At 42.7% G+C, this 72,089-nt stretch overlaps 1 protein-coding gene and 2 long non-coding RNA genes across 3 annotated transcripts; all 3 read right to left on the bottom strand.

Moving 5' to 3' along the window:
- Positions 1–35,028: 35,028 nt before the first annotated feature.
- LOC144767859 (uncharacterized) lies at positions 35,029–38,050 on the bottom strand. Its single transcript, XR_013598364.1, has 2 exons — positions 37,140–38,050; positions 35,029–35,262 (listed from the first exon to the last, which is right to left on the bottom strand). It is a non-coding gene; the product is annotated as an uncharacterized LOC144767859 (long non-coding RNA).
- Positions 38,051–44,951: 6,901 nt separating this feature from the next.
- LOC144767858 (uncharacterized) lies at positions 44,952–47,973 on the bottom strand. The gene is made up of 2 exons (XR_013598363.1): positions 47,063–47,973; positions 44,952–45,185 (listed from the first exon to the last, which is right to left on the bottom strand). It is a non-coding gene; the product is annotated as an uncharacterized LOC144767858 (long non-coding RNA).
- Positions 47,974–54,868: 6,895 nt separating this feature from the next.
- Positions 54,869–67,502, bottom strand: LOC144770877 (trypsin-like). Its single transcript, XM_078655669.1, has 5 exons — positions 67,431–67,502; positions 62,585–62,744; positions 60,399–60,652; positions 56,972–57,108; positions 54,869–55,102 (listed from the first exon to the last, which is right to left on the bottom strand). The coding sequence occupies exons 1-5, from the start codon at positions 67,468–67,470 to the stop codon at positions 54,953–54,955; spliced, it is 741 nt and encodes a 246-aa protein (XP_078511795.1). The 5' UTR covers positions 67,471–67,502; the 3' UTR covers positions 54,869–54,952.
- Between the last annotated feature and the right edge of the window lie 4,587 nt (positions 67,503–72,089).

The following is a 72,089-nucleotide window of genomic DNA, read 5'->3' as shown; positions in this document are numbered from 1 at the left end:
ACTTCATACGGTGACAAACCTGAACGGGAGTGAGCGACCATTCTCATATAAAAAAGGGCGACCGGCAGAGCCACCATCCAATCTACTCCTTTCTCTGCACAGACCTTTGCAATACGGATTTTCAGAGTTTGATTGTGTCTCTCGACGAGGCCAGCTGCCTCGGGGTGTCGTACGCAGTGGAACTTCCACTGGTACCCTAACAGAAGAGATACTTGTTTCATGAGTTCAGATGAGAATGGCTGGCCGTTGTCTGAATACACGACCCTGGGCAAACCATAGCGTGGGAAAAACTCACGAACCAACTGCCTGGCAGTGGTCGCGGCAGTGTAATCTGGGACTGGATATGCTTCTGTCCATCTGGACAAAGCGCATACAACTACGAGGACATACTTGAAACCTCGACAGCGATCCATCTGGATATAATCCATCTGGAGGACTTCAAAAGGGTGGTCAGGAGGATGGAATCCACCTTGTTCCACGGGGACACCTTTACCTGGATTGAACTGACAACAGATCATGCAGGTATGTACTTTCTTCTTTGCTGCTGCTCGTAAATGCTTGTTAAACCAGAGGTTCTGGATACTGTCTAACATGGCTTTTTCTCCTAAATGTGCTGGACTATGTGCTGTGTTAATAATGACTTGAACCATAGAGTCGGGGAGAAACCATGTGGCTTTTCCCTTCGTCAACCATCCCTGATCTGTCTGGACCCCTCCTTGTTCAGACCATTTCTTGATTTCATCTGGGGTAGCATGTGTCTGGATGTCTAGTACATCTTGTGTAGGGTCCTTAACTGTCATACAAGTCGTCTGATCTGGAACATCTGTCTTTGTCGTGTTAACTGGAATGTCTGGAGTCTGAGCTGTAAGCTTGGCTGTTCGATCTGCTAGATCGTTACCTTGGGAAATGGCGTCAGTGGCTTTCGTATGTGCTTTGCACTTCATAATGGCAATGGCTGTCGGTAAATGTATTGCTTCTAACAGGGCTTGAATGAGGGGGCCATGCTGAATCTTGGCTCCATGAGAGGTCATGAAACCTCTTTCTTGCCATAGTACTCCAAAGTTGTGTACGACTCCGAATGCATAACGTGAATCTGTATATTATGTTTACTTTCAGGTTCTTAGCTCGGATGCAGGCTTGGGTCAGAGCGATGAGCTCTGCTGCTTGAGCAGACAGGGTGTCAATACGATGTGTTTCTATAACTTCAGTCTCAGTAGTCACTGCATACGCGGCTACTAACTCTCCTGTACTTGTTCTCATACATGAACCATCCACGTAAAGTGTCAGGTCTGGGTCAGGTAATGCAATGTCCGTCAAGTCTTGTCTTGGCTTTGTCATGGTGTTAATAACTTCCACACAGTCATGTGTGGCAGGATTTGAGGTAATCGAGGGTAACAGTGTAGCAGGATTTAAAATGTTGCAGCGTCTGATTTCTATGTGTGGCTGAAACAGAGTCAGTTCATATCCTGTTAAATGTGCAATTGTCAAGTGCTGAGTCTGTGTTCGGTTTAAAAGAACTTCCATGGAGTGTGGAACTTGTACTGTCAGGGAATGTCCTAACACTATGGAATCACTTTGTCTGATAGCTAGAGCTGTGGCTGCAACTGACTTGAGGCACGCAGGCAGAGCCTGGGCTACTGGATCTAATGTGCTAGAAAAATAAGCACAAGGCTTGTGTTGTCCTGCTTGATCTTGCGTGAGAACAGATAACGCTGTACCATCACGTTCAGTAACAAAAAGTGTAAAAGGCTTACTGTAGTTTGGTGTCGCTAGCACAGGTGCATTACATAAAGCTTTCTTTAACTCATTGAAAAAAGTGTATGTTCTTGGGTCCAAGGGAGGACAGTCGATGTGGCTGCCTCCTGTGTTGTCAATTGTATCAGTGGTTTGGCTAGATATGCGTACTGAGGAATCCATTGTCTGCAGTAAGAAGTGAGGCCGATAAAAGCTCGTACCTCCTTCTGTGTCTGGGGCTGTGGAAGATGTGCTATTAACTGGATACGGTCTGGTGTCAACTGTCTACCCCTCTTGGACAGCAAGTGTCCAAGGTATACCACTTGCTGGACACAGAATTGCAGTTTCGAAGGGGACACCCTGTGTCCCATCTCTGCCAGAAAATACAAGACTGTCAGTGACGCACGTTCGCAGTCACGTTCTGTACGAGCTGTTATCAATAGATCATCGACATACTGGAGCAGGGCAGTGTCAGTTGGCATGTGAATACTGTCTAGTTGTCTCTTAAGTGCTTGACTGTAAATACTAGGACTTTCTGTGAAACCTTGAGGTGCACGGGTGAATTTATAACTTCTTCCATTTAAACAGAATCCGAAAAGGAACTGGCTGTCTGGATGAATGGGGACACTAAAGAATGCGTTCTTGAGATCAATAACAGTAAAGAACGTAGCTTCAGAATCAATGGCAGTCAATAGGGATGAGATATCTGGAACCACTGGGTACTGGGGTATGATACATTTATTGAGTTCTCAGAGGTCAATCACTAATCGATAAACAGGAGGTGCATTTGGATCAGTACGTTTAAGAATCGGAATGATAGGAGAATTACATACATTGGAGTCAGTTTCTACAACTACTCCTTGAGCAATGAGCTCGTCAATAATTTTCGATAAGGCTGCTACAGCCTCAGGTGGCAACTTGTACTGTCGGATTCGTGGTAATACACACCTTGTTTCAGAGTGACACGATATGGTGTAATGTGCATACAACCTACATCAGTTGGACCTTGCGCCCATAAATGCAGTGGTACATTCAGTAATCTTGGATCAAAATCACGTAACACATAATGACCTTTAAAATCACGTAAAAACAATCTCACTCCTTCCGGAGAACAGCATATGACTGCTCCTAATTCTTTCAATGTTTTAATACCAAGTACATTTTCAGGACATGATTTCGTAAGTAACTAGTCTGTGGTTCGGGACAATGGACCTACTTCTAGGGAAACTGGTTTCGATATTTCATTAACAATCGGCTTTCCTGAAAATCCCAGGGAAACATTTCTTGAGCCTGAGAGTGGAGCCCCTGGAACCTCGTCATGACTGATGGTAGTCCTACTTGCCCCTGTATCAATCAGAAACTTTCTGTCTTTCCCTAATACTTGACTGTGTACATAGGGACCCTCTTGATCTACAGGAACCTCGATGAGAGGCAAGCCAACCTCCCTCTCTAGGCTGTTTCATGAATACTGCTGATATTCTGCATAATCTGTCTGTGCGTACTGGTACATCTGTTGTGTAACGTGTTGTGTGGCAGCTATAGGCTGCGGTACTGTAACTGTCTGTTGTGCGTTCTGCGGTTGCTGCGAATTTTGCGGAACATGTTCTTGTCTAGGAGGACGCGGTCTCTCTTTCGTCTTACCTGTAGCTATGTTGTGTTTCAGAACTGCACATTCGTTTATATAATGACCTGGCTGTTTACAGTAATTGCATGTCCCTTTAACGGGAGCTGTAGAATGACAAGTTTGATTCGTACCCCTCTTCTGACTATCTGATGGAACAGACTGTGCAACTAGAACTTTCATTTTCGTGTCTTTCATACGTCTCCTTTCGTGTTCTTGCTCTTCCCTGATTCTGTTCTGGTGATACTGTAACATCTGGAGCATTTGGGACGGGGTATTAGCTTGCCAGGTACTCTCGACTTTTAATACTCGATTTTTAACCTGTGGTAAAGAATTCTCAACTAGTTTGGTAACAAAAAGATGTGGATATGACTCACTACTTGTTTTCAAACCGCTATTAATAATGAAACATTTCTCAAATCTGGAATAAAAATCACTAGTGTCTTCGTCTTGTTTCTGTTTACAGGCTGAGATGACATCCCAATCTTCCTTTTTCGTGGCTAGTAATCTTGGCAAGACTTGTATTAACAACTCGGGCAATTCTTTGGCTTTATCCCCAAGACCAGTACCTGGGACTCGTGTGTTATCTTCGTTCTCTAACGCGGTCCAGTCAATCTTTTTCTCTCCCACCTCCCATTCTTTTTCTTTGAGTTTTTCATATATGCCCGCAGGCAACAGGACCTTTAACATTTTGATGATATCAGGATACGTGTATTCTCCCATACGGAGCATATCCTTTAACTCACGGTGGAATCCTGCTGGATCTTTATCGTGACAGGGCACTAACTTTTTCATTTCTAGTAGTTCTATTTTCGTTATAGGGGTGTAAACAAATACTCGTTCGAGGTCACCCCCCGTTCCCTTAACTGGATGCACTTCTCGCAACGGATTCTGTCTGTCTATGTAGAATGGGGGTGTAACAGGAACAAAATGCGGAGTCAGGAACGTTCTGTATTTGTGGCGTTGTTCTAAAATGACGCTAATTAAATCGGTACCTAGACCTTTCCATCTGTTTAGGAGTAACTCGTTCAGTACATTATATAACGGACCTGGATCAGAATACTGACTCTCGTACTGTGTAATGAGGTGCTGGATCATGTACATACCCACCAGTCGCTGCTCGGCTGGGGGCAGTTTCAGAAACATTTGAGCCACCACTTCGTCTGAATACGTGGTAGAATCACTAGTCCATCGGACTGCTGATCTGGCTAGTTCCTGTTCATGCATGGTACTAAGTTCACTGTAACCTATTTGTAATTTCAGAATTTTATCGGTAGCCTGGAATAATTGTTCAAGGGAACACTGTTCTGGTACGGTAGGAGGAAAAGCTTTCTTGTAGTCTAGGCGTGTGTGTCTATCAGAAGGTCTCGTCCTACCTACATACGCTATTCTGGTAGGATTCTCGTTGTCTACATCTTCGTCTGAAGAGTCATTCTCTTTCTCTGCTATTATCCTTGCTTTCTCCCTTTCGTGTATGCCTATGATTTCTTTACGAATCTTTCTGTACATAGTTTCTATACTATTCTGTGTCTTGTGTTTTCCGTCTGCTATATTGTCACTCCATCTTGTCAGGACTTTCATATCTTCCTTGTTTTTATCAGGGTAATCCTGTTCTCTTATTAAACAATTTATTAAAAATTGCAAAATCATGCCTTGAATCTCGACTTTTCTGTGTGCCATAGCTTCGTGAATACTTTCTGGTTTCTCCCCTGTACGGATGAAATGATATATTCTGTCTAAATGTTCTTTCATATCTGATATGGTAATCAAAAAGTCTACAACTCGTCGTAAACGTACGGAATGCAATATCATGTGATCTTCACCTGGCACTGGATCATATCTACAATCTGTAAGGTACTTTTTGAGTGCTTCGTACGTAGCCACTTTTGGCGTACGCTGTAATGCTGCATCTCTCAGTGTCAGTCGCTTTGTTTGAGGCGGGGTGATAGGAATACCTCCCCCTGCTCCTCCTGAACTGGAATCGTCAGTTAATACTGAATGTGCGGCTGCTGGTAATGTGACTGGCAAAGTAGGAGTACGTAATGTGGGTTGGTCCTGGGTTACTGGCGCATGGACAGGATTCCCGGGACCCACGGCTGGAGGCACAGTGATTACGTTATTAACAGGAGGTTGAACTTGAACAGGCGGAGTAGGATTCGTATTAGCATATTCTGGGACAGTGTCGTCTAAATAGGAAGAAATGAAAATTTCAGCTGCAGTCGGTTTATGACGCAGCTTAGTCGGGACCAATGGTGGCGGTAAATTACAGAGTGTTTCCGGGGTCGCCTTAGGCAAACCCTCGGCGAGAAGGGGATACATACCTTTAATAAGGGCATTCCTTTGTCTGTCTGACTGTTCTGCTCTAACTCGTTCACCTTCTTCTAGTAATTCCCTTTCTTGGGCTTTTCCTGAGGATTCTCTACTTAATTCTGCTTTTCTGAATTCTTTCTCTGTTCTTTTATGGGATTCTTTACGCCATAATTCTATGGCATCTTTCTGGGATTGTCTGGCTTTCTTTTTCCATAATGCTTCTTCTACTCTCATGATGCACTCGGCATCCCATGTTCCTGAAACAGGCCATCTATATTTCTCTTCGAGATGCTTGGTGTAGTCCACCCATAAATCTAGATACAGTATGGCATCTAAGCCATGCTTATGGTACATGAAATGTCCAGGACTGTCCCTAGGAGGGACAGGAACTGATTCTTCGAGTAACCCTTTTCTGGTTTTTATCTGACGTAACTTCGAAAACAAAGGCATATTTGAACCGTACTTGAACTTGAACACAATACACAATGAACACAGTAATGAATAGCAAAACAATCACTCATACCACGACATCAAAAACACATTAATAACAGTTCGAACAGATAGTACCTAATACATTGAAAACATAATACTTGTATTTCTCGAGAACAGACTTACTAGAATTACTGGATGCACTGCTAAAACAGTACAGAACATACCGGTCTCCTAAAGAGACACGTCATACCGTATCCACCTAGATAAACACGTCGGACCGGATCTGTGTAACCAAACCCGTCGGACCGGGCACAAATTAATGAACCCGTCTAGATACGTCCCAGCAACGGTACTCACTGGGAAGCAAAACTGAAGGCCTCGGACTGGACTGGACAGCTACGACGTCTGGTTACTGCTACGCACTACGCATGCGCCTCGGGCTTCGGGCTTCGGAAACAGGTGGGCCTCCGGATACCTCGGACCTTGCTCTCTCGGCTTGGGCTCTGGTCGGGACGATCCGCCTTCCTCACCGCCTCGTCTGGATGCCGGACCGCAGTCTCCGTCTCCTCCGTGGGCCTGAGGGAGACTTGAAGCAGAAATATCTGCACGTGCACAGTAGGGGTCCGTCACGGCTGTAGAAGGGTCAGGGGGCCTGCGTTACATCGCCGGCGCGTGGGGAAGGGGCTCGTTCCTATTCGGGCGCCATTTATGTGGTAAATAAATAAATAATTACCGGTACTATTTTTCTATGCATTAACTAAAAAGGATAGCTCAATAAATAAGAGGCAGAATCCGGGGTATCTGAGTCATACGGGCTTTAATTAGATGGCTCGAGCCAATGGACCATCGGGTTCCATCACCTGCGAAGGTTCAGGAAGGGACAGACACAGGGAAAAGGGGAATGGCAGCCTCGCAATGTCATATTCACATCATACAGTATATATAGTAAAACAGTACAATTGCATTGAATACAGTAGGCGTAACAAGTGACAAACGAAAGATAAGAACATATGGGCGTGAAAAGAAGGCGTGCACAGGGCGTGCACGGAGACATGTGATGTGAACGTCACAGAAGTGTCATAAATGGGTGGACACATGGAGGGGGCTACCTGGGCAGCTGGAACCTTTAACCTACTGGTGCGCGCAAACGAGCCATGACGTGTAACTGGGGAGAGCTGGGGCTCTGACTTCTAGCACTAGAAGAGGAGACTAAAGTCTGGGATGTCAGGACGACATGTACCTATAGCATATCTGATATCTCGTGTTTGGAGAACATGTTGATAGAATCTAAAAGTCATCAGGGCAAAGGCTACTTGTCACTAAGGCTAGTGCATGCATATATTTCCTAATGTATTGTGTGTGCTATGAATCTTCTATCGACATTAATTCAGTAATTCTCTTGCATGGAGACAGGAAGACTAGACTATAGATGAAGATGTTTATGCAGTTCGTTAGCTAGGAATGTGAAGCCGGGGAGCTGAACTGATAACTAGAGGCATAACATATTCTTGGCAGACAGGCAGGCAGGCCAGGCCGGGCACCGCGCTGCTTGGCAGAAAGTAAGTGAAGGGTCAGGGATGCGGGAGGGGCTACATCGCTCCTCGGAGTGGTTTCAGGAGACTGGAGCTTGAATCTGGTGTCCGGGCCCTGTGAGGTCTAGAAACGGGGACAACTCGATGATTTAACGTGCACAATGTAAAGACGTTGGCAACATAGGCCTAATACTTGTCGCTTTCAGGGGGACTGGATAACTGGCATACTAACGTTGGACACAACTATAGTTGCATCTGTATTCGGGCAAGGGGGTAAATATGCATATCGATCATGCACATATAACATATAATGGGGAACACGTAGGGACACACGACAGGGCAAAATTCAATTTTCCTCAGGACCAAGCCCGGACAAAAGGGCTTCCCTTTTTCACATTTATCACAATATATTCTCTGGCCTTTTGTTTCTTTTCGGGTTCACATTCTCCTATTTGGGTGTCAGTATGCACAACTTTGACACTCTGAAGATTTTTTAGAGTGATTACATGGTGGGTCTGAGCGTACCTTTTGCTATTCCTTGAGGACACCTCACATTTATTACTCACCCGACTTTCTGGTGTATACCTAATTGTTAATGGGGTCCTTTGATGGACCTGGACATTTGAGCATTAGTCGGCACATGACTGTCACTCAAAAAACTTCAGAGTGGCAACACAGAGGGCGTGTGACTTCGCTCAGTGAATTTTATTCTTTATTAGTATTCTTTGGATGAGGGTTCACATGTATTATTCACCCGAATTCGGGTGGATTGATCGGTTGATAATTTTTGTATATGGGTTGATCCAATTCGGGGTGTAATGTGAGTACAACAAACATCTCCACTGACAGCAAGTCTCCCCCTATATCTGCTCTAACATGCCAAACTCAGTCAAAGCATGAAATAAGATAGATAACCTTCTTCTTAAATCCCAGCTATCCACCACTCGACCAGATGCTTCATCGGACTCCAACGGCCGGGGCTAACTATACGGACTGGCTGCAGAACGCCTTTAATTTACTGACCCCAAGCAAGACCATCTCTAAAAATCGTACTTCCCCATCAGCCCCTTGGTTCAGGGAATCCCTTAGGGCACAAAAGAAAGTCTGTAGAAATCAAGAAAGGCAATGGCGCAAATCTTACACTAGTGAAGGAAAACTTCTTTATAAAGACGAGCTCGCCAAATATAAACTGCTTATCGCACAAGAAAAAAGCAAATACTATGTTACTCAAATTGAACTAGCAAAAAACTCTAACAAAAAGCTATACTAAGTAGTGTCTAAGCTATCAGTTCACATATCCATCGCTCCCATTACTCCTTCCCAGTCACTGTGTAATTCCTTGGCTGATTACTTCTTCAATAAAGTGAACAATGTCTATGCTGAATTTGCATCACACACTAAGTTGGCCGACCAATCACTAAACAACGGTTACTCATATCACTGTCTAACGCAATTTGAAAACACCACTTCTATCAATCAATCAATCAATCATACCATTTGTATAGCGCACTACTCACCCGGGAGGGTCTCAAGGCGCTTGGGGGAAGGGGCATGCTACTGTTCGAACAGCCAGGTCTTGAGTTGTTTCCTGAAGGCGAGATGGTCCTGGGTCAGCCGAAGGTGGGTGGGGAGGGAGTGCCATGTCTTGGCAGCCAGGTAAGAGAAGGATCTTCCTCCGGCGGTGGCTCTTCGGATGCGTGGTACGGCTGCGAGGGCGAGGCTGGTGGACCGTAGCTGGCGGGTGGGCGTGTAGAAGGTCAGGCGGTCGTTGAGGTACTTGGGGCCCAGGTCGTGGAGAGACTTGTGTGCGTGGGTGAGGAGCCGGAACGTGATCCTCTTGTTGATGGGGAGCCAGTGCAGGTTCCTCAGGTGGTTGGAGATGTGGCTGCGTCGGGGGACATCCAGGATTAGTCGGGCGGAGGCGTTCTGGATGCGCTGGAGTCTTTTCTGTAGCTTTGCTGTGGTTCCGGCGTAGAGGGCGTTTCCGTAGTCCAGTCGGCTGGTGGCGAGTGCCTGGGTGACAGTCTTCCTGGTCTCGGTCGGGATCCAGCGGAAGATCTTGCGAAGCATACGCAGGGTGTTGAAGCACGTTGAGGAGACGGCGTTGACTTGTCTGGTCATCGAGAGAGAGGAGTCCAGGATGAAGCCCAGGTTGCGTGCGTGATCGGTTGGCTTGGGCGCGGTGCCCAGGGCTGGGGGCCACCAGGAGTCGTCCCAGGCGGAGGGTGAGGATCCCAGGATGAGGACTTCCGTCTTGTCCGAGTTCAGTTTCAGGCGGCTGTCCTTCATCCATTCGGCGAATGGCTGAAGAAATTCTTATCACAATGTCCTCTATAAAGTCAGGATCGGCTAATGACCCTTGCCCCCCAGACGCACTCACACCAGTTGCTGAGCAGGTGGCAGCTGCTTTAGCCAACATCTTTAATGTAATGTTCACTTCTGGTACCTATCCCACCATCTGGAAAAAGACTATCCTAACACCACTTTTAAAAAAAAAAAACCTGGACCCAGCTGACACCAAAAATTACAGGCCAATAGCTAGCCTGTCCTTTCCAGCAAAAGTTGTGGAAAAACCTATGAATACCCAACTCTCTAAGTAGATAGAAGAATACCATCTCTTAGACGGCTCTCAATTTGGGTTCCGCAAAGGCCATGGAACAGAGACAGCCTTAATCAAGGCATCAGAGGACATTAGAATTATCCTGGACCAGGGAGGAACAGCAATACTCATCTTGCTGGACCTCTCTGTGGCTTTTTACACGGTCGATCATACCATCTTGATCGACAGTGTCACTAAAATGGGGATCCAACACAAGGCTAGAGAACTGCTGCAATCCTTTCTCACCAACCGCACTCAGTCGGTTAATTTAGGCAGTTTCCACTCTGCCCAATTAGCCTTATCATGTGGGGTCCCCCAAGGCTCATCTCTGAGTCCGAATCTTTTCAATATCTATGTGTCGGACCTAGCCAAAGTCATCAAGGCTCACGGGATGGGCCTTACCTCCTACACCGATGACACTCAATTGGTGCTGGCAGTAAACAACAATGGAGAAAGGGTTGCAGCTAATTTTCAGAAGGGTATGCTCGCCATCAGCAGCTGGATGGCCAGCAATTGCCTCAAATTAAACTCGGCCCCCCACCTTCTCCAGTAACCAAGGTAAGGAATCTAGGCATCACATTTGACGATACACTTAACTTTGTCACCCATACCAACGCCGTGGCATCTGCTTCATTCCACAAATTGCGCATGATCGGAAAACTTCTGCCATATCTCCCTCTGAACGCTGGAAAAATTTTAGTCAGCACCTTGGTTATGTCCTCCATAGACTACTGCAACGGACTGTTCGCAAACGCCCAAAAGCGAGTCATCCAAAAGCTGTAAACAGTCCAAAACCCAGCTGCTAGAATTCTGTCAGGAACACCTAAGTTTAAACCCAGCTCCCATGTTGTCAAGAACTACCACTGGCTGTCAGTAAAAAAACTGATAAAGTTCAAGACACTTTGTATTGCCTTTAAAGCATCGCGCAACAATGGACCCGAATGTCTAATTAACCACCTAAAAATCCACACACCCAATAGGGCACTTCGCTCATTCACTGCCCTTCAGCTGATGGTGCCACGCACTAGAACAGCCTCCTGGGGTGATAGAAGGTTCGTGGTCACCACGGCTAAACTCTGGAATACGGTCCCGCTGGAGATCAGATCCTGTCAATCTCATCTCACATTTAGAAGAATGTTAAAAACCTGGCTGTTCAATCAATAAGCTCTCCATCTGGTTCCACCTACTGCAGTCCGTAGCGCCGAGACACCCCAGGGTATTTGTACGCTCTATAAATTGCAAAAATAAATAAATAAATACATATTTTGTAAATGCGGCGTGGGTCAGTTTTAAATACATGCAATAACTTCTGTGGTCCGTCCTTCATCTCCTTGTGTTTGCTTTGTTCACCGTAAGTTGGCAGGGTATGCCCAGACATGGGTCCCTTGCGCACTTTGCCGCTGAATTCATGCTACCCCTGGCTGATGAGGGGTGTTACCCCGAAACTAGTCCCATGATGCTTGTTTCTATTTCAGGGAAGACCTGGCTTGGCAGTTTGGGCTAAACTGTTCCCTTGAGGCGCAGGGTCAAGACATACCTTGAGCCGTGAGGTGAACGGCCAGCGGCAGGCTTCTGTTCCGCCGTGAGGGAAACGGCCAGCGGCAGAGGCAGCACGTCCAGGCTCCCGGGGAACCACAACTCCCAGGTGCCCCGGCGGCGGGTGTGACGACGGACGAGCACCCGGAGGCGCCTAAAAGCACAGAACGCCCCTCGCACCCGCGAGTCGCGCGCGGGAGAAGCCCGGGACAAGGGCGGGACCGTCTGTGGCCGTCCGGGGCTGTCAGAGGCTGGGCTGGGCCACGTCTCTTACATTCAGCACCGAGCACAGGTGGGCCGTGTGTGACTCCCTAGGGTTTACCCCCAACCATGTCTACCCGTTCTGGCAAACTGCTCAGGAGTGAGGGCGAAAGGGGAGTTGCGGGTGGGAACCCAGTGATCGGATCTATGGACCGTTTTATTACCAGAGTGACGGCTGTCATAGAAAAGGAGATTGCTATGTCCGAACGCCGTCTATCCGAGGTCTATCTCCCGTCCAGACGCTCATCCTTGGGGGCCGTTGCACAGGCCTTGACTCCGGCTTGTGAGCGGGACCAATCTGCCCCCCTTGTTGGTGTCCCGGGCTGCTCTATAGACCCCCCCGAGCTGTTAGAAGTAGGGCACAACATAGACAGGTTGGAACATCTGGCCGCGTTTCTACCGAGTGGCATTGAGGAAGAGGGTGGCCCTAGCACTCCACCTCTACCTGCATTATGTACGCCCCTAAATAAAGCTAAAACCCAGCCACCATTGCCAACATTGCCCACTCCCATCACAGTAATCCCACATGGGGTGCCATCGGTTACTGACGCAAGTAGGCAGAATAAAAGGGCTAAAAGCAAAAAGGCAGGTAACCATTATAAGGGCAGGCTGGTGAGACAGGCCGCGCTCTATAAACGGACAAGTAAGCCTTTTGGCCAAGGCGGGAAAGACGCAAAGGGCCTGATCCTAGAGGATAAGGCTGAGGAGGAGGGGGACGCCATGGTCTCACACATGGGTTCAAATAATTGCCCACCTTCTAGTAATGGTACTGACAATGTCCCCAAATTGATTGATCCCATGACTATTGATTCCATTTTGGAGAGGGTAAATAGTCTCTTGATGCCCTTGCTGACTCGGGTTGAGGGCCTGGGGGCTAGAATAGACAAACTAGAGCAATCAACCCTCGATGGGTTTTACTCACTTAAAACTATATTTAAACAGCAAAAAAGAGTGAGTGACAATCAGGACATGGGACCAAAGGGGAGTGTGCCCCCAGTAGCTTCCTTACCACCACAGGTAGATTCTAATCCTCCAAACAGAACAAATAGGGCTGAAACCAGCAGAGTGCAAACTCCAGCACCTAAAATTCCTTCCCCACCTATAGTAGGGCCAAAACCCAAGGGAATGTCAACACCCACAGAGGCTGCCAAGACTACATCTAAGCCACATCCGTAAGTGCAGCCCCTGACAAGTAGTGGGAAAGCTAAAGCTAGCCAAATACCTGGCATACAAGATAAAGCAAAGGGAACAGCGACAGGAATGGTCGCCAAAACTGCTCCTCAATCTATAACCCCAGCTGTTACTACAGTGGCCCCTCAAAACTTCACACGGCGGATCCCCCCTGTAAACCTTCCACCAGATTGCCAACCTTTTGTCGCTGTTTTAGTAAATGTTCCTCTTCTGAAGGAAGGCCAGTTGGAAAACCACCAATCTCTTAAGAATAAGTGCATCCACTGGTTAAAGTCACACAAGCCAATTCCAGCTGGTGTGGATGGGCTCATTCTAAGTGTTCGCAGAGTAGGGTGGGTAGGGCAAGGAAAAAAATCACAGGAGGGGGACTGTATAATAATATACTTCCAAGATCCTAGAGTAGTGAGCGCCATCTGTAGTCCGATAAAAAGTATGGATTCAGTAGGGGTTAAAGTAGTGGACTTAACCTATTTCTACCCTAGGCAAATTACTATGTCACCATGGGAGGGTCCTAGTACCCTTAGTTTTTGTCAAAACTGGGACACACGCTGGGTTGGGAACCTTGGGTGCAATGGGCTGAACCCCTCGTGGGTGCCGGGGAGTTGCTGACTGGACGAGGGCGACATGAGGGAAAATACAGCTGCAGATATGGCAGCTGTTAATAGAATAGGCCCAATGGTAGCATCACCACCCCGAACAGTCTCACCCCCAACGGCAAGCGCTAGTGGGTTGGTAGCCTCCCTGCCCCTTTCTTTAGATTGTTGTTTGCATGTTCCTCCTGTGAGGCCTGCGGATAGTAGTGTTCTCGCGACCACCGACACATCAGCTGTGACGGACCGAGTTTTTAAGGTTTGCAGTTGGAATGTCGCAGGGATCGTAAGAAAGCTGGCCCTCCCAGATTGGAATGCCTTGGTCGATGAGTACTCCTTGTGCATCTTCCAAGAGACCTGGAGTTTGGAGTCGGTACATAGGGTGGGATTCTCCTCCTACTCTGTACCCGCGCTAACCTCGGAATCAGGGAGAGGACGCCCCTCGGGTGGCTTGCTTATATGGGTAGCAGCCTCCCTAGACTGCAGAATAGAGGAGCCACAGACAGGTAGTCCGGACATTCAAAATATTATTTTAAGAGACCCTAGGGGGCGAATAATATTAAATGTCTACAATGTGTACGCCAGAGGGACTAAGGGCGGGAGGAAGTCCTCTGTATTATCTCTCCTAGAGACCCTTTAGCCTGGTTGCGGGGGACATGAATTGTACGTTCGAGCCCTTGGGCTCGGACGTTGCCCTAGACCAGGATGAGGAGGATACTAGGATAGGGATCCCTGTTTTAGAGATTCCACCCATTAGGAGATGGTCACAGGTGGCGTTACAGTTATACTCCCTGAGCCTTGAATTAAACCTAAGGGCAGTGAATGGAAGGACAACTTCAGATAGGAGGGGGGGGCCCATACATATAATAGACCAGGACACACCTCTAGAATAGACTATATCTTATAGATGTGTGTCTCTGGAGCCAAGTGAGGGATATGGTTGTGGTCCGGACGATTGAAAGTGACCACAACCTACTTTCCTTAACCATGGCCCAGTGGTGGTGCCTTCCTAAAAAGGGTCCCATTAATCTTGTAGTCTCTCCCCCCGATGAGTCTGTAGTCTCTCCTTGTGGTAGGCGCTTAAAATGGGCCAAACTGGCCCTCTCTGAGGAAAGGGTTGGAGAAATCTCAACCCTCTTAAATCAAGCAGTGTCAAACCTGGGGTCTCTACCTGAAGGGGTGGGTAAGGCGAGTGGGGTCTTTGTCTCCCTAGTAGAGACTCTGACAAAGGTGTTTACAATCCCCTCTAGTAAGTCCGGAAATAAAAGAGGTAAAAAGCAAGGCAATGGTTGGTACACTCAAACATGCAGGGTACACAAAACAAGTCTTGTAGAGGCAGTGAAGTGCAAATCCCACAGCGACATACTGGAAGCAAGGAAGGCTTACAATAGATCCCTTAAAATTGCGAGGATGGAGTGGGAAGAGACATTTTGGGAGGACCTACTCCTTGCTAGCAAAAGTAAAGATTCAAGGGGCTTTTGGAACCTTGTAGGCTCCCGGAACAGGCCCGAGGAAACTATGAGACCCTGTAATATTCCCCCACAAAGCTGGGTAAAACACTTTGGGGCTTTATACCTCCCGGCGGATGGGGAACTAAATGTCAGGGTGACCTCCCCACTGGTATCCGAACCCCATACCTATAATCTCTTTACACCTCTAGAGATCGAAAAGGTAATTGGGTGGGTAGCCCCCTGCAAGGCAGCAGGCCCAGATGGTCTACAGGGGGATCTCATGCGGGCACATCCAGCGGTGTGGGGAAGGGTTATTGCAGCTCTACTTAATGACATTATGACGCGAGGGCCAGTGCCCGATTCCTGGAAGGGGGCGGTGGTGGTCCCGATCTATAAAAAAGGATGCAGAGAAACCCCGGGGAACTACCGCCCCATAAGCCTGATAGACTCCACCCAAAAGATAGCAGGAAAAGCTATACTTGGCAGGATTCTCCATTGGGTGGAGGAAAATAAAATATTATCAGACTTCCAGGCAGGCTTTCGAGCAGGAATGGGGACGATAGAGCAGGTGTTTAGGTTGGCACTTCTTGGGTGGAAGGTGGTGGAGCTAGGCAAGGGCAGTCTATATCTGGCCTTTATAGACCTGAGGACTGCCTTTGACCTAGTTCCCGGGAGGAGTTATGGAGGGTGCTTTATGGGTTGGGATTGCCTCCTTACATCTTGTCCCTCCTTATTAGCCTTCACGCCCACACCTTTGCCCAGGTCCGCTGGGGAAGAAATGGAGAGCTATCAGAGAAAATACCAGTGTCCAGGGGTGTGAGACAGGGATGCGTTCTGGCACCCACCCTTTTTTCATTATATGTAAATGGGGTGGTGGAATATCTCCAGCAAGAACCAGCCGACGCCCTCTGTCTCGAAGGAGTGCGGATCCCCACCCTGCTTTTTGCGGACGACACGCTCTTGATTTCTAAGACCCCGCAAGGCCTCCAGAAACTGCTAACCCGTTTCCAGAATTTCTGTGTTGCAAAGGGCCTAGTAATCAATGTGGACAAAACTAAGTTTCTAGTCCTAAATCCTCCAAGGAAACTGGGCCGCCCCCCTATTCTCAATTCTTTCGCCTTGGAGAAAGTATCCGAATTTGACTACCTCGGAATTCGGATCACGGACAGCATGAACTGGTCGCACCACATTGCTAAAATGGCCCTGAATCACAAGAGAGTTGGAGGTGCCCTCTTGAGGGAATTCTGTGCATCATCAAGGAGGTCGCTCGCCCCAGTAATTGACATCTACAAGGCTAAGGTAGTAACATCAGCCTTTTATGGGGCTGAACTGTGGGGGCATTGCTGTCTGGACTTCCTGGCATCAGCAGAGAGCAAACTCCTGAAATCCTTAATTGCCATCCCTCCGAGCACTCCAACAGTTCCTGTGCTACTGGACACAGGATGTAAGAACATTAAAGACCAAGCCCAGCTTCGCCCACTCCTCTTATGGACACGTATCTGGAGGGGTGAAGAGTTAAAATCATATGCTGAAGGGTTGGCGGAGATAATGAGCTTGGGCGGTTGGGCAAAAATGCGGTGGCTGAGAGATACTAAAAAACTTTTGGAGGAAATTGGACTGGGGGACTGTTGGTTATCAAGATCGGCCCCACCAAAAGAGGTTCTGAAGAGACTATACTGGAACTAGGTTGCGGAACGGCTAGTTACACATTCCGAACATTGTAAATCTACAGCTGCCTTTTTAACAGTAAAAGATGCAGTAGTCTACGAGCCTTATTTGGACCTTATTACTCTTCCAGTTGATCGAGCTCTGTATTTTAAATTTAGAGTAGGCTCCCTTCCAGTTGGGGCTCTGGTGTCAAAATGGAAATCAGGTGCTCACATGTCCCCTTTTTGTGCATATTGTCCCACCAGGATAGAGTCCATTACGCATATTCTATTTGAATGTCCCGACTATGCGAAGCCCAGGAGTTTTTGGCTTAAACCCATCTGCCGCAATATGGGCACACGTAGTTATTTAGTAGCCCTGCATATTTTAATGACGGACACTTCCCCCCTATTGTTTGTGGTATTGCCAAATTTTTCCAGCAGTTTTGGTTGATTCGATGCAAGAGATTGTCAATAGCAGTTTAATCCCTTTTTAGCTAATTTATTCTGGCGTTATATGTCCTTTTATCTTTTTAAATGTGCATTAATATTGCTTCTTAAATAATGTCTTTTTTAGTTTTGTAAATGGCTGTATTCTGTGTACGCTTACAAGATATCTTGCATATCGAATAAAAGCTCAATCAATCATAATTTGCAAATAGCTGGGTCTGATCTGAGGTGGAGAAGTGAGCTAAAGAATGATGATGGATTTAACCCAGATCTGTGACTGGGAGTGAGTGTCTGTAAAGGTTCAGCGCTCCGTCCATTAGCTCCTTGTTTTTACTTTGTCTAAGTTAAGTTGGCAGCTATGTATAGAAGTATAGTATGGTGCTTCAACCGGGAGGTTTACAAAAATCTAATATGTTATTGCTTTCACTAATATCAAAATAATGTATCAAGATGGTGCCCAGGTTTGAACTTATCAAAAAGCAGCTTTGCATTGAGTGGTACATAGTTATTTTGTGAGGATGAACCCGACGTGTATATGAAGTGATGCACATATCTGGGGGCAAAATACATATTTAGACTTTCATGATTACAGGGAGGATGGTCCCATCAGTTTAAAAGAAAAGAATATACATTTGGATATACTGCATTCACAAGGTGGACAGGAGTGGTGACTTATATACCACAGTAGTTGAAGTGGCTTACTTATTGGTGAGCTTTGCATGGACTATAGGCAGGAATCAGTGTGAAACTCTAATAAGGAATACTTATATTCGGACCTGATTTGCGTCCTTTTCATTTATTTTGATTTGGATAGATTGATGCCATTAATGAATTAATATACTCTGGGTCCGAAATTTCAATAGAGAGATAAGGTAGGAAATGTGCAATAAAGCATTGATTAAGGGTGGGCGTAGTTCGCGAAGTAGCGCTACGCGAAGCTACGCGAAGTGCACTTCGCACTACGCGAACTTCACGTAGCACTACGCGAGCTGCGTAGTAGCATGTTCGCACTGTGCAAGATGCATTTTCAATGATTGCACAGTGCAGACAAGCATCCGGCACTGTGCAAGCATTGAAAACGGCATCTTGCACAGTGCGAGCTGTAGTTTTCTGCTGCTCGAGTACATTATTACTCGAGCGGCAGCTTTCTCAACGCGAACAGGTAGTTTCTCATTGAGAGCGGTCGCGAGCATGCGCAACCACTCACAATGAGAAACCTGACCTCCTCGCGTTGAGAATCTCGCCGGGATGTCATTTTGCATGCTCGCGGTCGCGAACATGATGTTCAGGACCGCGAACAAGCAAAAAATAACCGCTGCACTACGCTACTCTGCACTACGTATGTTCGCACTGTGCTACGTGCAGCTCGCGTAGTGCGAAGTTGCGAAAACTTCGCAAACTCCGCGAGCGTAGCGTAGTGCTTCGCCCAGGGTTAGCCTTGATGAACTTAGCTGTTGTCACTATCAAGTGGATATTTTGATTGATTACATATTCTTTTGTTTAAGAGAGAAATACTATATATCTGTGGACATTGACAGGCATTCTTTTGGTGCTATTATTGAGAACAACACTTGAGGTGTTAGATGCATGTTTTCTAAGGGAGAGCACTTGTAGGGTTTTTAAGATGCCACGCTTTGCAATGAATTGGTGGTTTGGTACTTTGTCTGTATTTTCACTGGCCCCTAGTTGTGATGGGTAGCTGAACTGTGCATGACACAGAGACTCTATCCATGAATGTCCTTGGCATTGTACTGTAGTCCTATTTGCATTCATCATGACTTCATTTGGAATGGTTATATTGATATGTAAGTAACTTCATTTGTATATTTAGCATTATGACATTTGATTTGTATTGTTTTAATCTTTAGGAAACCAATATGCATGGTTTTCCACTTGTATGCCACAATATAAGCTTCAGTGCAATGTAAATACACATATTTCACCATAATATTGTTGTGTGCCAAATATATGTAGTGTAGTTGTTCTTACAATAGAGATATGTTGTGTCTTTTTTTAGCCCTGATGAAGTCAGAGAGCTGGACGCCCAATGAGACAAAACATGTGTTGGCTACAAAAAGGAGCCAGAAGGCTGAAAACATAACTACTAAAGAAAATCTGATCTTTAATGTTTATACATGGTACTGGCACTCACATTTTCCATTTGCTTAAGACTGTGCTATTACGGTTTGGAAGAGACCAGCTACCTCTTGGAGTTGGAGTGAGCATCAGGTGAATTTATATTGCAAAATAATCTTGTTTCAAGATCTCTCTCCTTTGCGAAGTAAGATAGCTTGTAGGTATAACAGTACTGCTGTAAACAGACATAAACATTTTGGAAGAATCACCATTTTCATTATGTTATATCTCCCAATAAGGCCCAAGGGTAAACTGTTCCATTGCTCAAACAGTTGTTTAATTTTGCAATTAATGGGCCATAATTCGATAGTATGGAATCTGGAATAGTGAAGATATGTGCATGCTAATACTAAACAGACTCAGCATAAAGATTGGCCCCAAGGTGTCTTGGTTTACGGGGACAATATACTGACTCCATTGCAACTCTAATAATATTCTGACATGATAGCAATGTGAGGTGATGAAGTTGATGGTGAGGGGCTCAGAATTACCTAATACCTAATCAACACTAAAGTTGATTTTTTAAATTTTGCATTCAGTGTCTTGAAATATTTGAAAAAGAAAAGAAACAAAATTAAATATATTTCTTGAATCAGGTTGTATGTCATTATTTCTATGAAATGAGAGGCGTTACCTTAATAGCCTTGAATAACTGTGATTATTCTGTCCTTCCCTATCTTTGGTTGCATTGCATTGCTTGCTTGCTTAAAAATACATTTTTATAGATTTTTCATTGATTTGAAATAGTTTTTATCTACATTGAATGAAGAATCCTTTGATCTGGTGCTTCAGCTTTAAACCCCCTGCTGTTATTGATAAAGTAGAGGAGGAACAGCAAGTTATTTATTCCTTTATTTGATATGAAAGAACATGTCCTGTGGTTTCACAAGGTATCCTTGATGAATTGTTCATCAGTGAATCCTCGTGTTGTTACTGATCTGCCGCCGCTAAGTTAAAGTACGCAGGTTTAACTGACACTCCTAGAGATGTCATGATTCAGAGTGATGTATGTACACATTGCAGCAAACCATTATGTCTATCAAGCAGAACAAAGATGGACAATTTCATGAATTGCTGCACTTTTGGATGAGATACAATAGATATCCTGCCTTGGGAATAGAATCATCTGACCATTCTCTGAATCCTTAAGATACAAAACGATTGTTTTAAACATCCAATCATGAATATTTGTTTTGAATTGGAAATGTGACAAGAAGGGCCAGGTATAGCCCCCTATTTACTCCCCTAATTCCTCAAATGAGAGCAGTCCACTCTGACTACAGCATGATATCCTTCGGTAAAGGGGTGTACCAGATGTTCTAGGCCCCCAAAGCATAGCTATCACTAATGTGACTCCTCCAGTGGTACAAGGAGCCCATTGCACCCCAACTATGGCTGTCTATTATGACATCACCAGAGGGATGCGGGGACCCAATTTCTGTTTTTGCACTATTAATCCTGCCACCCTTGCTCTCCTATTGAAGGATCTCAATTGAAGTTATGAGTCCATGCTACAAGCAAGGGTGTGGAATTAGGGCACTGTTCTTTATTGAATGGTACACCATCCATGACAGTCCATCTGACAAGCTCAGGGCTTAATTTGTAAATAAAGAGGACCCAGGGCCCAAGGTGTTACTCAGGAGGCCACTGCAAGATGACAAAACTGCCACATGCCCGTATAAATGCACCCCACTAAATATCGCACCACTATAAATGTGGCAGCTTGGACAATTCAAGGTAACCCTAAGCTGGCCTGGATGCTCTAAAATTATTTTTTAAATGTGTTTTTTTTTGCACTAACTAGACCCTAAGGTATCCGAGCACTTTACATGAGCACCAGTTATGTTACAGACGGACACATTCATTTTTGTTTAGGGCCAGATGTAGGTAGCCCAATACCGGTCGGTAACGGCAGAAATTACCGAATTTCGGCTGTTACAGACCGGTATTAGGCATTTGAGATGTAGGGGCCAATTTTAAGGATTCAGTAATTTACGGAATCAGTATTTCAAGGAATCGGTAAATTACCAAATCCTTAAAATACTGATTTGGTAAATTACTGAATCCGTAATGTAGGGAGCACTCAAGTGAGTGCATTTCTGAGTTAAGGATTCGGTATTTACCGCCAACTGAAAGTTGGTGCTAAATATCGAAAACCTTTGAAAAAGCAAATTTGTGCTTTTCCAATAGCGCCATGTGGCAGACATACATGCCCTTAGTGCATGTATGTGTGCCACATGTGCACACATTCACGATTCACGATTCAGGGGTGCAACAGGGTGTCAATGTGACACTCTGCCACCTTTGAATATGCACCCCCTATTACCGAATCGGTAATAGTGAATGGCATCCCATTCATTCCTATGGGCCTAAGGCCCATAGGAATGAATGGGAATTATCAAATCGGTAAATACCAAATCGGTATTTACCAAATTTTACCGATTTGGTAAAATTTACCGAATCAAAAACCTACATACCATTTACCGATTCGGAAATACAGAATCGGTAGAATTCGGTATTTTAGAATCGGTAAATTTGGAATACCTACATATGTCCCAAAGTGATTTGCCCAGAATCATAGAATGTTGAGCGCCCCTGCTGAGACACAAACCCGGTTCCCCGGCTCCAGGTCGACCGCCCTAGCCGCTAGGCCGCATTCTCTCCCCTTTAATTGTTAAGCGCATCTGCTCTGTTCAAAGAGAGACAGATAGTGCAACATTGTGGTGGAATGTTATAAGTATCTGCTGGTGTTATCAATCAGGCATCCGTACCAAGCATTGGCAAACACCAGCACATATTAGGCACTGTCTATGCCATTACCTTTATTTGAGATTGCAACAATCCAATTTCCGATATGACACTATGGAACACTGGGTATGCTACATTGGTTTATGAAAACCTTCTCCCCGAATTCAAGAACAATTGGGCAGGCAAGGAAATATGAAAAGGGAGAGAACTTATAAAGACCAATATACCCAGTGCAGAAAGGATATACTGCTAAAAGAGCATTCCATCAACAGAGTGTAAAATATCCTAAACTGTAGATGTAAAAACAGAAGAACACTCATCACAATGTTCAAGCAGAGGTTTCATACCTGTCATTATTGTCTATCTGGCACACTATTGTCCTCAGTGCATCTCACAGCATAATATTATTCTAATATACATTTTATCATCCAAGGTAGATCAAAAAGATTTTCAAATCCCGTTCTGGGTATTTTAGAAAACGTGCATATCTGTTGCTGGGGATTTGGCTCAAATAGGTGTACTGTAGGAGTTCATGTTATGTCACTCCATGGCATGCCTTCAAGTTCATTTTCATGTGGGCATGAAGTTATGTATCAGGTACTAGTGAAAATAAAATGACCCTATATAAACATTAGAAAGTACAAATTGCATAGCAGCTGTAGGCTGAGATGAAGAGGCATGTGTGTGTGTGTGGGGGGGTGCCTGTGAGTATGTGTGTGTGTTATTGATCACAATCAACTTCAGCTATTTAAACAACTTCAACTCTTTTCACATTCATTTGTTCCAGTTTTGGCACTATTATCCGAAATCTTACATGAAAACATCTAGAGTCAGGTGCCATACTAATGCATCTTAGATCATCTGGATGATGTAAAGCCTCTCTTTACTTCTGGAATATATGTAAAGCTTTAACATGTTTCAGTTTTCCTTTCAGTATGCATGAAAGCAGTGAGCCATAAGTGATGAAATAAAAATCTATTATTAGTTTTCATGAATATCACGCTCTACATTTCCTTGCTTTTCTTTACCATGGACGAAGATATACCACAAATTCTTCACCGTGGCTGAAAATGTGAACATAAAATGTGGAATGCTTCAAGCTCCTATTTTTCTAAAGTGAAACATAAGGGGGGACTTCGCTGTGCTATGGATCAAAAGTAGTCATGGAGCTCCGGCATTGACCTATTTTTATGGTGTTCCAATCTGGGGACTGTGGACAAAGAGGCAATTCTTTCAAGGTCTCTAGGGATTCTGTGGTCCTCTGTAGGTCTGGGGTGACTCATGACTGCATGAGTGCCCAGGATCATGTGGCTGACATGAAGGTGGCTGTTGAGCTTCCCCTGTGGAATCCAGAAACAACATAGTGCATGCCTGAGCAGCAGACCTTAGTATAGCATACAATGGCCCTTGAAACATCAGATGAGTGGTGTGCACAAGAAGAGATCATGGGAGCAAGTCTGAATGGATGTCAGCTACTGTAGTGGGCCCTGCGTGGGGCTCTATTGCATAGAAATGGTGCAAGGAAGGTATATATGGAACAGATGTGGCATGGGACCAACAAGACCTGCCTACTGCATGTTGGATGACTTAATTTCTCAAATCGTTGGGATTAACCTATAATTGTAATATTTGGAGGTGGGACAGATACTCGTAAAGGTGGCCCTTATGATACACAAAGAGAACTGGAAGAGGGAAATGGGGAAAATTGAAAGGCTTGTGTCCAGATATCAGCAGCAGCCTGAATCAGTAGATGGTGCAGCAAGTTTAAAAACTTGTGCGAAGGAAGGAAAGGGCTTGGTTAATAAATCCCCTATTGTAGTAGCATTTAAGAATCTGAAAAACACAATTGCCAACATAGGCTGGAAGGTAACCTTGATGGACTATTTCTACTTCCTGTATAGACTGAAGATTGATCAAAACTGAGGGGGAACCACAAGAGGTAGCACAGATCTCCTGTGTGGAAACTACAGTCTGTGAGTAGGAAAAGGCTAAGGAGGATCTGAGTGTTTTCAAGAACAGAGCAGAACCTGTGTTGATTGATACAGAAACCCAGAAGGTGATTGTTGAGGATACCACGAGGGCTAATAACATTGGTTTTCTAGCAGTACCTTGCAGTTTTTTGTCACATTGATGTCTTCTGGAATCCAGAGTATTCATGAGAAGTAACTTGTGTGGGATACAAGCCTTGCAGTGGTACCACTCTGTAAGGTCTACACTCTCTACACTGGAGGATCTGCTGAAAATGCGGAGTTCAAAAGCCCCATGATTGTTGAACTGATTTACCCAATCGAATGAGAAGTAATCCTGCCAGAACCCAAAAAAGGCAGACTGGATTCTCATCAGGAGACCAAATTCAGATTTTTACAGATTACATCAGTTATACAGTGCCCCATCCTCCATTTGTTACTTGCAAGTCTTGCTACAGCAGACACCTGGAATTATAAGTTTAACTGCACTTGATTTATTAATGGTAAAATGTAATAACTATAATGAGGTACCACCTCTGTCTACCTTTTCCCTCACAGTGTGTTCTTGACATGTGGGATGGAGTACTGCCTCAGTGATATAGTCAGGGTCAGTTCCAGTTTTAGATTACAAAGTATTGCAGTGCATACACTCATTTGCATGGTTGGGCTACAGGTGGAGCAGATGTATTTTTTTTTCAATAAAAATATTTAATCCTGTATCGATATGTGAGATCAAGGAAATCTGCAGCCAGTAGGAACTTTGCTCAACTGCAAGAATTTCCCTGAATTTGTGCAGTTAGTCAATTTTCAGTACACTTTGGCTCAGAAGTGTAAATCCCAGTCCCCCATGGTCTAAGCACAACAAAATACACAAAGTTAATAGTGAAGACAGCAGACACAAAAGTAAGTGTTCATGTGTTTTAATTCAATCTTATGCTTCATTCACAGTATTGATATTCTAAGCGAGATATCTTAGAGTCTCTTAAATTTAGTTAGCAGCCATGGTCTCTTCAATCCATTGGTTGTAGTTGCAGACCTTGGCGTAGACTCCAGGGTAGTTCCTCTGAGCGCACCCGTATCCCCAGGAGACAACACCCTGGAGCTCGCCGTTGCAGACCACTGGGCCACCGGAGTCACCCTGATGGAGAGAAACAGTTATTACTACACAGTACTGGATATGTTGTTGCTTAAAACAAACATATGTTGAACATCCACCTATCATACGAGTCTGAACTACACATGGAGTAATCAACAATGTAGTAGCAAGGTTTATCTCAGATCCAAACCTTAATGACCAAACAATATGTGTGGTTGGTTTATAGAAGTATTGGTCCCAAAAACTTTAATACATCTACAAAATGTGCCAGAGTAAAAAAATCTTACTGGATGTAATTCAATCACACAATATGAATTAGGACTATACATTTCTTAGCACACTAACACATGCAGAGCAGTATATAAAAATGGCGGCCACAGTGGTTTCCAGTCATCAGTTCTCCATTAACGCTTTGTGTTTTACAGTTTCCTCCATCCGCCATCATGGAATGTGCAGCTCCAAGCATCCTGTTCTATATCTATCCTATCTTCCCTTTCCAGATTTGAATGAAGAATTTTGGAGCTCAGTTCATAACAGTACTGCCCAATAGTGTAGACTGATATATTTGTCCTTTCTTGAAACTGATAAATGAAATATTTATGGGAAGCTTAAAGCATGCTGGCTTGCAGCTTCACTCATTTATTTTAAACAAGTTTGCTAAAGAGATCCTGTGCTCCAGCAAGAAGGTCCTTACTGTATGCAGGGCCAAAAGTGACTGTTATTTAATGGTTTATGTTAGTGGTACCACACGCCTTCTATTCTCCTTTCACTGATCCAAAAGCTCTGGCACTAATATTAGCTGCCTAGTGCTAACGCAGGTATCCTTCCACCATAGTGCAAGGGCGCCTGCGATGCAGGGAATAATTGTTTATGTGCAGGAAGGTGTCCATTCCAGCCTGTAAACAGTCAAAAATAAATGGCAATTTGTTACTTCTATGTGTGCTGCATTCTGCAGCACACAGAAGTAGCAAATCGTTATAAAAAAATGATTGTTTATGGGCAAAAAGGGACCTTTCCTGCACATAAAAACCATTATTGGTGTTTTGCTCTCTCTATGTGTGTTACAGAATGCATCAGACATGAAAAAGCAAAAACGAGGAGAAATAAAAGTATTCCTCACGTTGTGCAATTTCAACTCCTGCTATTGCATGGCGTTAGTTTTTAGCGTTGCCTCAGGTTTACACATCCTTGTAAATGTGAGGCAATGTCAAAATCCAATGGGTCTTGCGGTGGAATGCCCTCAGCAACACCTGTTGCAAGCTCCTTTCACGCAAAGTGATGTGTGTGAACGAGGCGGTTGAGCCACTCAAAGTGGGTTAGCGCCGCTTTGTAAATATGGAGAAAGGCACAGTGCCATCAGAACATCACTAAAAGTGACATTCTGGTGGCGCTATTCCCTAGTAAATATACCCCTCTTTATTTACCCACAGCCCCTCTCATAGCAGAAATTTACAAATCCTTGAAACCTTTAGTCCTGTCCATTTTGAGCAGGTAAAACACCTGTAGTGCTTTTATGATTATAATTGTGGTGACCTATGAAACGTTCTGGAAACTTCACTGATTCTGCCTGTGTTATTTAAAACATACCCACCTCCAGTAAAAGGACCCCCCCCCCCCCCAATGATAATCAGGTGGTCCCTCTTCTATCCCAAAATAAAAATGTACTTACTACTCCCCTTAATAGTTCTAAAGTTGCAAGTCCATTCAGAGTGGAAGTAAACCTTCAAATGGACAATATTTTGGGTACTGGCTGACTTTTATGGTTGCCCCTTTTCAGGAACACACACAAATCCCCCAAACACCCCTGGATTTTCAAACACATACAACGAAACGGGAGGAGTGTCAACGTTGGGAGTCAAAACCCCCCTGGCAATAGTGTCAGAAAAATGAATATTGAGTTGAAAATGCATGAGTTACCTGGCAAGAGTCTTTGCCTCCCTCCAAGTATCCAACGCAGATCATGTTATCGGTGATTTCCCCAGGATATGCATCGCGGCACTGTTTGTCAGTGAGGATTGGAGCGTTGACGCACTGGAGGAGATCTGGGTAGTTACCTGCAGGAGATCATGGTGGTAGGGTTACACAATCTGAGGCATTAAACCTTGCAAGCAATAACCTGTTTGCATTGCTCACCAATTTCAAAGAAACAGCAATTTAGTAATCTGATGCATATGGTTAATTATTGGAAATAATTGGGGAAAATAATACTCATTCAAAATGTCGGCTGAGCGAGGCTCACATGCGGTCAAATAATATGAAGCCATGTTCATGTGGTAATGAAGGTCCACGCAGGTGCGAGGTAGATTAAGAAGTTTTATTGCAGTAAGTTGCATGTAGACATGTTTCTGTGACGCAGCCCGTCGAGGAGCAGCCTGTCTGCTGCTCAGCCCATTCGCAACTGTCAGACTACACCTCACAGGCAACCAAGATTCCAATACGCATCATCACTCTAACATTCCATGCAGCACACAGCATATTCACACTGGCTGAGCAGGTGGTGAAAATCTCAGAACATTAACACGAGCAGGATATTACATATCCCCCTTTCTTATAGAACAGAAGCATAAGTCCTGTTGTTAAATAAGATATAATGATAGGAACCCGGAAAAAGGGATAAAAGGAACACTAATGCAACAAACAAAATGTAATAGCGAAAGAACAAATAGGAAAGAGCGAAGAGATAGGTGGATGAAAACGAAGAGGAAGCAAAGGGTAAATACACAAAAATAGTAATGACACATCCTATCTAACAAGGAATTACAGAAGAGAAGAAAACAGTAATAAGGCGCAAGAAACAAGAAGGTAGAAGGTAGACATAGATGCACCAAAGACTCCTACTAAACACACCCACTGGCCAGACAGGCATGCATGGAAGGAAGAAATAGCATGACACAAACTGAACAAGCTATACACCCAGACACACAAAGGAAAGGTGGGAGGATCTCCTCCTAAACATAGAAGAAAAAGAAAGACCCTACAGTGGGAAAAGACATATACAAAGAAGAAAGACAACCAAGAGTGGTCCGGAATCCAAGGATGTAAAGAGGATAGGACATCACAGGAGAACTGAACAAGCAAGAAAACAGAGAACATGAGAAGAAAATACAGGAAGTATTGCTCATCCTTCACAATTTTCAAATTGACAATGTAATCAAACATAAGCATAACGTTGCGAGTAAATAACAGCAAAGTGTAACTGTAGACTTAAATAAACTGTACCCCAACAGGGTATAGATAATGTAGAAGATGGGAAAGACACCCATTAGGGATAAACCTCAAGTAAGGGTAACCACAGGCAGAGAAGGGACTAACACCCAATAAGACACACCCTGAGAATTGGTAATAATGGACCACTACTGCGTGAAGACCCTTGACCTACCCCTGACATGAGGGTGGTTAAATAATGTAAATGGGACTGAACCCCATGACCTACCCCTGACATAAGTGCAAAAGCTAATGTAAATGTGACTGAAACCCAGACCCACTCCTGACATAAGGGAAGTTAGGTAATGTAAAAGGCACTGACACTCATGAGAAGATACTCAGTTTGGGGGTTATACAACAGAAAACCCCTAAGAAAGCAAATAAAAACAATAAGTCTAATGTACTGTGTGAAAGAGGCGTTAAAACAAAGTAGTATCTAAAACTAGATGCTAAAGAGAGGAATAGGTAAAGTTGAAAAAAACCCTCAGCCAAGTACTGCTATAGAAACTGTACAGCAGGTACATTGAGTCAAGATAAGGAGAAATTCTCGAAGACATATTGACCCTAGCAAGTATAAGGTAAGTGCAAAAAATACATTACCTACAATGTCAAGTAATGCGGCTTTACAGGAACACAAAATGTAATAAATAATTAAGCATGGGGATGTGGACATCACTCCAATAACTAGACATATAGTTCAAGAAATCAGCTCAACATTCACCTGTGAAACACATGAACATCATTGCAATGACTGTCACAGGAAGTCTGTTGGATTGAAACTTATCATATGTTGCCATGTGCCGTCGCAATATTGTCCCGAGAAGCTGTGTAAAAATGTGCACTTCTGTCTAAAAGAACTGTCATACGCCATAGAAATCCAGTTGTAGCACGTAGGTAGTCACCAACTCGTCTCCAGAATAATGTGGTAATGAAGGTGCACGCAGGTAGGAGGTAGATTAACCCCTTCGATGCTTGTGACGGAACCATTCCATCATGCCTCACGCTTGAGCTGTGCGGATGACGGAATGGTTCCGTCACGACCACACCCAGTTATGGAATGTCCAGCACCGGGGGGAAATCGGCGCCGCACGCAAGGTGTTAAGAAGTTTTATTGAAGTAAGTTGCATGTAGATATGTTCCTGTGAAGCAGCCCCACCAGGAGCAGCTTGCCTCCTGCTCAGCCCATTCGCAACTGTCAAACTACACTTTACAGGCACCCAACTTTCCAATACATATCATCACTCCAACATTCCATGCAGCACAGAGCACATTCACACTGGCTGAGCAGGTGGCAAAAATGGCAGAGCATTAAAATGAGCAGGATACTACAGTTCACATATGTGCACACATTAAAAGCGATTGGTGAATGCCTGTGCTTTTTGTGCATGGTGTGCTGCATGATCAAGCCCAGTCTCAGGCATGTGACAGGAAGCAGTTGCTGATGGGGATGCAGTTTACCCCACCCACCTTTATAGGGGGAGGTTAAGCGCACCGATTTGCCTCTATCCCCCTCCACCCCTCCCTCCTCCTCTCTATAGATCCTCCAGTATTCCAGGCCAGCTGCTCAGCTTTGGCTTATACCACTGAATATGTGTGTGGGGGGAAGGAGAGGGGTCAAGGAGATACCCAAGCTAGAGCTGCTTAAGAGCTACAAAGCATCTACATTGAATGAAGAATCCTTTGATCTGGTGCTTCAGCTTTAAACCCCCTGCTGTTATTGATAAAGTAGAGGAGGAACAGCAAGTTATTTATTCCTTTATTTGATATGAAAGAACATGTCCTGTGGTTTCACAAGGTATCCTTGATGAATTGTTCATCAGTGAATCCTCGTGTTGTTACTGATCTGCCGCCGCTAAGTTAAAGTACGCAGGTTTAACTGACACTCCTAGAGATGTCATGATTCAGAGTGATGTATGTACACATTGCAGCAAACCATTATGTCTATCAAGCAGAACAAAGATGGACAATTTCATGAATTGCTGCACTTTTGGATGAGATACAATAGATATCCTGCCTTGGGAATAGAATCATCTGACCATTCTCTGAATCCTTAAGATACAAAACGATTGTTTTAAACATCCAATCATGAATATTTGTTTTGAATTGGAAATGTGACAAGAAGGGCCAGGTATAGCCCCCTATTTACTCCCCTAATTCCTCAAATGAGAGCAGTCCACTCTGACTACAGCATGATATCCTTCGGTAAAGGGGTGTACCAGATGTTCTAGGCCCCCAAAGCATAGCTATCACTAATGTGACTCCTCCAGTGGTACAAGGAGCCCATTGCACCCCAACTATGGCTGTCTATTATGACATCACCAGAGGGATGCGGGGACCCAATTTCTGTTTTTGCCCTATTAATCTTGCCACCCTTGCTCTCCTATTGAAGGATCTCAATTGAAGTTATGAGTCCATGCTACAAGCAAGGGTGTGGAATTAGGGCACTGTTCTTTATTGAATGGTATACCATCCATGACAGTCCATCTGACAAGCTCAGGGCTTAATTTGTAAATAAAGAGGACCCAGGGCCCAAGGTGTTACTCAGGAGGCCACTGCAAGATGACAAAACTGCCACATGCCCGTATAAATGCACCCCACTAAATATCGCACCACTATAAATGTGGCAGCTTGGACAATTCAAGGTAACCCTAAGCTGGCCTGGATGCTCTAAAATTATTTTTTAAATGTGTTTTTTTTTGCACTAACTAGACCCTAAGGTATCCGAGCACTTTACATGAGCACCAGTTATGTTACAGACGGACACATTCATTTTTGTTTAGGGCCAGATGTAGGTAGCCCAATACCGGTCGGTAACGGCAGAAATTACCGAATTTCGGCTGTTACAGACCGGTATTAGGCATTTGAGATGTAGGGGCCAATTTTAAGGATTCAGTAATTTACGGAATCAGTATTTCAAGGAATCGGTAAATTACCAAATCCTTAAAATACCGATTTGGTAAATTACTGAATCCGTAATGTAGGGAGCACTCAAGTGAGTGCATTTCTGAGTTAAGGATTCGGTATTTACCGCCAACTGAAAGTTGGTGCTAAATATCGAAAACCTTTGAAAAAGCAAATTTGTGCTTTTCCAATAGCGCCATGTGGCAGACATACATGCCCTTAGTGCATGTATGTGTGCCACATGTGCACACATTCACGATTCACGATTCAGGGGTGCAACAGGGTGTCAATGTGACACTCTGCCACCTTTGAATATGCACCCCCTATTACCGAATCGGTAATAGTGAATGGCATCCCATTCATTCCTATGGGCCTCAAGGCCCATAGGAATGAATGGGAATTATCAAATCGGTAAATACCAAACCGGTATTTACCAAATTTTACCGATTTGGGAAAATTTACCGAATCAAAAACCTACATACCATTTACCGATTCGGAAATACAGAATCGGTAGAATTCGGTATTTTAGAATCGGTAAATTTGGAATACCTACATATGTCCCAAAGTGATTTGCCCAGAATCATAGAATGTTGAGCGCCCCTGCTGAGACACAAACCCGGTTCCCCGGCTCCAGGTCGACCGCCCTAGCCGCTAGGCCGCATTCTCTCCCCTTTAATTGTTAAGCGCATCTGCTCTGTTCAAAGAGAGACAGATAGTGCCATATTGTGGTGGAATGTTATAAGTATCTGCTGGTGTTATCAATCAGGCATCCGTACCAAGCATTGGCAAACACCAGCACATATTAGGCACTGTCTATGCCATTACCTTTATTTGAGATTGCAACAATCCAATTTCCGATATGACACTATGGAACACTGGGTATGCTACATTGGTTTATGAAAACCTTCTCCCCGAATTCAAGAACAATTGGGCAGGCAAGGAAATATGAAAAGGGAGAGAACTTATAAAGACCAATATACCCAGTGCAGAAAGGATATACTGCTAAAAGAGCATTCCATCAACAGAGTGTAAAATATCCTAAACTGTAGATGTAAAAACAGAAGAACACTCATCACAATGTTCAAGCAGAGGTTTCATACCTGTCATTATTGTCTATCTGGCACACTATTGTCCTCAGTGCATCTCACAGCATAATATTATTCTAATATACATTTTATCATCCAAGGTAGATCAAAAAGATTTTCAAATCCCGTTCTGGGTATTTTAGAAAATGTGCATATCTGTTGCTGGGGATTTGGCTCAAATAGGTGTACTGTAGGAGTTCATGTTATGTCACTCCATGGCATGCCTTCAAGTTCATTTTCATGTGGGCATGAAGTTATGTATCAGGTACTAGTGAAAATAAAATGACCCTATATAAACATTAGAAAGTACAAATTGCATAGCAGCTGTAGGCTGAGATGAAGAGGCATGTGTGTGTGTGTGGGGGGTGCCTGTGAGTATGTGTGTGTGTTATTGATCACAATCAACTTCAGCTATTTAAACAACTTCAACTCTTTTCACATTCATTTGTTCCAGTTTTGGCACTATTATCCGAAATCTTACATGAAAACATCTAGAGTCAGGTGCCATACTAATGCATCTTAGATCATCTGGATGATGTAAAGCCTCTCTTTACTTCTGGAATATATGTAAAGCTTTAACATGTTTCAGTTTTCCTTTCAGTATGCATGAAAGCAGTGAGCCATAAGTGATGAAATAAAAATCTATTATTAGTTTTCATGAATATCACGCTCTACATTTCCTTGCTTTTCTTTACCATGGACGAAGATATACCACAAATTCTTCACCGTGGCTGAAAATGTGAACATAAAATGTGGAATGCTTCAAGCTCCTATTTTTCTAAAGTGAAACATAAGGGGGGACTTCGCTGTGCTATGGATCAAAAGTAGTCATGGAGCTCCGGCATTGACCTATTTTTATGGTGTTCCAATCTGGGGACTGTGGACAAAGAGGCAATTCTTTCAAGGTCTCTAGGGATTCTGTGGTCCTCTGTAGGTCTGGGGTGACTCATGACTGCATGAGTGCCCAGGATCATGTGGCTGACATGAAGGTGGCTGTTGAGCTTCCCCTGTGGAATCCAGAAACAACATAGTGCATGCCTGAGCAGCAGACCTTAGTATAGCATACAATGGCCCTTGAAACATCAGATGAGTGGTGTGCACATGAAGAGATCATGGGAGCAAGTCTGAATGGATGTCAGCTACTGTAGTGGGCCCTGCGTGGGGCTCTATTGCATAGAAATGGTGCAAGGAAGGTATATATGGAACAGATGTGGCATGGGACCAACAAGACCTGCCTACTGCATGTTGGATGACTTCATTTCTCAAATCGTTGGGATTAACCTATAATTGTAATATTTGGAGGTGGGACAGATACTCGTAAAGGTGGACCTTATGATACACAAAGAGAACTGGAAGAGGGAAATGGGGAAAATTGAAAGGCTTGTGTCCAGATATCAGCAGCAGCCTGAATCAGTAGATGGTGCAGCAAGTTTAAAAACTTGTGCGAAGGAAGGAAAGGGCTTGGTTAATAAATCCCCTATTGTAGTAGCATTTAAGAATCTGAAAAACACAATTGCCAACATAGGCTGGAAGGTAACCTTGATGGACTATTTCTACTTCCTGTATAGACTAAAGACTGATCAAAACTGAGGGGGAACCACAAGAGGTAGCACAGATCTCCTGTGTGGAAACTACAGTCTGTGAGTAGGAAAAGGCTAAGGAGGATCTGAGTGTTTTCAAGAACAGAGCAGAACCTGTGTTGATTGATACAGAAACCCAGAAGGTGATTGTTGAGGATACCACGAGGGCTAATAACATTGGTTTTCTAGCAGTACCTTGCAGTTTTTTGTCACATTGATGTCTTCTGGAATCCAGAGTATTCATGAGAAGTAACTTGTGTAGGATACAAGCCTTGCAGTGGTACCACTCTGTAAGGTCTACACTCTCTAAACTGGAGGATCTGCTGAAAATGCGGAGTTCAAAAGCCCCATGATTGTTGAACTGATTTACCCAATCGAATGAGAAGTAATCCTGCCAGAACCCAAAAAAGGCAGACTGGATTCTCATCAGGAGACCAAATTCAGATTTTTACAGATTACATCAGTTATACAGTGCCCCATCCTCCATTTGTTACTTGCAAGTCTTGCTACAGCAGACACCTGGAATTATAAGTTTAACTGCACTTGATTTATTAATGGTAAAATGTAATAACTATAATGAGGTACCACCTCTGTCTACCTTTTCCCTCACAGTGTGTTCTTGACATGTGGGATGGAGTACTGCCTCAGTGATATAGTCAGGGTCAGTTCCAGTTTTAGATTACAAAGTATTGCAGTGCATACACTCATTTGCATGGTTGGGCTACAGGTGGAGCAGATGTATTTTTTTTTCAATAAAAATATTTAATCCTGTATCGATATGTGAGATCAAGGAAATCTGCAGCCAGTAGGAACTTTGCTCAACTGCAAGAATTTCCCTGAATTTGTGCAGTTAGTCAATTTTCAGTACACTTTGGCTCAGAAGTGTAAATCCCAGTCCCCCATGGTCTAAGCACAACAAAATACACAAAGTTAATAGTGAAGACAGCAGACACAAAAGTAAGTGTTAATGTGTTTTAATTCAATCTTATGCTTCATTCACAGTATTGATATTCTAAGCGAGATATCTTAGAGTCTCTTAAATTTAGTTAGCAGCCATGGTCTCTTCAATCCATTGGTTGTAGTTGCAGACCTTGGCGTAGACTCCAGGGTAGTTCCTCTGAGCGCACCCGTATCCCCAGGAGACAACACCCTGGAGCTCGCCGTTGCAGACCACTGGGCCACCGGAGTCACCCTGATGGAGAGAAACAGTTATTACTACACTGTACTGGATATGTTGTTGCTTAAAACAAACATATGTTGAACATCCACCTATCATACGAGTCTGAACTACACATGGAGTAATCAACAATGTAGTAGCAAGGTTTATCTCAGATCCAAACCTTAATGACCAAACAATATGTGTGGTTGGTTTATAGAAGTATTGGTCCCAAAAACTTTAATACATCTACAAAATGTGCCAGAGTAAAAAAATCTTACTGGATGTAATTCAATCACACAATATGAATTAGGACTATACATTTCTCAGCACACTAACACATGCAGAGCAGTATATAAAAATGGCGGCCACAGTGGTTTCCAGTCATCAGTTCTCCATTAACGCTTTGTGTTTTACAGTTTCCTCCATCCGCCATCATGGAATGTGCAGCTCCAAGCATCCTGTTCTATATCTATCCTATCTTCCCTTTCCAGATTTGAATGAAGAATTTTGGAGCTCAGTTCATAACAGTACTGCCCAATAGTGTAGACTGATATATTTGTCCTTTCTTGAAACTGATAAATGAAATATTTATGGGAAGCTTAAAGCATGCTGGCTTGCAGCTTCACTCATTTATTTTAAACAAGTTTGCTAAAGAGATCCTGTGCTCCAGCAAGAAGGTCCTTACTGTATGCAGGGCCAAAAGTGACTGTTATTTAATGGTTTATGTTAGTGGTACCACACGCCTTCTATTCTCCTTTCACTGATCCAAAAGCTCTGGCACTAATATTAGCTGCCTAGTGCTAACGCAGGTATCCTTCCACCATAGTGCAAGGGCGCCTGCGATGCAGGGAATAATTGTTTATGTGCAGGAAGGTGTCCATTCCAGCCTGTAAACAGTCAAAAATAAATGGCAATTTGTTACTTCTATGTGTGCTGCATTCTGCAGCACACAGAAGTAGCAAATCGTTATAAAAAAAAAAATGATTGTTTATGGGCAAAAAGGGACCTTTCCTGCACATAAAAACCATTATTGGTGTTTTGCTCTCTCTATGTGTGTTACAGAATGCATCAGACATGAAAAAGCAAAAACGAGGAGAAATAAAAGTATTCCTCACGTTGTGCAATTTCAACTCCTGCTATTGCATGGCGTTAGTTTTTAGCGTTGCCTCAGGTTTACACATCCTTGTAAATGTGAGGCAATGTCAAAATCCAATGGGTCTTGCGGTGGAATGCCCTCAGCAACACCTGTTGCAAGCTCCTTTCACGCAAAGTGATGTGTGTGAACGAGGCGGTTGAGCCACTCAAAGTGGGTTAGCGCCGCTTTGTAAATATGGAGAAAGGCACAGTGCCATCAGAACATCACTAAAAGTGACATTCTGGTGGCGCTATTCCCTAGTAAATATACCCCTCTTTATTTACCCACAGCCCCTCTCATTGCAGAAATTTACAAATCCTTGAAACCTTTAGTCCTGTCCATTTTGAGCAGGTAAAACACCTGTAGTGCTTTTATGATTATAATTGTGGTGACCTATGAAACGTTCTGGAAACTTCACTGATTCTGCCTGTGTTATTTAAAACATACCCACCTCCAGTAAAAGGACCCCCCCCCCCCAATGATAATCAGGTGGTCCCTCTTCTATCCCAATATAAAAATGTACTTACTACTCCCCTTAATAGTTCTAAAGTTGCAAGTCCATTCAGAGTGGAAGTAAACCTTCAAATGGACAATATTTTGGGTACTGGCTGACTTTTATGGTTGCCCCTTTTCAGGAACACACACAAATCCCCCAAACACCCCTGGATTTTCAAACACATACAACGAAACGGGAGGAGTGTCAACGTTGGGAGTCAAAACCCCCCTGGCAATAGTGTCAGAAAAATGAATATTGAGTTGAAAATGCATGAGTTACCTGGCAAGAGTCTTTGCCTCCCTCCAAGTATCCAACGCAGATCATGTTATCGGTGATTTCACCAGGATATGCATCGCGGCACTGTTTGTCAGTGAGGATTGGAGCGTTGACGCACTGGAGGAGATCTGGGTAGTTACCTGCAGGAGATCATGGTGGTAGGGTTACACAATCTGAGGCATTAAACCTTGCAAGCAATAACCTGTTTGCATTGCTCACCAATTTCAAAGAAACAGCAATTTAGTAATCTGATGCATATGGTTAATTATTGGAAATAATTGGGGCAAATAATACTCATTCAAAATGTCGGCTGAGCGAGGCTCACATGCGGTCAAATAATATGAAGCCATGTTCATGTGGTAATGAAGGTCCACGCAGGTGCGAGGTAGATTAAGAAGTTTTATTGCAGTAAGTTGCATGTAGACATGTTTCTGTGACGCAGCCCGTCGAGGAGCAGCCTGTCTGCTGCTCAGCCCATTCGCAACTGTCAGACTACACCTCACAGGCAACCAAGATTCCAATACGCATCATCACTCTAACATTCCATGCAGCACACAGCATATTCACACTGGCTGAGCAGGTGGTGAAAATCTCAGAACATTAACACGAGCAGGATATTACATATCCCCCTTTCTTATAGAACAGAAGCATAAGTCCTGTTGTTAAATAAGATATAATGATAGGAACCCGGAAAAAGGGATAAAAGGAACACTAATGCAACAAACAAAATGTAATAGCGAAAGAACAAATAGGAAAGAGCGAAGAGATAGGTGGATGAAAACGAAGAGGAAGCAAAGGGTAAATACACAAAAATAGTAATGACACATCCTATCTAACAAGGAATTACAGAAGAGAAGAAAACAGTAATAAGGCGCAAGAAACAAGAAGGTAGAAGGTAGACATAGATGCACCAAAGACTCCTACTAAACACACCCACTGGCCAGACAGGCATGCATGGAAGGAAGAAATAGCATGACACAAACTGAACAAGCTATACACCCAGACACACAAAGGAAAGGTGGGAGGATCTCCTCCTAAACATAGAAGAAAAAGAAAGACCCTACAGTGGGAAAAGACATATACAAAAAAGAAAGACAACCAAGAGTGGTCCGGAATCCAAGGATGTAAAGAGGATAGGACATCACAGGAGAACTGAACAAGCAAGAAAACAGAGAACATGAGAAGAAAATACAGGAAGTATTGCTCATCCTTCACAATTTTCAAATTGACAATGTAATCAAACATAAGCATAACGTTGCGAGTAAATAACAGGAAAGTGTAACTGTAGACTTAAATATACTGTACCCCAACAGGGTATAGATAATGTAGAAGATGGGAAAGACACCCATTAGGGATAAACCTCAAGTAAGGGTAACCACAGGCAGAGAAGGGACTAACACCCAATAAGACACACCCTGAGAATTGGTAATAATGGACCACTACTGCGTGAAGACCCTTGACCTACCCCTGACATGAGGGTGGTTAAATAATGTAAATGGGACTGAACCCCATGACCTACCCCTGACATAAGTGCAAAAGCTAATGTAAATGTGACTGAAACCCAGACCCACTCCTGACATAAGGGAAGTTAGGTAATGTAAAAGGCACTGACACTCATGAGAAGATACTCAGTTTGGGGGTTATACAACAGAAAACCCCTAAGAAAGCAAATAAAAACAATAAGTCTAATGTACTGTGTGAAAGAGGCGTTAAAACAAAGTAGTATCTAAAACTAGATGCTAAAGAGAGGAATAGGTAAAGTTGAAAAAAACCCTCAGCCAAGTACTGCTATAGAAACTGTACAGCAGGTACATTGAGTCAAGATAAGGAGAAATTCTCGAAGACATATTGACCCTAGCAAGTATAAGGTAAGTGCAAAAAATACATTACCTACAATGTCAAGTAATGCGGCTTTACAGGAACACAAAATGTAATAAATAATTAAGCATGGGGATGTGGACATCACTCCAATAACTAGACATATAGTTCAAGAAATCAGCTCAACATTCACCTGTGAAACACATGAACATCATTGCAATGACTGTCACAGGAAGTCTGTTGGATTGAAACTTATCATATGTTGCCATGTGCCGTCGCAATATTGTCCCGAGAAGCTGTGTAAAAATGTGCACTTCTGTCTAAAAGAACTGTCATACGCCATAGAAATCCAGTTGTAGCACGTAGGTAGTCACCAACTCGTCTCCAGAATAATGTGGTAATGAAGGTGCACGCAGGTAGGAGGTAGATTAACCCCTTCGATGCTTGTGACGGAACCATTCCATCATGCCTCACGCTTGAGCTGTGCGGATGACGGAATGGTTCCGTCACGACCACACCCAGTTATGGAATGTCCAGCACCGGGGGGAAATCGGCGCCGCACGCAAGGTGTTAAGAAGTTTTATTGAAGTAAGTTGCATGTAGATATGTTCCTGTGAAGCAGCCCCACCAGGAGCAGCTTGCCTCCTGCTCAGCCCATTCGCAACTGTCAAACTACACTTTACAGGCACCCAACTTTCCAATACATATCATCACTCCAACATTCCATGCAGCACAGAGCACATTCACACTGGCTGAGCAGGTGGCAAAAATGGCAGAGCATTAAAATGAGCAGGATACTACAGTTCACATATGTGCACACATTAAAAGCGATTGGTGAATGCCTGTGCTTTTTGTGCATGGTGTGCTGCATGATCAAGCCCAGTCTCAGGCATGTGACAGGAAGCAGTTGCTGATGGGGATGCAGTTTACCCCACCCACCTTTATAGGGGGAGGTTAAGCGCACCGATTTGCCTCTATCCCCCTCCACCCCTCCCTCCTCCTCTCTATAGATCCTCCAGTATTCCAGGCCAGCTGCTCAGCTTTGGCTTATACCACTGAATATGTGTGTGGGGGGAAGGAGAGGGGTCAAGGAGATACCCAAGCTAGAGCTGCTTAAGAGCTACAAAGCATCTACATTGAATGAAAAATCCTTTGATCTGGTGCTTCAGCTTTAAACCCCCTGCTGTTATTGATAAAGTAGAGGAGGAACAGCAAGTTATTTATTCCTTTATTTGATATGAAAGAACATGTCCTGTGGTTTCACAAGGTATCCTTGATGAATTGTTCATCAGTGAATCCTCGTGTTGTTACTGATCTGCCGCCGCTAAGTTAAAGTACGCAGGTTTAACTGACACTCCTAGAGATGTCATGATTCAGAGTGATGTATGTACACATTGCAGCAAACCATTATGTCTATCAAGCAGAACAAAGATGGACAATTTCATGAATTGCTGCACTTTTGGATGAGATACAATAGATATCCTGCCTTGGGAATAGAATCATCTGACCATTCTCTGAATCCTTAAGATACAAAACGATTGTTTTAAACATCCAATCATGAATATTTGTTTTGAATTGGAAATGTGACAAGAAGGGCCAGGTATAGCCCCCTATTTACTCCCCTAATTCCTCAAATGAGAGCAGTCCACTCTGACTACAGCATGATATCCTTCGGTAAAGGGGTGTACCAGATGTTCTAGGCCCCCAAAGCATAGCTATCACTAATGTGACTCCTCCAGTGGTACAAGGAGCCCATTGCACCCCAACTATGGCTGTCTATTATGACATCACCAGAGGGATGCGGGGACCCAATTTCTGTTTTTGCACTATTAATCTTGCCACCCTTGCTCTCCTATTGAAGGATCTCAATTGAAGTTATGAGTCCATGCTACAAGCAAGGGTGTGGAATTAGGGCACTGTTCTTTATTGAATGGTATACCATCCATGACAGTCCATCTGACAAGCTCAGGGCTTAATTTGTAAATAAAGAGGACCCAGGGCCCAAGGTGTTACTCAGGAGGCCACTGCAAGATGACAAAACTGCCACATGCCCGTATAAATGCACCCCACTAAATATCGCACCACTATAAATGTGGCAGCTTGGACAATTCAAGGTAACCCTAAGCTGGCCTGGATGCTCTAAAATTATTTTTTAAATGTGTTTTTTTTTGCACTAACTAGACCCTAAGGTATCCGAGCACTTTACATGAGCACCAGTTATGTTACAGACGGACACATTCATTTTTGTTTAGGGCCAGATGTAGGTAGCCCAATACCGGTCGGTAACGGCAGAAATTACCGAATTTCGGCTGTTACAGACCGGTATTAGGCATTTGAGATGTAGGGGCCAATTTTAAGGATTCAGTAATTTACGGAATCAGTATTTCAAGGAATCGGTAAATTACCAAATCCTTAAAATACCGATTTGGTAAATTACTGAATCCGTAATGTAGGGAGCACTCAAGTGAGTGCATTTCTGAGTTAAGGATTCGGTATTTACCGCCAACTGAAAGTTGGTGCTAAATATCGAAAACCTTTGAAAAAGCAAATTTGTGCTTTTCCAATAGCGCCATGTGGCAGACATACATGCCCTTAGTGCATGTATGTGTGCCACATGTGCACACATTCACGATTCACGATTCAGGGGTGCAACAGGGTGTCAATGTGACACTCTGCCACCTTTGAATATGCACCCCCTATTACCGAATCGGTAATAGTGAATGGCATCCCATTCATTCCTATGGGCCTCAAGGCCCATAGGAATGAATGGGAATTATCAAATCGGTAAATACCAAATCGGTATTTACCAAATTTTACCGATTTGGTAAAATTTACCGAATCAAAAACCTACATACCATTTACCGATTCGGAAATACAGAATCGGTAGAATTCGGTATTTTAGAATCGGTAAATTTGGAATACCTACATATGTCCCAAAGTGATTTGCCCAGAATCATAGAATGTTGAGCGCCCCTGCTGAGACACAAACCCGGTTCCCCGGCTCCAGGTCGACCGCCCTAGCCGCTAGGCCGCATTCTCTCCCCTTTAATTGTTAAGCGCATCTGCTCTGTTCAAAGAGAGACAGATAGTGCCATATTGTGGTGGAATGTTATAAGTATCTGCTGGTGTTATCAATCAGGCATCCGTACCAAGCATTGGCAAACACCAGCACATATTAGGCACTGTCTATGCCATTACCTTTATTTGAGATTGCAACAATCCAATTTCCGATATGACACTATGGAACACTGGGTATGCTACATTGGTTTATGAAAACCTTCTCCCCGAATTCAAGAACAATTGGGCAGGCAAGGAAATATGAAAAGGGAGAGAACTTATAAAGACCAATATACCCAGTGCAGAAAGGATATACTGCTAAAAGAGCATTCCATCAACAGAGTGTAAAATATCCTAAACTGTAGATGTAAAAACAGAAGAACACTCATCACAATGTTCAAGCAGAGGTTTCATACCTGTCATTATTGTCTATCTGGCACACTATTGTCCTCAGTGCATCTCACAGCATAATATTATTCTAATATACATTTTATCATCCAAGGTAGATCAAAAAGATTTTCAAATCCCGTTCTGGGTATTTTAGAAAATGTGCATATCTGTTGCTGGGGATTTGGCTCAAATAGGTGTACTGTAGGAGTTCATGTTATGTCACTCCATGGCATGCCTTCAAGTTCATTTTCATGTGGGCATGAAGTTATGTATCAGGTACTAGTGAAAATAAAATGACCCTATATAAACATTAGAAAGTACAAATTGCATAGCAGCTGTAGGCTGAGATGAAGAGGCATGTGTGTGTGTGTGGGGGGGTGCCTGTGAGTATGTGTGTGTGTTATTGATCACAATCAACTTCAGCTATTTAAACAACTTCAACTCTTTTCACATTCATTTGTTCCAGTTTTGGCACTATTATCCGAAATCTTACATGAAAACATCTAGAGTCAGGTGCCATACTAATGCATCTTAGATCATCTGGATGATGTAAAGCCTCTCTTTACTTCTGGAATATATGTAAAGCTTTAACATGTTTCAGTTTTCCTTTCAGTATGCATGAAAGCAGTGAGCCATAAGTGATGAAATAAAAATCTATTATTAGTTTTCATGAATATCACGCTCTACATTTCCTTGCTTTTCTTTACCATGGACGAAGATATACCACAAATTCTTCACCGTGGCTGAAAATGTGAACATGAAATATAGAAGGCTTCAAGCTCCTATTTTTCTAAAGTGAAACATAAGGGGGGACTTCGCTGTGCTATGGATCAAAAGTAGTCATGGAGCTCCGGCATTGACCTATTTTTATGGTGTTCCAATCTGGGGACTGTGGACAAAGAGGCAATTCTTTCAAGGTCTCTAGGGATTCTGTGGTCCTCTGTAGGTCTGGGGTGACTCATGACTGCATGAGTGCCCAGGATCATGTGGCTGACATGAAGGTGGCTGTTGAGCTTCCCCTGTGGAATCCAGAAACAACATAGTGCATGCCTGAGCAGCAGACCTTAATATAGCATACAATGGCCCTTGAAACATCAGATGAGTGGTGTGCACATGAAGAGATCATGGGAGCAAGTCTGAATGGATGTCAGCTACTGTAGTGGGCCCTGCGTGGGGCTCTATTGCATAGAAATGGTGCAAGGAAGGTATATATGGAACAGATGTGGCATGGGACCAACAAGACCTGCCTACTGCATGTTGGATGACTTAATTTCTCAAATCGTTGGGATTAACCTATAATTGTAATATTTGGAGGTGGGACAGATACTCGTAAAGGTGGCCCTTATGATACACAAAGAGAACTGGAAGAGGGAAATGGGGAAAATTGAAAGGCTTGTGTCCAGATATCAGCAGCAGCCTGAATCAGTAGATGGTGCAGCAAGTTTAAAAACTTGTGCGAAGGAAGGAAAGGGCTTGGTTAATAAATCCCCTATTGTAGTAGCATTTAAGAATCTGAAAAACACAATTGCCAACATAGGCTGGAAGGTAACCTTGATGGACTATTTCTACTTCCTGTATAGACTAAAGACTGATCAAAACTGAGGGGGAACCACAAGAGGTAGCACAGATCTCCTGTGTGGAAACTACAGTCTGTGAGTAGGAAAAGGCTAAGGAGGATCTGAGTGTTTTCAAGAACAGAGCAGAACCTGTGTTGATTGATACAGAAACCCAGAAGGTGATTGTTGAGGATACCACGAGGGCTAATAACATTGGTTTTCTAGCAGTACCTTGCAGTTTTTTGTCACATTGATGTCTTCTGGAATCCAGAGTATTCATGAGAAGTAACTTGTGTAGGATACAAGCCTTGCAGTGGTACCACTCTGTAAGGTCTACACTCTCTAAACTGGAGGATCTGCTGAAAATGCGGAGTTCAAAAGCCCCATGATTGTTGAACTGATTTACCCAATCGAATGAGAAGTAATCCTGCCAGAACCCAAAAAAGGCAGACTGGATTCTCATCAGGAGACCAAATTCAGATTTTTACAGATTACATCAGTTATACAGTGCCCCATCCTCCATTTGTTACTTGCAAGTCTTGCTACAGCAGACACCTGGAATTATAAGTTTAACTGCACTTGATTTATTAATGGTAAAATGTAATAACTATAATGAGGTACCACCTCTGTCTACCTTTTCCCTCACAGTGTGTTCTTGACATGTGGGATGGAGTACTGCCTCAGTGATATAGTCAGGGTCAGTTCCAGTTTTAGATTACAAAGTATTGCAGTGCATACACTCATTTGCATGGTTGGGCTACAGGTGGAGCAGATGTATTTTTTTTTCAATAAAAATATTTAATCCTGTATCGATATGTGAGATCAAGGAAATCTGCAGCCAGTAGGAACTTTGCTCAACTGCAAGAATTTCCCTGAATTTGTGCAGTTAGTCAATTTTCAGTACACTTTGGCTCAGAAGTGTAAATCCCAGTCCCCCATGGTCTAAGCACAACAAAATACACAAAGTTAATAGTGAAGACAGCAGACACAAAAGTAAGTGTTAATGTGTTTTAATTCAATCTTATGCTTCATTCACAGTATTGATATTCTAAGCGAGATATCTTAGAGTCTCTTAAATTTAGTTAGCAGCCATGGTCTCTTCAATCCATTGGTTGTAGTTGCAGACCTTGGCGTAGACTCCAGGGTAGTTCCTCTGAGCGCACCCGTATCCCCAGGAGACAACACCCTGGAGCTCGCCGTTGCAGACCACTGGGCCACCGGAGTCACCCTGATGGAGAGAAACAGTTATTACTACACTGTACTGGATATGTTGTTGCTTAAAACAAACATATGTTGAACATCCACCTATCATACGAGTCTGAACTACACATGGAGTAATCAACAATGTAGTAGCAAGGTTTATCTCAGATCCAAACCTTAATGACCAAACAATATGTGTGGTTGGTTTATAGAAGTATTGGTCCCAAAAACTTTAATACATCTACAAAATGTGCCAGAGTAAAAAAATCTTACTGGATGTAATTCAATCACACAATATGAATTAGGACTATACATTTCTCAGCACACTAACACATGCAGAGCAGTATATAAAAATGGCGGCCACAGTGGTTTCCAGTCATCAGTTCTCCATTAACGCTTTGTGTTTTACAGTTTCCTCCATCCGCCATCATGGAATGTGCAGCTCCAAGCATCCTGTTCTATATCTATCCTATCTTCCCTTTCCAGATTTGAATGAAGAATTTTGGAGCTCAGTTCATAACAGTACTGCCCAATAGTGTAGACTGATATATTTGTCCTTTCTTGAAACTGATAAATGAAATATTTATGGGAAGCTTAAAGCATGCTGGCTTGCAGCTTCACTCATTTATTTTAAACAAGTTTGCTAAAGAGATCCTGTGCTCCAGCAAGAAGGTCCTTACTGTATGCAGGGCCAAAAGTGACTGTTATTTAATGGTTTATGTTAGTGGTACCACACGCCTTCTATTCTCCTTTCACTGATCCAAAAGCTCTGGCACTAATATTAGCTGCCTAGTGCTAACGCAGGTATCCTTCCACCATAGTGCAAGGGCGCCTGCGATGCAGGGAATAATTGTTTATGTGCAGGAAGGTGTCCATTCCAGCCTGTAAACAGTCAAAAATAAATGGCAATTTGTTACTTCTATGTGTGCTGCATTCTGCAGCACACAGAAGTAGCAAATCGTTATAAAAAAAAAAATGATTGTTTATGGGCAAAAAGGGACCTTTCCTGCACATAAAAACCATTATTGGTGTTTTGCTCTCTCTATGTGTGTTACAGAATGCATCAGACATGAAAAAGCAAAAACGAGGAGAAATAAAAGTATTCCTCATGTTGTGCAATTTCAACTCCTGCTATTGCATGGCGTTAGTTTTTAGCGTTGCCTCAGGTTTACACATCCTTGTAAATGTGAGGCAATGTCAAAATCCAATGGGTCTTGCGGTGGAATGCCCTCAGCAACACCTGTTGCAAGCTCCTTTCACGCAAAGTGATGTGTGTGAACGAGGCGGTTGAGCCACTCAAAGTGGGTTAGCGCCGCTTTGTAAATATGGAGAAAGGCACAGTGCCATCAGAACATCACTAAAAGTGACATTCTGGTGGCGCTATTCCCTAGTAAATATACCCCTCTTTATTTACCCACAGCCCCTCTCATTGCAGAAATTTACAAATCCTTGAAACCTTTAGTCCTGTCCATTTTGAGCAGGTAAAACACCTGTAGTGCTTTTATGATTATAATTGTGGTGACCTATGAAACGTTCTGGAAACTTCACTGATTCTGCCTGTGTTATTTAAAACATACCCACCTCCAGTAAAAGGACCCCCCCCCCCCAATGATAATCAGGTGGTCCCTCTTCTATCCCAAAATAAAAATGTACTTACTACTCCCCTTAATAGTTCTAAAGTTGCAAGTCCATTCAGAGTGGAAGTAAACCTTCAAATGGACAATATTTTGGGTACTGGCTGACTTTTATGGTTGCCCCTTTTCAGGAACACACACAAATCCCCCAAACACCCCTGGATTTTCAAACACATACAACGAAACGGGAGGAGTGTCAACGTTGGGAGTCAAAACCCCCCTGGCAATAGTGTCAGAAAAATGAATATTGAGTTGAAAATGCATGAGTTACCTGGCAAGAGTCTTTGCCTCCCTCCAAGTATCCAACGCAGATCATGTTATCGGTGATTTCACCAGGATATGCATCGCGGCACTGTTTGTCAGTGAGGATTGGAGCGTTGACGCACTGGAGGAGATCTGGGTAGTTACCTGCAGGAGATCATGGTGGTAGGGTTACACAATCTGAGGCATTAAACCTTGCAAGCAATAACCTGTTTGCATTGCTCACCAATTTCAAAGAAACAGCAATTTAGTAATCTGATGCATATGGTTAATTATTGGAAATAATTGGGGCAAATAATACTCATTCAAAATGTCGGCTGAGCGAGGCTCACATGCGGTCAAATAATATGAAGCCATGTTCATGTGGTAATGAAGGTCCACGCAGGTGCGAGGTAGATTAAGAAGTTTTATTGCAGTAAGTTGCATGTAGACATGTTTCTGTGACGCAGCCCGTCGAGGAGCAGCCTGTCTGCTGCTCAGCCCATTCGCAACTGTCAGACTACACCTCACAGGCAACCAAGATTCCAATACGCATCATCACTCTAACATTCCATGCAGCACACAGCATATTCACACTGGCTGAGCAGGTGGTGAAAATCTCAGAACATTAACACGAGCAGGATATTACATATCCCCCTTTCTTATAGAACAGAAGCATAAGTCCTGTTGTTAAATAAGATATAATGATAGGAACCCGGAAAAAGGGATAAAAGGAACACTAATGCAACAAACAAAATGTAATAGCGAAAGAACAAATAGGAAAGAGCGAAGAGATAGGTGGATGAAAACGAAGAGGAAGCAAAGGGTAAATACACAAAAATAGTAATGACACATCCTATCTAACAAGGAATTACAGAAGAGAAGAAAACAGTAATAAGGCGCAAGAAACAAGAAGGTAGAAGGTAGACATAGATGCACCAAAGACTCCTACTAAACACACCCACTGGCCAGACAGGCATGCATGGAAGGAAGAAATAGCATGACACAAACTGAACAAGCTATACACCCAGACACACAAAGGAAAGGTGGGAGGATCTCCTCCTAAACATAGAAGAAAAAGAAAGACCCTACAGTGGGAAAAGACATATACAAAAAAGAAAGACAACCAAGAGTGGTCCGGAATCCAAGGATGTAAAGAGGATAGGACATCACAGGAGAACTGAACAAGCAAGAAAACAGAGAACATGAGAAGAAAATACAGGAAGTATTGCTCATCCTTCACAATTTTCAAATTGACAATGTAATCAAACATAAGCATAACGTTGCGAGTAAATAACAGGAAAGTGTAACTGTAGACTTAAATATACTGTACCCCAACAGGGTATAGATAATGTAGAAGATGGGAAAGACACCCATTAGGGATAAACCTCAAGTAAGGGTAACCACAGGCAGAGAAGGGACTAACACCCAATAAGACACACCCTGAGAATTGGTAATAATGGACCACTACTGCGTGAAGACCCTTGACCTACCCCTGACATGAGGGTGGTTAAATAATGTAAATGGGACTGAACCCCATGACCTACCCCTGACATAAGTGCAAAAGCTAATGTAAATGTGACTGAAACCCAGACCCACTCCTGACATAAGGGAAGTTAGGTAATGTAAAAGGCACTGACACTCATGAGAAGATACTCAGTTTGGGGGTTATACAACAGAAAACCCCTAAGAAAGCAAATAAAAACAATAAGTCTAATGTACTGTGTGAAAGAGGCGTTAAAACAAAGTAGTATCTAAAACTAGATGCTAAAGAGAGGAATAGGTAAAGTTGAAAAAAACCCTCAGCCAAGTACTGCTATAGAAACTGTACAGCAGGTACATTGAGTCAAGATAAGGAGAAATTCTCGAAGACATATTGACCCTAGCAAGTATAAGGTAAGTGCAAAAAATACATTACCTACAATGTCAAGTAATGCGGCTTTACAGGAACACAAAATGTAATAAATAATTAAGCATGGGGATGTGGACATCACTCCAATAACTAGACATATAGTTCAAGAAATCAGCTCAACATTCACCTGTGAAACACATGAACATCATTGCAATGACTGTCACAGGAAGTCTGTTGGATTGAAACTTATCATATGTTGCCATGTGCCGTCGCAATATTGTCCCGAGAAGCTGTGTAAAAATGTGCACTTCTGTCTAAAAGAACTGTCATACGCCATAGAAATCCAGTTGTAGCACGTAGGTAGTCACCAACTCGTCTCCAGAATAATGTGGTAATGAAGGTGCACGCAGGTAGGAGGTAGATTAACCCCTTCGATGCTTGTGACGGAACCATTCCATCATGCCTCACGCTTGAGCTGTGCGGATGACGGAATGGTTCCGTCACGACCACACCCAGTTATGGAATGTCCAGCACCGGGGGGAAATCGGCGCCGCACGCAAGGTGTTAAGAAGTTTTATTGAAGTAAGTTGCATGTAGATATGTTCCTGTGAAGCAGCCCCACCAGGAGCAGCTTGCCTCCTGCTCAGCCCATTCGCAACTGTCAAACTACACTTTACAGGCACCCAACTTTCCAATACATATCATCACTCCAACATTCCATGCAGCACAGAGCACATTCACACTGGCTGAGCAGGTGGCAAAAATGGCAGAGCATTAAAATGAGCAGGATACTACAGTTCACATATGTGCACACATTAAAAGCGATTGGTGAATGCCTGTGCTTTTTGTGCATGGTGTGCTGCATGATCAAGCCCAGTCTCAGGCATGTGACAGGAAGCAGTTGCTGATGGGGATGCAGTTTACCCCACCCACCTTTATAGGGGGAGGTTAAGCGCACCGATTTGCCTCTATCCCCCTCCACCCCTCCCTCCTCCTCTCTATAGATCCTCCAGTATTCCAGGCCAGCTGCTCAGCTTTGGCTTATACCACTGAATATGTGTGTGGGGGGAAGGAGAGGGGTCAAGGAGATACCCAAGCTAGAGCTGCTTAAGAGCTACAAAGCATCTACATTGAATGAAAAATCCTTTGATCTGGTGCTTCAGCTTTAAACCCCCTGCTGTTATTGATAAAGTAGAGGAGGAACAGCAAGTTATTTATTCCTTTATTTGATATGAAAGAACATGTCCTGTGGTTTCACAAGGTATCCTTGATGAATTGTTCATCAGTGAATCCTCGTGTTGTTACTGATCTGCCGCCGCTAAGTTAAAGTACGCAGGTTTAACTGACACTCCTAGAGATGTCATGATTCAGAGTGATGTATGTACACATTGCAGCAAACCATTATGTCTATCAAGCAGAACAAAGATGGACAATTTCATGAATTGCTGCACTTTTGGATGAGATACAATAGATATCCTGCCTTGGGAATAGAATCATCTGACCATTCTCTGAATCCTTAAGATACAAAACGATTGTTTTAAACATCCAATCATGAATATTTGTTTTGAATTGGAAATGTGACAAGAAGGGCCAGGTATAGCCCCCTATTTACTCCCCTAATTCCTCAAATGAGAGCAGTCCACTCTGACTACAGCATGATATCCTTCGGTAAAGGGGTGTACCAGATGTTCTAGGCCCCCAAAGCATAGCTATCACTAATGTGACTCCTCCAGTGGTACAAGGAGCCCATTGCACCCCAACTATGGCTGTCTATTATGACATCACCAGAGGGATGCGGGGACCCAATTTCTGTTTTTGCACTATTAATCTTGCCACCCTTGCTCTCCTATTGAAGGATCTCAATTGAAGTTATGAGTCCATGCTACAAGCAAGGGTGTGGAATTAGGGCACTGTTCTTTATTGAATGGTATACCATCCATGACAGTCCATCTGACAAGCTCAGGGCTTAATTTGTAAATAAAGAGGACCCAGGGCCCAAGGTGTTACTCAGGAGGCCACTGCAAGATGACAAAACTGCCACATGCCCGTATAAATGCACCCCACTAAATATCGCACCACTATAAATGTGGCAGCTTGGACAATTCAAGGTAACCCTAAGCTGGCCTGGATGCTCTAAAATTATTTTTTAAATGTGTTTTTTTTTGCACTAACTAGACCCTAAGGTATCCGAGCACTTTACATGAGCACCAGTTATGTTACAGACGGACACATTCATTTTTGTTTAGGGCCAGATGTAGGTAGCCCAATACCGGTCGGTAACGGCAGAAATTACCGAATTTCGGCTGTTACAGACCGGTATTAGGCATTTGAGATGTAGGGGCCAATTTTAAGGATTCAGTAATTTACGGAATCAGTATTTCAAGGAATCGGTAAATTACCAAATCCTTAAAATACCGATTTGGTAAATTACTGAATCCGTAATGTAGGGAGCACTCAAGTGAGTGCATTTCTGAGTTAAGGATTCGGTATTTACCGCCAACTGAAAGTTGGTGCTAAATATCGAAAACCTTTGAAAAAGCAAATTTGTGCTTTTCCAATAGCGCCATGTGGCAGACATACATGCCCTTAGTGCATGTATGTGTGCCACATGTGCACACATTCACGATTCACGATTCAGGGGTGCAACAGGGTGTCAATGTGACACTCTGCCACCTTTGAATATGCACCCCCTATTACCGAATCGGTAATAGTGAATGGCATCCCATTCATTCCTATGGGCCTCAAGGCCCATAGGAATGAATGGGAATTATCAAATCGGTAAATACCAAATCGGTATTTACCAAATTTTACCGATTTGGTAAAATTTACCGAATCAAAAACCTACATACCATTTACCGATTCGGAAATACAGAATCGGTAGAATTCGGTATTTTAGAATCGGTAAATTTGGAATACCTACATATGTCCCAAAGTGATTTGCCCAGAATCATAGAATGTTGAGCGCCCCTGCTGAGACACAAACCCGGTTCCCCGGCTCCAGGTCGACCGCCCTAGCCGCTAGGCCGCATTCTCTCCCCTTTAATTGTTAAGCGCATCTGCTCTGTTCAAAGAGAGACAGATAGTGCCATATTGTGGTGGAATGTTATAAGTATCTGCTGGTGTTATCAATCAGGCATCCGTACCAAGCATTGGCAAACACCAGCACATATTAGGCACTGTCTATGCCATTACCTTTATTTGAGATTGCAACAATCCAATTTCCGATATGACACTATGGAACACTGGGTATGCTACATTGGTTTATGAAAACCTTCTCCCCGAATTCAAGAACAATTGGGCAGGCAAGGAAATATGAAAAGGGAGAGAACTTATAAAGACCAATATACCCAGTGCAGAAAGGATATACTGCTAAAAGAGCATTCCATCAACAGAGTGTAAAATATCCTAAACTGTAGATGTAAAAACAGAAGAACACTCATCACAATGTTCAAGCAGAGGTTTCATACCTGTCATTATTGTCTATCTGGCACACTATTGTCCTCAGTGCATCTCACAGCATAATATTATTCTAATATACATTTTATCATCCAAGGTAGATCAAAAAGATTTTCAAATCCCGTTCTGGGTATTTTAGAAAACGTGCATATCTGTTGCTGGGGATTTGGCTCAAATAGGTGTACTGTAGGAGTTCATGTTATGTCACTCCATGGCATGCCTTCAAGTTCATTTTCATGTGGGCATGAAGTTATGTATCAGGTACTAGTGAAAATAAAATGACCCTATATAAACATTAGAAAGTACAAATTGCATAGCAGCTGTAGGCTGAGATGAAGAGGCATGTGTGTGTGTGTGGGGGGGTGCCTGTGAGTATGTGTGTGTGTTATTGATCACAATCAACTTCAGCTATTTAAACAACTTCAACTCTTTTCACATTCATTTGTTCCAGTTTTGGCACTATTATCCGAAATCTTACATGAAAACATCTAGAGTCAGGTGCCATACTAATGCATCTTAGATCATCTGGATGATGTAAAGCCTCTCTTTACTTCTGGAATATATGTAAAGCTTTAACATGTTTCAGTTTTCCTTTCCGTATGCATGAAAGCAGTGAGCCATAAGTGATGAAATAAAAATCTATTATTAGTTTTCATGAATATCACGCTCTACATTTCCTTGCTTTTCTTTACCATGGACGAAGATATACCACAAATTCTTCACCGTGGCTGAAAATGTGAACATAAAATGTGGAATGCTTCAAGCTCCTATTTTTCTAAAGTGAAACATAAGGGGGGACTTCGCTGTGCTATGGATCAAAAGTAGTCATGGAGCTCCGGCATTGACCTATTTTTATGGTGTTCCAATCTGGGGACTGTGGACAAAGAGGCAATTCTTTCAAGGTCTCTAGGGATTCTGTGGTCCTCTGTAGGTCTGGGGTGACTCATGACTGCATGAGTGCCCAGGATCATGTGGCTGACATGAAGGTGGCTGTTGAGCTTCCCCTGTGGAATCCAGAAACAACATAGTGCATGCCTGAGCAGCAGACCTTAATATAGCATACAATGGCCCTTGAAACATCAGATGAGTGGTGTGCACATGAAGAGATCATGGGAGCAAGTCTGAATGGATGTCAGCTACTGTAGTGGGCCCTGCGTGGGGCTCTATTGCATAGAAATGGTGCAAGGAAGGTATATATGGAACAGATGTGGCATGGGACCAACAAGACCTGCCTACTGCATGTTGGATGACTTAATTTCTCAAATCGTTGGGATTAACCTATAATTGTAATATTTGGAGGTGGGACAGATACTCGTAAAGGTGGCCCTTATGATACACAAAGAGAACTGGAAGAGGGAAATGGGGAAAATTGAAAGGCTTGTGTCCAGATATCAGCAGCAGCCTGAATCAGTAGATGGTGCAGCAAGTTTAAAAACTTGTGCGAAGGAAGGAAAGGGCTTGGTTAATAAATCCCCTATTGTAGTAGCATTTAAGAATCTGAAAAACACAATTGCCAACATAGGCTGGAAGGTAACCTTGATGGACTATTTCTACTTCCTGTATAGACTAAAGACTGATCAAAACTGAGGGGGAACCACAAGAGGTAGCACAGATCTCCTGTGTGGAAACTACAGTCTGTGAGTAGGAAAAGGCTAAGGAGGATCTGAGTGTTTTCAAGAACAGAGCAGAACCTGTGTTGATTGATACAGAAACCCAGAAGGTGATTGTTGAGGATACCACGAGGGCTAATAACATTGGTTTTCTAGCAGTACCTTGCAGTTTTTTGTCACATTGATGTCTTCTGGAATCCAGAGTATTCATGAGAAGTAACTTGTGTAGGATACAAGCCTTGCAGTGGTACCACTCTGTAAGGTCTACACTCTCTACACTGGAGGATCTGCTGAAAATGCGGAGTTCAAAAGCCCCATGATTGTTGAACTGATTTACCCAATCGAATGAGAAGTAATCCTGCCAGAACCCAAAAAAGGCAGACTGGATTCTCATCAGGAGACCAAATTCAGATTTTTACAGATTACATCAGTTATACAGTGCCCCATCCTCCATTTGTTACTTGCAAGTCTTGCTACAGCAGACACCTGGAATTATAAGTTTAACTGCACTTGATTTATTAATGGTAAAATGTAATAATGAGGTACCACCTCTGTCTACCTTTTCCCTCACAGTGTGTTCTTGACATGTGGGATGGAGTACTGCCTCAGTGATATAGTCAGGGTCGGTTCCAGTTTTAGATTACAAAGTATTGCAGTGCATACACTCATTTGCATGGTTGGGCTACAGGTGGAGCAGATGTATTTTTTTTTCAATAAAAATATTTAATCCTGTATCGATATGTGAGATCAAGGAAATCTGCAGCCAGTAGGAACATTGCTCAACTGCAAGAATTTCCCTGAATTTGTGCAGTTAGTCAATTTTCAGTACACTTTGGCTCAGAAGTGTAAATCCGAGTCCCCCATGGTCTATGCACAACAAAATACACAAAGTTAATAGTGAAGACAGCATACACAAAAGTAAGTGTTAATGTGTTTTAATTCAATCTTATGCTTCATTCACAGTATTGATATTCTAAGCGAGATATCTTAGAGTCTCTTAAATTTAGTTAGCAGCCATGGTCTCTTCAATCCATTGGTTGTAGTTGCAGACCTTGGCGTAGACTCCAGGGTAGTTCCTCTGAGCGCACCCATATCCCCAGGAGACAACACCCTGGAGCTCGCCGTTGCAGACCACTGGGCCACCGGAGTCACCCTGATGGAGAGAAACAGTTATTACTACACAGTACTGGATATGTTGTTGCTTAAAACAAACATATGTTGAACATCCACCTATCATACTAGTCTGAACTACACATGGAGTAATCAACAATGTAGTAGCAAGGTTTATCTCAGATCCAAACCTTAATGACCAAACAATATGTGTGGTTGGTTTATAGAAGTATTGGTCCCAAAAACTTTAATACATCTACAAAATGTGCCAGAGTAAAAAAATCTTACTGGATGTAATTCAATCACACAATATGAATTAGGACTATACATTTCTCAGCACACTAACACATGCAGAGCAGTATATAAAAATGGCGGCCACAGTGGTTTCCAGTCATCAGTTCTCCATTAACGCTTTGTGTTTTACAGTTTCCTCCATCCGCCATCATGGAATGTGCAGCTCCAAGCATCCTGTTCTATATCTATCCTATCTTCCCTTTCCAGATTTGAATGAAGAATTTTGGAGCTCAGTTCATAACAGTACTGCCCAATAGTGTAGACTGATATATTTGTCCTTTCTTGAAACTGATAAATGAAATATTTATGGGAAGCTTAAAGCATGCTGGCTTGCAGCTTCACTCATTTATTTTAAACAAGTTTGCTAAAGAGATCCTGTGCTCCAGCAAGAAGGTCCTTACTGTATGCAGGGCCAAAAGTGACTGTTATTTAATGGTTTATGTTAGTGGTACCACACGCCTTCTATTCTCCTTTCACTGATCCAAAAGCTCTGGCACTAATATTAGCTGCCTAGTGCTAACGTAGGTATCCTTCCACCATAGTGCAAGGGCGCCTGCGATGCAGGGAATAATTGTTTATGTGCAGGAAGGTGTCCATTCCAGCCTGTAAACAGTCAAAAATAAATGGCAATTTGTTACTTCTATGTGTGCTGCATTCTGCAGCACACAGAAGTAGCAAATCGTTATAAAAAATGATTGTTTATGGGCAAAAAGGGACCTTTCCTGCACATAAAAACCATTATTGGTGTTTTGCTCTCTCTATGTGTGTTACAGAATGCATCAGACATGAAAAAGCAAAAACGAGGAGAAATAAAAGTATTCCTCACGTTGTGCAATTTCAACTCCTGCTATTGCATGGCGTTAGTTTTTAGCGTTGCCTCAGGTTTACACATCCTTGTAAATGTGAGGCAATGTCAAAATCCAATGGGTCTTGCGGTGGAATGCCCTCAGCAACACCTGTTGCAAGCTCCTTTCACGCAAAGTGATGTGTGTGAACGAGGCGGTTGAGCCACTCAAAGTGGGTTAGCGCCGCTTTGTAAATATGGAGAAAGGCACAGTGCCATCAGAACATCACTAAAAGTGACATTCTGGTGGCGCTATTCCCTAGTAAATATACCCCTCTTTATTTACCCACAGCCCCTCTCATAGCAGAAATTTACAAATCCTTGAAACCTTTAGTCCTGTCCATTTTGAGCAGGTAAAACACCTGTAGTGCTTTTATGATTATAATTGTGGTGACCTATGAAACGTTCTGGAAACTTCACTGATTCTGCCTGTGTTATTTAAAACATACCCACCTCCAGTAAAAGGACCCCCCCCCAATGATAATCAGGTGGTCCCTCTTCTATCCCAAAATAAAAATGTACTTACTACTCCCCTTAATAGTTCTAAAGTTGCAAGTCCATTCAGAGTGGAAGTAAACCTTCAAATGGACAATATTTTGGGTACTGGCTGACTTTTATGGTTGCCCCTTTTCAGGAACACACACAAATCCCCCAAACACCCCTGGATTTTCAAACACATACAACGAAACGGGAGGAGTGTCAACGTTGGGAGTCAAAACCCCCCTGGCAATAGTGTCAGAAAAATGAATATTGAGTTGAAAATGCATGAGTTACCTGGCAAGAGTCTTTGCCTCCCTCCAAGTATCCAACGCAGATCATGTTATCGGTGATTTCACCAGGATATGCATCGCGGCACTGTTTGTCAGTGAGGATTGGAGCGTTGACGCACTGGAGGAGATCTGGGTAGTTACCTGCAGGAGATCATGGTGGTAGGGTTACACAATCTGAGGCATTAAACCTTGCAAGCAATAACCTGTTTGCATTGCTCACCAATTTCAAAGAAACAGCAATTTAGTAATCTGATGCATATGGTTAATTATTGGAAATAATTGGGGAAAATAATACTCATTCAAAATGTCGGCTGAGCGAGGCTCACATGCGGTCAAATAATATGAAGCCATGTTCATGTGGTAATGAAGGTCCACGCAGGTGCGAGGTAGATTAAGAAGTTTTATTGCAGTAAGTTGCATGTAGACATGTTTCTGTGACGCAGCCCGTCGAGGAGCAGCCTGTCTGCTGCTCAGCCCATTCGCAACTGTCAGACTACACCTCACAGGCAACCAAGATTCCAATACGCATCATCACTCTAACATTCCATGCAGCACACAGCATATTCACACTGGCTGAGCAGGTGGTGAAAATCTCAGAACATTAACACGAGCAGGATATTACATATCCCCCTTTCTTATAGAACAGAAGCATAAGTCCTGTTGTTAAATAAGATATAATGATAGGAACCCGGAAAAAGGGATAAAAGGAACACTAATGCAACAAACAAAATGTAATAGCGAAAGAACAAATAGGAAAGAGCGAAGAGATAGGTGGATGAAAACGAAGAGGAAGCAAAGGGTAAATACACAAAAATAGTAATGACACATCCTATCTAACAAGGAATTACAGAAGAGAAGAAAACAGTAATAAGGCGCAAGAAACAAGAAGGTAGAAGGTAGACATAGATGCACCAAAGACTCCTACTAAACACACCCACTGGCCAGACAGGCATGCATGGAAGGAAGAAATAGCATGACACAAACTGAACAAGCTATACACCCAGACACACAAAGGAAAGGTGGGAGGATCTCCTCCTAAACATAGAAGAAAAAGAAAGACCCTACAGTGGGAAAAGACATATACAAAGAAGAAAGACAACCAAGAGTGGTCCGGAATCCAAGGATGTAAAGAGGATAGGACATCACAGGAGAACTGAACAAGCAAGAAAACAGAGAACATGAGAAGAAAATACAGGAAGTATTGCTCATCCTTCACAATTTTCAAATTGACAATGTAATCAAACATAAGCATAACGTTGCGAGTAAATAACAGCAAAGTGTAACTGTAGACTTAAATAAACTGTACCCCAACAGGGTATAGTTAATGTAGAAGATGGGAAAGACACCCATTAGGGATAAACCTCAAGTAAGGGTAACCACAGGCAGAGAAGGGACTAACACCCAATAAGACACACCCTGAGAATTGGTAATAATGGACCACTACTGCGTGAAGACCCTTGACCTACCCCTGACATGAGGGTGGTTAAATAATATAAATGGGACTGAACCCCATGACCTACCCCTGACATAAGTGCAAAAGCTAATGTAAATGTGACTGAAACCCAGACCCACTCCTGACATAAGGGAAGTTAGGTAATGTAAAAGGCACTGACACTCATGAGAAGATACTCAGTTTGGGGGTTATACAACAGAAAACCCCTAAGAAAGCAAATAAAAACAATAAGTCTAATGTACTGTGTGAAAGAGGCGTTAAAACAAAGTAGTATCTAAAACTAGATGCTAAAGAGAGGAATAGGTAAAGTTGAAAAAAACCCTCAGCCAAGTACTGCTATAGAAACTGTACAGCAGGTACATTGAGTCAAGATAAGGAGAAATTCTCGAAGACATATTGACCCTAGCAAGTATAAGGTAAGTGCAAAAAATACATTACCTACAATGTCAAGTAATGCGGCTTTACAGGAACACAAAATGTAATAAATAATTAAGCATGGGGATGTGGACATCACTCCAATAACTAGACATATAGTTCAAGAAATCAGCTCAACATTCACCTGTGAAACACATTAACATCATTGCAATGACTGTCACAGGAAGTCTGTTGGATTGAAACTTATCATATGTTGCCATGTGCCGTCGCAATATTGTCCCGAGAAGCTGTGTAAAAATGTGCACTTCTGTCTAAAAGAACTGTCATACGCCATAGAAATCCAGTTGTAGCACGTAGGTAGTCACCAACTCGTCTCCAGAATAATGTGGTAATGAAGGTGCACGCAGGTAGGAGGTAGATTAACCCCTTCGATGCTTGTGACGGAACCATTCCATCATGCCTCACGCTTGAGCTGTGCGGATGACGGAATGGTTCCGTCACGACCACACCCAGTTATGGAATGTCCAGCACCGGGGGGAAATCGGCGCCGCACGCAAGGTGTTAAGAAGTTTTATTGAAGTAAGTTGCATGTAGATATGTTCCTGTGAAGCAGCCCCACCAGGAGCAGCTTGCCTCCTGCTCAGCCCATTCGCAACTGTCAAACTACACTTTACAGGCACCCAACTTTCCAATACATATCATCACTCCAACATTCCATGCAGCACAGAGCACATTCACACTGGCTGAGCAGGTGGCAAAAATGGCAGAGCATTAAAATGAGCAGGATACTACAGTTCACATATGTGCACACATTAAAAGCGATTGGTGAATGCCTGTGCTTTTTGTGCATGGTGTGCTGCATGATCAAGCCCAGTCTCAGGCATGTGACAGGAAGCAGTTGCTGATGGGGATGCAGTTTACCCCACCCACCTTTATAGGGGGAGGTTAAGCGCACCGATTTGCCTCTATCCCCCTCCACCCCTCCCTCCTCCTCTCTATAGATCCTCCAGTATTCCAGGCCAGCTGCTCAGCTTTGGCTTATACCACTGAATATGTGTGTGGGGGGAAGGAGAGGGGTCAAGGAGATACCCAAGCTAGAGCTGCTTGAGAGCTACAAAGCTTGACCCCATTACTGGGGATCCCCAACCCTAAAACCAGGTCTCGGGACAAAAGGTAATTCGTGAAACAGTGGACTCTTTCCTAATATGGACAAGTGAGTCTGTTGGTATGTGAGGTAATCGGGATAAAAATGTGGAGCAGGGAACCACTCTGAACAAAACGTGATGTGGGATAAAGAATATGTTCTCTTACATCACAACAAATGCTGTGGCAGTCTGTCTGACCTGTGCCTATCCAGACATCACTCCAGTCACTGGTAGATGGGAAACAAATTAGTAAGTATCTTCCCACTTACCTTCGTAACATTACCGGCTCAGACATACTCCCTTTTCAGGCAGGGAATATTTGTATTTGCTAATATCAGGTGTAGAATTGCAATGTTGCAAAATATTCTGATGTATATTGTATCTACTAAACAATATCAATTATAATATTATTTCTAAAGAGATACTCTGCACCCTAAGGTTAGGTAGGGTGTACTCACTGCCACTGCTGAGGGTGTTGCCCCATCCTGAGATCAGACAATTGGTTCCAGCGGGAGCGCAACTGGTTGGCAGGGGGATCGCCTGGACGCGTGTGCTGAAGGTGGCGGGTGAATCGAGCTTGATCAGCATGATGTCATTGTCGATGGTCCTGGAGTTGTACTTTGGGTGCTTGATCACTTTGGCGGAATTGATGAACAGTTCACCCCCTTCAATCAGTTCAATGTTGTGTTCACCCAGTCTGACCTGGATCCGGCTGTAAGGGTAAGATTGAAAGTTTATGAATATATCTTTGGTATATAAATTAGATAGCCTAGGAAAACACTCATTAGTCTTTAAAAATGTATGAATAGCTTTGTAGTGTTAGAGATAAATTGTGGGGATGCAATTTTACACCAACCTTAGACTATGCATTTGCACTTGTTAGGTGGGATAAATGTTACGCCTAATTAATGAAAAAATAAATGCAGCCTTTCATAAGATGCGATCAAAGACAATGATTATAGTCTTGGAATTTTATATGACAACCTAATGCATTCTTGGTTTTGTACTGTTTTCCTGCATCCAATGAACTAATTAGAGTAATACACTTGATACCAGTTACTTGGATGCATGAAGCCCAGGGTTGGAAAGAGTGTCTGTAATGTTATGGAGTGAGACTGACACTCTTCCCATTGACATCAGGAAAGGTTGGTGCAAAAAGGGACTGGCACTGATGTAAGCTACATAATCTAGCCCTTCTATATGCAAGGTTATGAAAAATGAGGAAATCTCTTCCCAGGAGATTTGAAGAGTATTGCCAAACTAGATATTAGCATTTGCCCAAGGCTTATAGCATAAAGAATATGCCAGATTGCTGTGGGGCACTCCATGGGTGCCAGACTGCCTTGCCACGAAAAATAGAGCATGTTATCAGAACCATACTTTAATCCCTCCCTGCCATTATGACATTTGGATACATCGCAGATAGTGTCGTCAATACTGCCAAACAGTGTGTGTGTGTATATATGTCAAGGAAAGTGCCCCTGACATGTTTCCTCAAGGTCTGTGCAAACATTCAGGATAATGTCCATCTCTCCTGTATTTGCCACATAGTACAACAAGAATTGACAAACAAATCAGTCTGACCTTTCACATAGCTGCAGCTACCTCAATAAATTACTAGAGGTCCCTTTCCAGTCAGCTAAAATAATGTGAAGGGTTTAAAAAGACTGCAGCCCTGCAGAACTTTATTAGATGCCCCTCTCAAGTCAAGAGACTGTCTAAAAGCTACAACAGCCCTTGATTTTGCCAACTGTCCCTCTTGAGTAAGATCCAACTGTTTAAAATGTCCTTCACAAAGTTGATGGGGTGCGGCTTCAACATAAAAATGTACAACTCTATAAAATGTGCTTGTATTAAAAGTACACAGTACATAGTCCCTAATACTTTCTAATCATAGGTCATTATGAAAATTGTTTAGGGGGTCAGTGAGAAGAATAGGATGCAATAGCCATTAAATCCGGACACCGACCATGGAGAGACCTAAGGTCACTAAGCTTCATAAAAGGCCAACCAGCGATGATCATGATTCAACATCATTTTTGCATTTTTGCATGCCTATGTGAGGTAGTGAATTTCCTCACCATTCCTATGTAGCACAAAAGTGCTAAACCACATTTTCCTCTCAAATACATCTTTAGAGGGAGAAATGATCTTTACAGCTCTTGGGCTTTTTTGCCAAAACAGCAATTATACAGCTACACAAGTAAAGTTCACCTCTGAACCTCCTCCTCAGTGTAATCTAAATGAGTGTGGATATTGCCATCTAATACTCTAATGGTGGATTGTGGTATAAATGCAGCGCGCATTATTATTAACTATGATGGACTAATCACATTGTTTTGCATTCATGTAACTTGTCCAATTTGCAACCCAACATAATGACAATGCACTACAAGCACACAATGGACTCATCATGGGCTTGCAGTGCATTTTCATTTTTGGTTCAATAGTGTAAAAACTAGACTAAGTGGGGGAATCCAATTGTCTTTTTAAAAACTTTTTTTCTGGAAAAGATGTCCACCTGCCTTATCATGTGTTTGAGGATATCTCATGCTTCACAGATGTTGTGGACTAGTGACAACATAAGCCTTTGAAAAATAAACATCATCTTAACCAAATTTGTTTAAGTGGCCAGATGACTTACGATTTGTAGCAGTGAGCGGCAGAGACCACCCATTCATTGTTAATCACAGACCCACCACAGAAGTGGTAGCCAGAGTTCAGGGACGCCTGGTAGGGGACAGAGTTCTGAGGGCAGGTGTACCCTCCGACGATTTTGTCATCATCGTCCACTGGAAAGGCAACTGGAAACAAAGGCCGTGAGAATGTACAGTTTGTCAATCAAGAAAAAGAATCTATGCACAAAGACAACCCATTTCATATTCCTAGACCCAAAATATATTTTTCTAATTTTTAGTTCACTTCACTTCAACAGTCTTTATTCGGTATTATACAAAACACCATAAAGTGTACAGTTTAAAATACTAAAAATACATATAATATTTGACTATACAGCGGGAAAGAAAAAAATTGCATAAAGAGAAAGGTACCGGGACATTCATTACAATTCATTACAATTAATTAAAATGCATTCTAATTTTTTGGTATTTTTCACATACTGGTCCACTTGGTTTCCTCTTATGTTCACTGCTTAATACAATGAAACTCAATATACAGAAAAAAAAGAAACTGTACTATCATAACTGGAAACTCTTACCATTTCTAACTGCTGTCCCCTCAAATGGAATTCACCTTTGTTATTCCCTCCTGAAAACACAACCAGAGCACCTTCTATGTCAAAGCATCGTTGGTCGGTGTAGTACTGAATGATTGTGGGGAAAATACTATGCTACAATAGTATCATAACTGAGTTATTAAATGCCAAGATATAGTGACAGTAAGTATATACAGGTAATTACATCTATTTGTACCTTGAAGATTTACATGTTTTCAAGGTACATAAATATTGAGTAAAGAAAAGTAAATCTATGCGTAGCTGTATATAGGTATCTTGGTATTAGTTTGATAGTCAATATTTTGGCTACAGTTGCTCTGAACATAGACTTAAATGTCCATCCTTCAACTTGCAAGTAAACCCAAGTATGCAACTACATGCATTGCTCTGTGGAAGATGTTGATCTTGCACAACCATAAGAGGTTCCACAGGAGGAATTTAAGTATCTTATATGGTGATGACATCTTCTCAGCCTCAAGCATGGCCTCTGGCGGGCACCCTGGTCACTCTGGTAGAAGTTCCATCTATGTCATGTTGAGTGGCAGATCATTACAGAGATGATGGTGAAGGCCTGAAAACTAGTGCTGCATCAGGGACATTAAAATCTGGTGTCCTGGCTAATTGAGGGATTCTAAGATTTAAGTCTCATCCTCTGTAATTATTGCCTATGGATATGAAATATGTATTTGGTTTCTGTGTCATTCACTTGCCTGGACCACTCCTCACCAGGAACTCTGTGCCTTCTCGCTCCTATTCCCACCAAATAAAGGTTGTTTTAACGTGGGAGCACACCATGTGGATCCACCTGTGGTCCTGCATCATTCTTCCAGGTCATTCATCTACTCGTCTGAGAACCTAGGATAGCTGAGACCTCTCCGCTGAATTACCAACTTGTAATCTGTGCACTCTGAATGTCCTAAACACTGCAGGGCAGATACCTACTGCCAGAGCTAATGTATGATAGTGGAAGCCTCACTGTTAGTAGAGAGTCCAATGGGTTTCTTGTGTGTGACTATGTCAGCTGCAGATTGTCTGGTTTGGGTGAGCTGGGGCAGAACCCGGACCTCAAGCATCAACTCTCTTTCTGACCCATGTTAAATATCTGTAGTTGATTGGGGTTGATTATCAATGTGGGGCTTATTTCGGCAAGTAGTAATGGACATGGCTTCTGGGTCGTCTTGGCCTGGCAATGTCAGTTGGATCGGCTGTTTGCAGCAATAGCAAAATCAAGTCACGAGTCCTGTAGACATGGTAGAGGGATGTGAGCCAACATATCAACAGGGAGAGTCCAGCCAAAACTGGGCCATCAGGCTTATTCTAAAGGTTGTGCATGACTTCAGACCTGGGAATATTTGTCATGTAAATCATGCAACGAACATCGTGGATCACACTGTTAGGGACTGACCCCACAGTTCTCTAGTTTCAAACTGTGCAATTCAGCTACTAGATGAGTATCTCTTTCTCTCATCTCTTTTACATCAAAAGTCACTGCTTTGTTGTTAATTCTTGGTGCATGAGGTTAGGATTTTTCTGCAGGCAGAAGCCACATGAAAGCTCTGTTCATGTTCTTCTCGGGGTTCAAGAGGACCAACGATGAGCCAGAGTCAGGCATCTGGCTTGGGATTTAAGTAGCTCACCCACCTCTAAGACAGGGCCTGGGATTGCAGAGTAACCTACAAAGATGTGTGTGATGTGTCAGCCGGGTCGAGGGCATAGATCTCACTGGGTCCTTGACGTCACCCACTCCACATCAATGGGCTACCTTCATTACTCGTGTTGGGTCCCGCCATATCTCAGTTGCGGCAGTAATTAACAAAATTTGCAATGATCCTAAATTCATGTTTTTTACGGGCAAAAAAACAATGCTTGAATTTCCAACTGTGGAAATCCTTGAAATATTCCATAAAACCATTGCAGTCCCTGTTTTGATTAAACTTTAACATCATATTGCACTCCTTAAGAGTGTTTGTTTTGTTTCATATGTTATGTAGTTTTTTCATGCAACATGGATATTTAGGCCAACTGAATTGGCTCCAGGCATCTGGGTCTGTTAAGGTTGTCGATAAGTTTTCATGATGGGACATGAGTAATAGCTTTGGAGAGTAATCTGAATGCAGAGTGAAATTCTCAAAGTGCCTGTCAGTTTGCCATAAAGGTATTCAGTCTTCTTGAACATGCATTCCTTGGCCTCTCTACAGAACACTCTTAGCAATGGTCACATATATAATGAACTGAGTAAAGGAGTAACAACGCAGTGAAAATATTGATAGCACCAAAGGAACATAAAATGCAGTGCTGAAAACTGAGTTGGTGGAATGTATGTCGGGGGGATGATGACGTGAGGAGATGAACAGATCCTGGAGTAGAAGAGTGTGGCATGGGGTGTGAAGTGGATAATGAACTTAAAACCTAATCTGGACAAGACCAAACTCATTCTGATAGGGGGCACTCAGAACCCATGGAGCTCACACTTGGATCAGTAATCTCCTCCTGTTTCCCTCAGCTAAGAAAGATTAGGAAGATCAGCTGACTACTCACTAGGTAAGCACTGGTGCAGGTTGTCCTTGCCGTGGTTGTATCACATATTGTGAATTCCTTATACTTCGGCATACCAATTTATCTTATTAAAAGACTGCAATTGTTGAAGAATCAGGTGGCTAGACAGATCATCCAGTAGCCCAGATGGCAACACGTCTCCCCTCTTATGAGGAAACTACATTGGCACCCCAGCCCACAATGATGTGCGTTTGAATTTAAAGTTGGCTGCCTTATCTTCAACTCCTTGCTGGCACAAGCCCAAAATGTACTTGTTCAAAAGTATATACTCTATCGCAACCTGCACTCAGCACACATGAATCTCTTGGTCACACCCTCCAACAAACTGAAGGAACTAGGTGGATGCGGATTTGCAGTGCTGGCTCCTAGATTCTGGAACTCACTTCCTCTTGACATCAGAGCCTGCACGGATCTTCTGAGATTCAGAAGTCTTCTCGAGACTTGGCTATTTACCCAAGCTTATAACAAAATCTCAAGCATACAACTGAACAAACAGGGCTCCGGCAAATCCTAGAAACAGCGCCTAGAAACCAATCGGTGTCCGTGCGCTCTATAAGAAATTTTAACATAACATAACAAATGATGATATGTGAGTTATGGAGCTAGAAGATTATATAAAGATGGAGGACAAAAAGGAAGCAAGTGTCTAATCGAGTGAAAGATGCAGAAGAAAGTGGCATGAAGGGGAACAGAGTGAACGAGTCACTCTCAAGACCACTTCCCTTTCTGCAGATCTTAGAAATGTTTAAATCTGTCTCACATTTACAGAATTGAAACAGTTTCAGTTCTCATTATTCACAACAAAGTATTTTTTCCTCATTTATGTGATACTGTTAACAAACACTGCCAAAACCAAAGGCCTGTCTTGTTTTTTAGGAGTATGCCTGTTGTATTATTTGACTGGATGCAATAACATACAACTAACAGAGAAGCATCCAAATATTGACCTAGTTTCCATGTTTTAGGCTACATCCTAAAATTCAAGGGACAAGCTTCTTGAAAGGTTTTCCCAGTTACAAGTCTTTCCCAGGCCCCTTGTAGAGACCACCCACCTTTGTAATCCCTCTTAAAGCACTGGCTGCCTGGGATCAAGACCACAGTTATCCAATCAGTGCTCAGTGTTGGAGATTCATGCCCCTCTTAAGGCCTTACGTGTGGTGCTTGCACACCTGGGACACAGTGCGTCACCAATTGAAGTTGGCTCTTAAATTATGGGTCCACATTACAACATCAGTTTTCCTCTATCCCTCGTGAATGTGAGAAGCATCAGATATAGGATCTTGCATTGCTAATGGTGTGCTGTACCTATTCTGTGTGGGTGGGAAGCTTGTAATCACATGTTTCTGTTCTCTACCCTACACTGCACTGAGGAGGAGCTGTACTAGAGTGGACAACATAGTCCAGTCTACTGCACACAGGTCCTACACTAGCTGACCTTACTTTTCCAGAGAACTGAAAACAAATACCCCTGACCTGTCCATTAGTCCATTATCACTGTGCAGCAGCTCCAGCCTTCTCAATCCTTAGTAGGCAACACCTCTTCGCTTGTTGGAAAATCTCAGAGAGACACCTCCTATCATTACTTACTAAGCTAGTCATCTGCAAGTAGTATGAGAATGGAGTGAATAGTCATCTTGAAAGAAAGAGGACCAATTTAATGGCTCAGGAAATAATATAATTGAATGGTTAGTTTACTCACCAGCTGCTCCAAGGAAGGCGAATAGCAGGAAAAGATGCATGATTGCTGGGAGTCTTCTGAACAGTGGATACAAATGCCTGAAGAAGGCTGGAGTATTTATACCAGTGAAATACATGAATGCTGGTCATTCAAGGTCTTCTGCACCTGCTCACTTTCCCAGGTGATAATTTAGTTTGCGCAACTTGGGTAATTTGTCATGTTAGTGCCTGGCAGACCTTTGCTGCAAGGGAATCTAAGAGCTAGTTGATATGCAAAGTGAGCTAGATTAAAGGTAGTGAGATGGAAACAGGATTATCTTTTAGATATAGTGTGACCTCTGGTACATAAAGAACATTTTGTGAAAACACAATTCTGCTCAAGGATGCTTTGCAAATATCACAAACCTTGCAATTTTATAAATGTATAAAGTTGGCAACATTTGTAAAGCTTTGACCATGGGATTAGATTTTCACACATGAACAATTTGAGGACATGTTTCCTATGAATAGCTTTCTTTTTTTCTGCTTGCTATGCTCTGGGCTATTGCCTGTTCCACAAAGACACAAACACACTTCAATTACAATTTATTGGAGGGCTTGATTTCTATGTACACCTTGCTCTATGGCCGTCATCTAACAATACTTTGTGACGTGGTATCATTTTTAACCAGACTATGGTAGGAAATGTACATAAAAGACCATTATCTCCTCTCCTTTTTAAAGAAATTAAAAAGGAAATATGAAGAGGGCTTTAGTGGATTGGAAACAAGGGTTCATTCACAACAGCTGACTAGCGCTGGACGAATATGAAAGAATAGCAGGCACTAGATACATGTAGATAGAAACAGGACAATTTGTGCTATTACTTTTGGTGTCTATGGGGTGTTTTATCTATTAATATTGTGCATAGGTTACGATCAAAATAAACAAATATTGTCTTGCCTTACAAATAAAATAAAAAATGTCTTACTCTTAAATGGTTAAATATAATAAAAAAGTAAAATAGTACAAAAGCATTGTTACGTTGTCTTAACAATCATATCCAGATCTTAGATTTTCAGGAACTGGTGTTGACCATTCAATCATTTGTAATCACCAGTTTAAGCAATCTGAAAGATAGGAATCTTTAAAAATGTCACAGAATGAGAGCAAAAAATGAACTAAATTATATGAAGAAAGGCAATAAAAAATATTGAGAAGGGTATAGAAGTGGGAAGCTGGCATGTAGCATGGAGGCAGTTACTAGTGATGTCGAAGAGTAACAAAGGGAATTTTGTAGGTTGATTGCATCTAATTCTCTTGGAAACAAGACGATACTTTACAAGAATATGGGTGCTGCACTTCACAATGGTTAGTAGAATACTTCAATGAATGATGCTAGGGCAAAATCATTAGACCTTATCTAAATTAACCAGCAACTTGGGTAATTTGTCATGTTAGTGCCTGGCAGACCTTTGCTGCAAGGGAATCTAAGAGCTAGTTGATATGCAAAGTGAGCTAGATTAAAGGTAGTGAGATGGAAACAGGATTATCTTTTAGATATAGTGTGACCTCTGGTACATAAAGAACATTTTGTGAAAACACAATTCTGCTCAAGGATGCTTTGCAAATATCACAAACCTTGCAATTTTATAAATGTATAAAGTTGGCAACATTTGTAAAGCTTTGACCATGGGATTAGATTTTCACACATGAACAATTTGAGGACATGTTTCCTATGAATAGCTTTCTTTTTTTCTGCTTGCTATGCTCTGGGCTATTGCCTGTTCCACAAAGACACAAACACACTTCAATTACAATTTATTGGAGGGCTTGATTTCTATGTACACCTTGCTCTATGGCCGTCATCTAACAATACTTTGTGACGTGGTATCATTTTTAACCAGACTATGGTAGGAAATGTACATAAAAGACCATTATCTCCTCTCCTTTTTAAAGAAATTAAAAAGGAAATATGAAGAGGGCTTTAGTGGATTGGAAACAAGGGTTCATTCACAACAGCTGACTCGCGCTGGACGAGTATGAAAGAATAGCAGGCACTAGATACATGTAGATAGAAACAGGACAATTTGTGCTATTACTTTTGGTGTCTATGGGGTGTTTTATCTATTAATATTGTGCATAGGTTACGATCAAAATAAACAAATATTGTCTTGCCTTACAAATAAAATAAAAAATGTCTTACTCTTAAATGGTTAAATATAATAAAAAAGTAAAATAGTACAAAAGCATTGTTACGTTGTCTTAACAATCATATCCAGATCTTAGATTTTCAGGAACTGGTGTTGACCATTCAATCATTTGTAATCACCAGTTTAAGCAATCTGAAAGATAGGAATCTTTAAAAATGTCACAGAATGAGAGCAAAAAATGAACTAAATTATATGAAGAAAGGCAATAAAAAATATTGAGAAGGGTATAGAAGTGGGAAGCTGGCATGTAGCATGGAGGCAGTTACTAGTGATGTCGAAGAGTAACAAAGGGAATTTTGTAGGTTGATTGCATCTAATTCTCTTGGAAACAAGACGATACTTTACAAGAATATGGGTGCTGCACTTCACAATGGTTAGTAGAATACTTCAATGAATGATGCTAGGGCAAAATCATTAGACCTTATCTAAATTAACCAGCAATCAGATACCATAAATCAAAGATGATCCAGGGCCAAGGCTTACATCATTATATCAAATATGTACATTTGGGGCTCTGTACTTCTGCAACTGATGAATACATTTATATCAAAATGATGTATTCCTCCACCATGCAAATCTGCCTTTATAGTATAATCATAAAACAAGAGCTTCAGGAGTGGTCATGCAAATTATAGGTGTCTTCACTCCTGCATGCAGATGGGAAAATCTTTGGAAATCTACTACTGAATAGGACCTATCAGCGGCTTGAGAGTGAGGTAATACAAAGAAACGCCGTAACCGGGAACAGGAAAGATGTTGCTACCATAAAAGAGTATTTCCTTACTCTACATGATCTTTGCAAAGTATCCAAAATGAAGAAATGTACCCTATTTAGTACCTCCATTCATCTAAAATGCTCCTGCAACCTATGTATTAGGGAAATCTAGTGTACAGCTCTGAGCAAGCTAAGGATGTTTTCGGGTGTAATCAGGATGCTACAAGAATACTATTCAGCTATATCAGCATTATTTCTTTTCTGTTCCTAGCTCCCCAGTTTTACACGGCAGTAGTAAACCAAAAGAATAGACATCAGGCCATCCAGTCCAAATCATCATTCATCATTAAAATCTTTATTTCGGTAATTATATCACCATAAAAGATATACATAGATCATTTCAAAAGTTATAAAACATAGCATAGTAAAACATCACAGTCCCTCCAATTGCATAGTAATTAGCCAAAAACAATTTACAATCAGTTACTAATCAGTGGCCAGCTTTAAGGTGTTTGCTTCTCAAGTACCACATTGCTCCCAGGTATTTGGCAACGGCAAAAACGATGTATTCAGTCAAGTCTGATTTGAGAACTCGGAGCGCAGTCTGGCACTCCACAAAACCCAAGCTTCTACATACGGGAACAATCCATTTCTTGCGAGAGGCATGGTAAACTGGGCAGAAAAAAACTATGTGGAGATCTGTTTCATTGTCTACCCCGCAGGCCGGGCATTTACTAGATATTAAATTGCTCCACTTACTAGTTAGAACTCTGGTGGGAAGAGTCCCATGCCTCCATTGTAAGTATAATTTCCTTAAGAGTGGAGGATATATTTTGTCCAAGACTGGCTCAAATCTATAGCTGTCCTTGATAGATAAAAATAACTCAGTGTGTGTGCCCAGAGTTTCCTGTTGGCAGAGTGCTACTAATTTGTTATCATGATATGCCTTTGAGAGACTCTTTTTTTAGATTAGTGGACATACAGATAGAGGATCAGACCAGAGTGACAGAAGGCCCAATCGATTCAGCTCAGTTCTAATGTGTTTGAGCCACTTAATTTTCCCAACATTTGGCATGGCTAGGACTTCTTGTAAACCCTGCCTAGAGCTGCTCAGTTCTGGTACTGCCCACAGCCTGCGCCAGTAGAGGAGGGGACGCAGTGCCAGTTCATCGCTAAGGGGTCGCAGCCCTAGGTCTAGCCTTAGTGGCACAAGAGGCGTGCTAATCGGGAGTTGTACCACCTTCCTTATGAACTTGTTCTCCTCTTTTAATAGTTCTGTGGAAGATACATGCCCCCAAAGCTCACAGCCGTACATAGCAGCCCCCCTTGCCTGTGCCTTATAAATCTGTAATGGTGGGCCAGCAGGTTTGATAGAAGACCTATTACTTCCCATGAGCCTCAATACCCCTCCCGAATACTGGGTCAGTTTCAGTAGTGCTTTCTGTTGGTGTGTACACCAGGTCATACTCTCATTTAACAGAAGCCCAAGATACTCAAAAGTACGCACCCTTTCTAATCTAGTCTGGCCAATGGTAGGGGCAGTTCTTAGTCCTTGAGGGGCATTAAAGACCATGAATTTGGTCTTTGAAGTGTTAACTTCTAGACCGTGTTCCCCACAGAATTTCACAAATCCATTTAGGACACGCTGTAGCCCCATTGATGAATTAGAGAGGAGCAGGGTGTCGTCGGCGAACATTATCGCCGGCACCCTGGTACCTGCCAACTTTGGGGCGTCTGAGTTGGCAATCCCCACGAGGTGAGCGATTACCCCGTT

This window comes from Lissotriton helveticus, chromosome 7, assembly GCF_964261635.1.
Source record: "Lissotriton helveticus chromosome 7, aLisHel1.1, whole genome shotgun sequence".
NCBI classification, from domain to species: Eukaryota; Metazoa; Chordata; class Amphibia; order Caudata; family Salamandridae; genus Lissotriton; species Lissotriton helveticus.
The sequence above is the reverse complement of the archived record's forward strand: the minus strand, read 5'-3'. Positions and strand labels throughout refer to the sequence as shown.

Excerpts from the sequence above, each read along its gene's own strand:
- LOC144770877 (XM_078655669.1), bottom strand. The coding sequence starts at position 67,470 with ATGCATCTTTTCCTGCTATTCGCCTTCCTTGGAGCAGCTG. Across the intron at positions 60,653-62,584 it reads GCCGCTCACTGCTACAAATC|CCGGATCCAGGTCAGACTGG; the intron begins GTAAGTCATCTG and ends TTACCCTTACAG. Across the intron at positions 57,109-60,398 it reads CAACACCCTCAGCAGTGGCA|GTAACTACCCAGATCTCCTC; the intron begins GTGAGTACACCC and ends GATCTCCTGCAG.